Source organism: Populus nigra, chromosome 10 (genome assembly GCF_951802175.1).
Source record: "Populus nigra chromosome 10, ddPopNigr1.1, whole genome shotgun sequence".
NCBI lineage: Eukaryota > Viridiplantae > Streptophyta > Magnoliopsida > Malpighiales > Salicaceae > Populus > Populus nigra.
In genome coordinates this window covers 3,195,636-3,267,724 of record NC_084861.1, presented here as the reverse complement: position 1 = coordinate 3,267,724, position 72,089 = coordinate 3,195,636, and the positions used below count along the sequence as shown (strand labels likewise).

Below are 72,089 nucleotides of genomic sequence, written 5' to 3'. Positions count from 1 at the left end.
ATGAAGAACCCGGCGGCGGATTCCCCACCGAATTCGACATTATCCTTATGATTATATATAGCTTTATTTTCTCCCCCCTTTTCCTAACGGATGTCGGGTTTCTCTCAAATCGTATGGGTTTTCACAAAATATTTATGAGATTTTATAATGGTAATTAAACAAGATCCTTCTTCTTATTTCCCCTTGTGCGTGCATGCATACATGCATGCGAAGAGATCGATGAAGCAAGCCCAAACTATTCTCAATTTGCTAATCATATGATATAATGCATCTAATTTCCTTCAAATTAAGAAATCATAGAAAATGTGTTTCCTAAGGACCTTCAAAGAAGAAATCTATCTATCTATCTATCTATATATCCTAAACCCAAGAAGCGAATGGAAGAGGGACAAAAAAGAAAGAAAGAAGAACCTGGTATTGAATGAAGTGCAGGAAATGTGAGAAATTTCTGCTGATTACGAATATTAGCTTGCAGAAAGCATCGATCCCGAGGAAAAGCGTAAAGGATGTCCTCTCCTCTTCTCCTTCTCCTTCTCCTCTCATCCCCTCTTCTTCCCTCCCTGTCTCAAAAACTTTGAAGTTTAACAACCTTTCCTTCAAATTCTCTTGCCTTTTTAAGACAGATTATTTTTATTTATTGTTCTTGTCTCATCTTTCATTGTTACTTATCTCTCTCTCTCTCTCTCTCCTCTTTCAGGGACTTGTAGCACGATTTCCGTTATTCCTAACCACCGCCTTTCTGTTTTTTATTTTTCCTTTTCTTTCTCTTTTTAAATCGTGTGTGTGTGTATATATATACACACACACATCTCTTTCCTTGAGTTCCGGGTTACCGCGCAACTAATTAAGTTGGGTTGGCCATATGATAAAGCGATAATCGGCCTGATGGCAAAATCCCTCGAAAGCCCAAGCTTATATATATATATATATATATATATATATATATAGTGGTTGCTTTTAAAAATATTTTTTACTTAAAAATATATTAAAATAATATTTTTTATATATTTTAAAATTTATTCTTGACACCACTGCATAAAAACAATTCAAAAATACTAAAAAAAAAATTAAAATGAAGAAAAAAATTAATTTTCATGAAATGCATATTGAATCACGGCTCCAAACGGGCACTTAATACTGGATAATTAAGTCTTGGAGGAATCGTCATTAATTTTATTATGAGATTAATTTCATTTTGCTTCCTTAAATATATCACTTCTATTCTTTTGTTTTTTAATTTGTTCTTTAAGAATTATCTTTTTGATATTTAATTCATTCAAAAATAAACTAAATAAAGAAGGTAAAGCATGGTTTCTTTTAATAAATTTATAACCTTACAAGCCTTAAATGGAGTATGGATAGTTTTTAGAGAAGAAATGAATGTAGTATCAAATTGCTTGATCTCAGTTATGACAACATAAAAAATATTAAAGAAAGGATATGCAACCCATATCTTAGTTCAGGGAAGGGAGAACTAGAATTGAAAGATATTCCTATAGTGAAGGAATTCCCAAACGTATTCCTATAAGAATTACAAAGGTTGTCATCTAAGAGGGAAGTAAAAGTATTTATAGACATCATCCCTGGAATGTCTCTTATTGAGCAAGCTCCTTATAGGATGGCACTAACAGAATTAGCATAGCTGAAGATACAACTATAAGATTTATTAGAGAAAGGATTTATAAGGCCCATCAATTCTCTATGGGGGGCTTTCATGTTGTTTATGAAGAAGGATAAGACCCTTCAACTTTGTATTGATTATAGAAAGTTGAATAGGATAACAATGAAAAATAGATACCTGCTATCGCAGATAGATGATTTGTTTGATTAACTGAAGGGAGTTAGGTTGTTTTTGAAAATAGACTTAAAATCCAGGTATTACAAGCTGAGAATAAAAGAGCAGGATGTCTCAAAGACTAGTTTTAGGACCCGATATGAGCACTATAAATTCTTAGTAATGTGATTTGGGTTAAATAATGCTCTAGCGGTGTTTATAGACCTAATGAACTGAATTTTCTGGCCCTGTTTAGATAAATACGTGGTGGTGCTCATAGATGGTATTTTGGTCTATTCCAGCTCTACTATAAAACACGAACAATACTTAAGAAATGTACTACAAACTTTAAGAGATCACTTATTGAATGTAAAACTAAGTGAATATGAGATTTGGCTAAAAGATGTGATCTTTTTAGGACATATCATTTTAGCATAAGGTATTTGGGTGGATCCAAGAAAAGTGGAGGTTGTACTGAATTGGGAGAGACCCTCGAATATGACTGAAATTTATAGGTTTTTTTTAGGTTGGTTGGGTTTTATCGAAGATTTATAGAAGGATCCTCCGCTATTGCAACTTCTTTGACACTGTTGGCTCGAAAAAGAGGTGAAGTTTGAATGGTCTAAAGAATATGAAGAAAGTCTACAATAATTGAAGAAAAAACTTACTACAACTCCTATTTTGACACTTCTATATGGAAGAGAGGATTTGTAGTGTATAATGATGTTTCAAAGAAGATATTGAGATGTTTTTTAAGGTAACATGAACAAGTCATCACTTATGCATCAAGACAATTGAAACCACATAAGTCTAATTACCCAATCTACTAGAAATTAGCAGTTGTGGTATTTGCTTTAAGAGTGTGGAGACATTACTTATACGGGTGGTAAGTTCATATTTTTACTGACCATCAGAGTTTAAAATATCTTATATCATAAAAAGAATTAAAAATAAGGCAAATGAGATGGATAAAGATTATCAAAGATTACAAATGTGTAATATACTATCACCATGAAAAAGCAAATGTGGTAGTGAATGCTTTGAGCATAAATAATCAAGTAATAGTGGGAAATTCCAAAATAAAACATAAGAAAGAGAAAATAGAGTTAAAAAGGCTAGGTATTTAAATGGTAGTGGCACCAAAAAGGTCATTATTAACACAGTTAAAGATAGAATTGATATATCGAGAAAGGATATTAAAGGCTTGGCAGAAGGATTCAGCAGTAAAAAGGTTAAGAAATAAGATGAAGATAAGCATAAAAACACCTTTTTAAATCTAAGAAGATGGACTAGTAATGATGGAGAAACATGTGTATTTGCTTAAAGATAATGTCTGAATCTATGTTCTTGTCCACCCTCGCAGTACTAAAATGTATCGGTACTTAAGAAAGTTTTATTTGTGGCCAGACATGAAGAAAGTGCAGATTTTGTAGCAAAATATGGTGTATGTCAACAAGTAAAAATTAAACACCAAAGACTTGCAAGGCCACTATAGTCATTATCAATACCTCAATGGAAATGAGAGGATATTGCCATGGATTTTGTTATGAGATTACCCTAAAGGAAAAAAAATGATGTTATATGGGTAATAGTTGATAAACTAACCAAATTAGCCTTGTTCTTACCCATAAAGATGACGAATCTAATGGATAAATTGAAAAAAGTTATATGTAAATGAAGTGGTACAATTACATAGGCTGTCAGTGATCATTTTTTTAGATCGAGACCTCAGGTTTACTTCACAGTTTTGGCCTAGTATCCAGCATTCTTTGGGAACCAATTTAAGCTTGAGTACTGCTTTCCATCCACAGATGGATGGACAACTAAAAAGAATAATCCAGACACTTAAAGATGTATTGAGAGCATATGTATTGGAACTCAGTGGAAATTAGGAAGATCATTTACCGCTGGTAAAATTCACGTATAATAATAGTTACCATACCACAGTGGGAATGGCTCCTTGTGAGGCTTTGTATGGAAGAAAATATAGGACACCAATATGTTGGGAATAAATTGGTGATAAAAGGATGATTGAGCCTAAGTTAGTACATGTTACTTTCAAGAAAGTGAGAATTATAAGGGACATAATGAAAGCAGCGCAATACCAATAAAAAAGTAATGTTAATAATCGGTGAAGACCTTTTAAATTTTAAAAAAGAGATATGGTTTTTTTTTAGGTTGCTCCATGGAAACATAGTTACCAGACCACAATGTATTAAGTTTGTTTAGTCTCATTATTAGTTTGTGCATTCTTTTATTATTGTGCATTATGACATTAAAGGATTGATAAATGTTGACTTGAACAGGACTTGGAGTTATGAAACATTAGATAAAAGTTTAGTATAGAGAAATTAATGGATTTATTATGGATTATGGATTGTGGAAGGTCCAAGATGATTGGACCATTGAATATTATGTATTTGAATTGATGATGATGTGAAATTAAATGATTATTGATAATTGGGATGTCCAAAGTACAAAAAAGACTGCTAAATTTTTGGTAAAAATATAGAAATACTGATGAATAAATAAATAAAAATTCTTATGTTCTTAATTCTCTTAAATGTGAGATTTTGTTTAACAACTTGGAATTTAAACGGGGATGTTACAATGAAATTGAAAAAAGAGTTTTAATTATACAAAAGAATTTTAAAAAATATTAATTAAAAAAATAGAGATCAAAATTAAAATAAAAAATAAATGTTATATTTAATTGAAGGGTAAGATTGAAAATAAAGTCAATTTTATAAAAGAAGCAAAAAATATAAAAGAGAATGAGGCTTAAAATTAACATAAAAATAAAAACAATGTTGTAATTAAAAGACGGAATTGAAAAGAATATTAACTTTTACAAAATGGTCAAGAAAAGAAAATAGAAATCAAAACAATGAAGACCATATTGGAAAACATAATACCATCAATTTGAATTGAAGGATGAAATTAAAAACTAATAAAACTTTTACAAAATGCCAAAGGTAAAAAATTAGAAACCCAAAGAATAAGGACCAAATTGGAGAATATAATATTTTGTTAATTGGGATTCAAGGATGAAATTGAGAACAATAAAATTTATACAAAATGATCAATATAAAAATTGAGAAAAGAATAAGGATTAAAGTTGAAATATCAACAACTAAAAAGATCAAGCTGTAATTTTCATGAGAGGAAAGAGAGAAGAAGAGAAAAAAAAATAAAGGCCCATCGACGATAAACTAGACCATCACCAAAGACATGCGTCGTATCGAAAGGAAGAAGACACTACATCGCTTCCAAATATATGACGATGATTCCAAAGATACAGTGAAAGTGCATTTTTGAATGAAAGAAGACGCCGCACGTGTTGCTAAAAGGCCTTTGGTGCCTCTCATCCACCTTCAGGTGTGCTACACGCACACGTTCTTTTTTATTTATTTTTATTTAACTAAATACAAAAGTTCATCTAAGATGACTTTCTAATTTAAAAAAAAAAACATTGTGAAAAAACAAAAATGCCCATTGACCTTAGGATTAAATTTTTTATTTTAAATATATTTTCATAGTTTTACTATGCATTTTAATTGTTTATTATATTTGGTTAAATACCAAACTTTCCCTCAACTTAAATTGTAATAATGAAAAAACCATTGTGAAAATACAAAAATACTCACTGACGTTAAAGTTAATTTTTTTTTCTTACAAAGATATTCTAGTCATTTTACTGTGCAATTAAGATGAGAAAATATTTATTTATTTCCAATCAATTTAGAAATAACAAATAAGCTTTATAAAAAGATTTTAATGCTCTTGAAAGCTAGTGAAAAGTTTTTTAGATGTGAAGGTAAAAATATCATTACAATGTTTGAGTGAAAAAATCAATAAATGTGGATGTGGAGTTACAATTGTGTTTTTTTTTTAGGGGGGAATCTTTAGTCTTTTCTCTTTTCAACAGTGAATATTTAATTTAAAGCCGATGAATGTGTTTTTCGTTTTATGAATGTTTTTAATATATTGCATTAAAAAAAGAATTTTAAAAGTTTAATTTGAATTGGGGTTGTTTAATAAAGAAATTGAAATTAATACGTAAATAAATAAATTATTGATGAAAATTTACTTTTTAGACATTTTCCTTGATTAGTGAATTTCTAAGTGTTAACCCCCCCCTCTATTTTTTTTACTTGTAAGGCCTCCAATAGAAGTTAATATGACTGCATGTTTTTGTTGTTTATTTTGTGAGAAAGAAGATCGAACATATTCTAGTAATATATTGAAGTTAATATTATTCTACTTTTTATAAAAATTTCTTTTATCAATTACATATGTCTACTGAAAATATATATATATATAAGATTGTCAATTTCGTTTTGGTAGGTATTTTGTTTTTTCAATTGGAATGGAATATTTCAGTTTCAGAATGTAATGTTTGAACACCCCGAAACTGAAACATTCTATTTCAATTGAAATAAAATACAAACATAATTCAAATTCAAGATAAATTAATTATAAATTATGCAATACAAACACAATGCCGAACAAATGTAATTTTCAAATTTAAAATATTTCTAAATAGTCAAGATTAAATAGATCTTTAACTTAAAGTAATTCAACTTAAATAAAATATAAAAAATATTATGAAAGTAAATTGTTTTAACACAAATATTTTAAATATAAAGTTAGGTCAATGTTATCAAGGTTAATGGAATCTAAAGCATCCTTTATTTTGCTCAAATTCCTACAAAGTATAAACATGAAAAGAAAAAAAAATGAATATAAACCATATATATTAGTGATAAATATAATTTTAAAAAATTATTATCATTATTAATGAAAATAGTAATAATAATTTTTAATATTATTATTAATATCATTGTTATTGAAAATAGTAATGAAAAAGAGTTTTTTATACTTGGGTGGTTTAATTAATTAAATTGAACAAGGATCAATGGTTTTTCAAGAGCGGAACGGAATATATGGAATGAATCCGGAACATTCCGGCCAAAAAATCCGGAATGGACCGAAATTTGAAATGAGATAAAAATTGTTCCGTTTTGTTCTATATTTTGAATTGGTATAGAATGTTTCGATTATTCCGAACGAAACAAAACGGAATTAACAATCTTGAGATATATATTGATTAATAAATAATAGTAGATAATTAATACTTATTAGATACTGATAGATAGTTTATAAATATCCAAGATAGTGTTTAAATGTGTGGTAACAGTTGTTTTTCAAAGTGTTTTTTGTTCGGAAAAATATCAAAATAATATATTTTTTATTTTTTAAAAATTTATTTTTAATATCAACACATTAAAAAATTTAAAAACACTAAAAAAATTAATTTAAATTAAAAGAATTAATTTTTTATGAAAAACAGTCCAAACACTGCCTAAATTTTTTATCTAATAAATAATACGTAGAATATAAATATTAAAAAATCAAACCCGCATGCATTTATTATCATTACTAGTATCATTCATTTTCCCTCGTGAGAATCGGTCACAAAAATCCCTGACCTTATCTCTTCAAATTCCACGACGCTCTGCATCTTGCCTCTTATAAGAAACCAGAAGTTGATCGAAAAAATAAAATTATATATATATATATATATATATATATATATATATATATAAAAGTTGTTGGATTTATTAGCATAAGATAATAAAACGGATGTGAAAGCCTAATAAAGAATCCTTGAAACACTAAAACTTCCACTTATAACAACTTTCCATTTTATCGTCTTTTGGATATTAATTCCATTGGTAAATTTAATTTATCCACTTAATGCTATTTATTTCTTTCTTTCTTTCTTATATTGTCAAAAAAATCTTTAAAAAAACCTAAACTAGCAGTCTCTCTCTATATATGGAGCTGATTGAGAGGCGAGCTAGCTGTGTGAACTCTGTGACCAGTTGCTAATTCTCACACACAAAGCAGCGGAAGAATATTCTTAGAGAGAAAGGTTTGTATACCAGATGCTTCGTTGGATTCTGATTCATCATTTTGTGAAATTAGAAACTGTTGCAGATTTTGTTCCTTTTCTTTCTTTTTTAAAATTTATTTTTTTACAAGGTCATTAATCAGCCTGGCTTATAATTAACAGCTATTATCTCTTTAATCTTCATCTCTTGTGTCTGTACTGATGTTGTTCTGATCATAGATATTTCTGCTTTCTTTCTTGATATATTTAATATAGTCTGCATGGCATAGTTTTCTGGCAAAGAAAGGAAATGATCATTTCCAGAAGAATTTAGGGTAGATGGATTTGTTACTGATAATGATCTAATTAATTGCTAGTTATTTATTTGGTTTTTCGTTATGGATTCGATCCAGCTCTGTGCACTAGCTAAAAATAAACTAATTCAAATGGATAGTATAAATCTTCTGGTTTCTTTCTCTCTTTCTTTAGTATTTATCGTTTAAATGGATTATTAGCAGAAGGAAGAAGACATGGCGAACGATTCATACAAGGATGCCATTGCAGGACTGAGCAAGCTTCTCAGGTATACCCTAGTGATCATGAGTTTTCTACTTTCAACTCAGAACAAACAAACTTGAGATTTACTCAGAATACTAATGATTTTCTGTCTTTTTTTCGTTCCTCCCTTGCTTATAAAATCCTTTCATATTTGACATTGATTCATGTACCTGTATTTTTCTCCAGTTAGAGTGCTATAGCTACTAATTATAGTAATAGGTAAATTCTTCTTTCATGGGGCCCAATGAATGGATTTAACTGACTGTTCTCTTCCTTTTGATCTTACCTCGGCAACAGTGAAAGAGCTGACCTCGGGAGTGTCGCCGCCTCAAAAATCAAGCAGATAGCGGCCGAGTTGGAGGCGGCCGGTTCGGAGGAGTTTGAACCGGCCGAACGTATTAGAACCGGGTTCCTCCACTTCAAGACGGAGAAATATGAGTACGTTTCGTTTTAGCCTTTTCCTTTTGGTTCGGATAATATTTATTTATTAGCACTCCATACGGCTGCCAAAGCACCATCAACTTGCCCTCTTCTTGTGCTTGTCCCATTGATAATTATTGCCTTCCTCCTATGATCTCCTCCCAAAACACAGAATTTACGGTTATATTACTGTTATTGCCGTTAAACTTGGTTTAACTTGACTGTTTGATCAATCTGTTCCAAGGCTCTATTAGGATTTTAAAAAAATTAACTTGAAACTGATCTAATTCACTTTATAATCTTATTAAAAACTTGATTATTTTGATTTTATTTTTAAATTATTGATCAAAATTAACCCGTTTGACCCGTGAATTGAGCCATACACTCGGTAGTATTCTATATCGGATATAATAAGTAGTTAAGACTATGTTTGGGAACGCGGTGCAAACTGTATTTCATAAAATTTTGAATATTTTTTTGATTAAATTTAATTTATTTTTATATATCTTTAGATTATTTTTATATATTGTTATCAAAAATAATTTTTTTAAAAAAATATTATTATAATATATTTTTAAATAAAAAATATTTTAAAAAATAATAGGGCAAACTCACTACTAGGCCTGAAAATGTATGTTTTTCACATATTATTGTTTGCCTAGTTGCGATGCTAGTAATGGCACAATTTGGCTAATAATCACATGAATATGCATCTTCTGCAGCAAGGATCCAAAATTGTACGGTGCCCTTGCTAAAGGCCAGAGCCCTAAGGTTAGTGGTCTTCTTCTTTTTTTTTTTTAAAAAAAAGCTAGTATTATATACTTATTTATTTTAGAATTGAAATTTACAAAATTCTATTAATAGAAAATGTTACTAGTAATTTGCACAATTTCGTAATCCAGCTCAGCATTACCTAACCAACCTTGTATGTACCTATGCTTAGAGTTTTTTTTTCAATGTTATTTGTCTTCATTTTATTTACCTAGCTAATCCTGATGGGTGGCTTGCAACCATACGATGTTGATGTGGCGTCATGACGAGGATTCTTATGTGTTTGATTTTTTTTAAATAGTTTTTTAAATTAATATTTTTATAATATTAATTTGTAATGGTTTTGATATTCTGTGTTAAAAATTAAAAAATAAAAAATATTTTTAAAAAAAAACTATTAAAAAAAAACACATTCGTCAGATTCTTAATTCAACTACTATAATGCAGTTTTTGGTGTTCGCGTGCTCTGATTCTCGAGTTTGCCCTTCCCATATCCTCAATTTCCAGCCAGGGGAGGCCTTTATGGTCCGAAACATCGCCAACATGGTCCCGCCTTATGCCCAGGTTTGCTTAACACTTCAAATTTATATGAACCTCTCCTAATGACACGTTATTTTAATCCCTTTAGTTTGCACAGAAGACTGGGTCTGTCTACTCTAACGCCGTTAATCAGTGATCAACTCATGATAGTATAATTGTTAAAACACTGAATATGCTGGTTCCGTTTGTTATTTTTTGATCGTCCACTGAACAATTTCGTCTGACTTCTGTTTTCTCCCGCAGACAAAATATTCCGGCGCTGGGTCCGCCATTGAATATGCTGTGTTACATTTGAAGGTCAATATGCCATCCTTGCTTTGCAACACACTAATACTAATACAATCATTATATTATATAGTTGTTGTTCTATTTATTGACACTGCCTCGCCTATAAAATCAGTTTTTTTTATCCCATTCTTAGCTGGTGGCACCATAGCTATTGAAACTGATGCAGGGGTCGATTCGTGAGTGAGAAATAAAATTGGATTATGAAAAAACTATTTCCTTTTCTCATGATATGTTTTCTCTTGAAGTTCAGGTGGAGAATATTGTAGTCATTGGTCACAGCTGCTGTGGTGGTATCAAGGGCCTCATGTCTTTCCCAGACGACGGGTCCTCTTCTACGTACGTAAGCATTCTGATCATATATATATATATTCCATCTGCATTAACACATGTTCTTTCGTTTGATTGCTTACGAGCTGACTTAATAATTTAAATACATGCATGCCAGTCAAAGTGAAGAAAACACTCCCAATATTTTGGCTTGCCAATCTGTCAGAAGTTAACCAGGCGATCTCCAGCATGTTACTATCTCACTGATTATGGATAATAATAATAAAAAATAATATAATACTATCGTCAAATAAAATAAAATAAAATTAGCTAGGTGCGAGATCCAATTACTGACTAACCAGCAGGTTATTCTTCTGTTTTTTTTTTCTTTTTTCCTCTCTGGTTTATATAAAAAAGGGACTTCATAGAAAATTGGGTGAAGATCTGCTCAGCCGCCAAGACCAAGGTGGCAGCAAAAGGCGAAGGTTTAAGTTTCGAAGAGCAATGCCACAGCTGCGAGAAGGCAAGTAATTAGACCTACCATGTTCTATACTAATTATTAATTAGCCTTAAAACTACAAGATCCATAATTAATTAGGTTTCAGTTAAATTAATTATGGACATTAAGGATCATGCATGGTTCCAATATATACCTCTCATCACTGTGCTGGTGCAGGAGGCTGTCAATGTATCGCTGGGAAATCTGTTGACATATCCCTTTGTGAGAGAGGCCGTGGTCAATGGTGCTGTATCGCTGAAGGGTGCCCACTACGATTTTGTCAAGGGAACTTTCGAGCTATGGGATCTAGATTTCGCAATTTCCCCTTCCATTGCTATCTGAGCTTAATTTCAATGCTTGTTGTATATGTTCTATCGAATAATTTTATTTTATTTTTGTCATGAAGGTGGGGTTTGAATTCCTTTATTTTTTTTAATAAAAAAAGAGATAATAATGCTAATTGAGCCTTTTAAATAATATTTTTTTGACAATGTGAAGCTTTGACCGGCTTCATTTTATATTTTAGTGTGCTCATTTTTCCTATCTTTAGAATCTTGTTTCTTTAAATTGTTGAATTCGGTTCAGTATCAAACACCAAGGTGAGGAAAAAAACGAGAAAACTAAAAAAACTTTAAAAAAAATTAAAAAAACCGAACCGTGAAAAAAACTCGATTAAAATTTTGAAAAAACCGAACTAAATCCAAACCGGAAAAAAGCATAGCCAAACCGGAAAAAACCGAACCAAACTAGTTTGAACCAGTTTTTATCCTAAAAAACGAACTGAAACCAGTCAGTTTGAACCGGTTTTGTTTTTTTAAAATTCAGTTTGGTTATTTTTTTATAAAAACTGAACCGAACCAAAAATAATTATCCCTATTAAACACTAAATTGGGTGGTGCCATTGACAGTCATGGATGTAAAACTTGAACCGACATCGTTCCAGGACCTATATTGGTTGGGGTTGAAAAGGAATTGAAAGAAAAATTTTGGTTGAATCAATCAAAAAACCAAGTTAATTTGATTTTTGAATGTTTTTTTGTTAAAATGATGGTGTTTTAAAAAAATTATGATAAATTTTCAATGGCTTAGTTTTTTTAATTCAAATTTAATTTTTTTATTGAAATTTATTTTTCAAATAATGATCTAAACAATTAATGCACATATTTTTAACACATGTCACATGATTTAACAAAATTAGATTTAAAAAAACAAAAATTTAGAGGAATATAATGTCAGGGTAGAATTTATATATAAAATAATATTCTAGGTAAAAAGTCATAAATAAATAAGAATAGAGGGCAAAAGACATTATTAACACCTCACTTTTCAAGATTTTCAAGGGATTTGTTTTGCTTACGTTACTAATAGAAGTGCCATTGATTGTTAAAAAACAAATATAAAACACACGAAAAACACATAAATAAACGGTCGAAATTTCCATTGTCTAACTAAATTATTTTAAAAAATTCAAATCACTAAGAATTTCTCCTTCAACAATTAAAAGATAATATATTTTTCTTAATTGCTAATGAATACTTCATTGAATAAGAATTTCTTTTTTACAAAAAGTGCTTGTCAGTCATTTATTTTATTTTATTTTAGATCTTATGTCTTTTATTATTTATTTTAATTCTAGGCTCTTTTAGACAAAAATATTATGTTTTTAATTTAGTCCTTAAATTACTATATATAATCTATTATTTTATCTAGTTCGGACCTTATTCTTTTGATTTTTTATTGTATTTTTTGGATTATTTGTTAAAATTTTAATGTTTTTAATTTCATCATTTAATCAAAGTTTATGTTTTTTTTTAATTTAGCTCTTATTCTTTTGAATTTTTTTTATCTTTTAGTAAAGTTTTTATCTTTTCAATTTAACTCTCTAATTCAATTTTTTTACACCCGATAATTTGTTTTTTATTTTGATTTTCACCCTTATTTTCTTAATTATAACTTTTTATGTGATATTTTTTTTTCTATTTTATCCTTTAGCGTTTGATTTGCCGGGAATTGAATTTAATATTTTTTTATTTGTCGTGCTTTCAATCTTATGACACGAGTCATGAGTTTTAAGAGTTGATATGGATAGGGAATCTTTTTTTTTTCATTTTCTTTTATGATTCTATCATACAGAATTATTATTTTAAAAAAATAGTTTTATGATTATTTTTAATTTTATTTTTATCAATTTATCTCGGTCTTAAGACTTAGGCCACATGTTTTGCAGGCCTTTTTTAATAGAGTTTTTTTAAAAAAAATATTTTGTTTTATATTTAATTTTTGAATATTTTTTTATTTTGTACAAATAAGCTTTATTTTATAAAAAAATATTTATTTTGTAATAATATTTCTAACATGTTCGGCCTTGCATTATATTTTTTTCTTTTATTTTATTCACTCAATTTCATATGTGTTTCTATTTCTATTATCCTTTATTAATTTTAATAAACAAATTTAATAGACACAAAAAAATCCCGATCTCATGGGCGAAACCATGGGCTTTGCAAAACTTTTTGAATTGAGTTTTTTTTTAAAATGTTTTGTTTTGTATTTAATTTTTGATATTTTTTTATTTTTTACAAGTAAGCTTTATTTATAAAAAAATATTTATTTTTAAATTATATTTCTTATATGTTTAGCATTGCATAATATTTTTTTCCTTTTATTTTATTCATTCAATTTCATATGTGTTTTTACATCTTTTATTAATTCTCATAAACAAATTTAGTATTCACAGATGAGTAAATGTTTTATTTTACGAGATTAAATATCTTGATCTATTTCATTTCTTAATTTTTTTCGTTTATCTTTTAGTTATTGTTAATGATTTTTTTATTTATTTACATTAATGATTATCAATTTATAAATATATTAAAATACTATATTTTTTTTTATTTTTTAAACGTTAATAAATATAGAAACTTTGGAGAGAGAAATGTGCCAGTCTTCTTCGGCAGGCATGGTTTAGAGGAAAAACACCATGTGAATCATTAGTTATCTATTAAAAATAACCATTATTTTCAGAAACATTAATTAATCACAAGACTTTTGACAAATTCATGTAATTATCTGAAATGATAATTTTTTTTTATACGAGTTCATTTGTGAGTGGTCTCACTACTAATAGCGACCAGAACTTAACAGAGGAGGTTCCAAACCAAATAGTACTAAAATAAAATAAAATAAATGCAGGAGGTACCAATTAAAATACGGCCATTCAAAGGTTTCATCCATGAATATAGAGAGGGATTTTGTTGTCGTGCTTTTGTTTTTGGTTTGGATTCTTCAATAGTATCAAGGAGGCTATTATTTAAAAACAAAGTAATATATACTCTGATTTAAAAATTAAAAAAAATAGAAAAATATGAACTGAAACTTTCCATTTGAATACATTTTTTCTCCATTTGGAAAATTGGAAGACTAGTTTTCTAGTTTTTAAAATTTGTGGTAAATTTTAAAAAACATATTTTACAGGATCTTCACGATTTTTCATCACAATTTTTTCATTATTTTCATAAAAAAAAATTAAAACGATGAATAATATAATATTTCTCTTTAACATTTAACCATTTTTCAGCAATGTAATATATATATATATATATATATATATATATATAGTTAGTGTTATGAACTTGTTTATTTTTTATTATAAAATAAATTTTTTGAATTAGCGAGTATAGATTTGTCATGATAAATTTTAATTTTAATAAAATTAAACTAATATTTTATAATTATATTATCACAAATACAAAATACTAAGATGACAATTATAAATTAGAGATTAAAATTTTTAATAGAAATATATAATCTTAATGTATTTCTTTTTTTTCAAATAAAAAATTGTTCTTCATCCTAAATAAATGACTAATTGTTTCACTTTCTTATCGAAATAAAAATTAGAAAAATGAAAAAGAAAAATAGAAATGTAAAATTGATTATCTTTATTAAAAATAGCCCATGGAATTTGTTATGGGCCAAGTATTGGGGGGCTAGCAGGGCCGAAAGTAGGGTAGTAGTTTTTGATTGTGGGCTTTTCAGGATAGCCCCTTTCTTTCTCGACTTGTTAAAAGCTAGAAGAAAATTCAAGTCCGTAGACGAAGGAAGAGTCACGTGCAGAGAGGAGGGCAGCAAACCTTGGCCAATCAAAGGATCAAAGGTTGTTGTCGGTATATTATTTGTATTTAGGCACAAAGACTCTCTTTGTAGATTCGACTCTGACGGCTACGTTTTTCAATCACTCAACCAGATCAGATCAGATCTCACCTCATCTCATCTCACGCTCTCCAATTTGCAGGTGAAAACCCTAACCCTAGCGTATCTAAAATACTAGGGCATGCGTGTTTCCTTTTTAATTTTCCATTATTCTGTTAAATGTTACTGCTCGATCTGTTCTTGGCGATTGGAAATTTGTGTTTTATTTTTTAATTAATTTAGAGTGGAATTTGTGGTGTTAAATGCCTTTTGTTTCTGCAGTTGAAAATGGCTGAAGAATCAAAACCGGGGTTGAGGAAGCCTGTATTCACCAAGGTTGAGCAGCTCCGCCCAGGCACTTTTGGCCACACTCTCACCGTGAAGGTTGTTAGTGTAAAGATGGTATTGCAGAAAGGGCGTGCTGATGGTCCTCAAGTACGCCAAATGAGAATTGCTGAATGTTTGGTTGGGGATGAGACTGGATTGATTATCTTTACTGCTAGAAATGATCAAGGTACTTTTCGTTTTTTTTTTTAAGGTTCAGGCACTTCGATTGAATCAGCAAAATGGGGTTTAATCATTATAGTGTGTGGCTTGTTGGTTCCAAGTGGTTGTTCTTTGTTCTTGGATTCGATGAGGTCTGACTTTCGTGTGATTAAATAGTTTTATCTTGAATTTGTTCAAATGCCCTCTTTCTTTGAGTGCTTGCAGGGTTCAATATTATTTTGGCAATGCAATTGTGTTCAGATTTCCCATCATTTCTCGATGGCTTTTTCTTTGCCAGAACTATTTATCTGATAAGATTACTTATGGAAAGATGTTTGGGTGACATTTTGGATCAAATTCATAAAATCTTTATCAGACTATTTGTACATGGGACCAAAAAATAAAAACCCTTAACCATACCAATTGACATTGCAGTTGAGGTGCTTTTCAAAGTGTTTTTTGTGTGAAAAAAACATCAAATTGATGCCTTTTTAGGTGGTTTTTGATGATTTTGATAAGACGAAAAACACTTTGAAAAAACCATTAAATCACATTACCAAACACACATTAGTTCAGATTCTAGATGTTGCAACCATTTTCACTGTCACTCCCAACTAAATAATCGCAACCTTGTTTTGAGTTTGTGTTTTGATGATTTGTTTGAGGCTTTTCTTCTAAATTTTTTTTTTTCAAAAGAGCACAAGGCATGTGTGGTTTTGGTTTCTTCATCTGTCAAGCGAGGAATCGATGATTTGAATTTGGATTATTCAATCCTGCATCTTTTATTTTTGGATTTTACTAGTCCTGTTTGTTTTGTTTGGCTCATGTTCTTATCTTTTCATAGTGGACTTGATGAAGGAGGATTCTACTGTGATCCTTCGCAATGCGAAAATCGACATGTTTAAAGGATCAATGAGGCTTGCTGTGGACAAGTGGGGCCGTGTTGAAGTCACTGAACCTGCTGATTTCACTGTGAAGGAAGATAACAACCTGTCGCTGATTGAATACGAACTTGTCAACGTTGTTGAAGAATGACTTCTGCATGGTGTTTGCTGCTCAACTGGATGGTGACCTGAGAATAAAAAACAACTCAAGAAAAAGCAATTACTGTTAGAGGACATTATGTCCAAATGCATGTGAAAGTTTGTTTATGAAAGAGGATATCTGCAAAAGCTAATACTGCCCCAGTTGCTTTTACATTTCCCGTAAATCCAACAGCAGCCTTTGATTGGACTTCCAAACAGATGGTGATGGCTATGAATCAGTGAGTTCAAGCAGCTTCCTTTTAGAACTTGGTTTGGTTTGCTTACTGCCTCTTTATTTTTGGACAGTTGTTGATCTTGCTCTATGTCATGACAGCTATAAAAATTACCGGAAGTTATGTTCTCTACTTGCTCTAATTTGCTTGGTTCTTGCATGCTTGGTCTTTGAAGTTCTGTTGTCAACTCCTATCTCTACTTTGTACAAATGTGAAAACCGCAATTGGAGGCTGGACCAAGCCCTCCACTTCAGCTATAGTATATGTGAGACAGTGAGAGTGGGTTTCCTTACGTGATTGTTCGAACGAAGCATTTTCGGGGAGGAGACTAGACTATGGATAGGTAAAGAGTTGATTTTCAATTACAAAACAAAGTTCTAGTACGACTAAGCTCCCAGCAGCAGCTAGTTCTTGCAAATGAATTGTTAATTCCTTTAAAATGTTTTCTTATCAGAAAAAAAAATCACCTAGTTTTTAATTTTGTTTCAAACAATTAAAAAAAAACAATTTTTTACATTCATTTTTGTATTTTTAAAAATTACTTGTAACCATTTTTCAACTTCAAATCAAACATAAACTGACAGTAAAATATGAGAAAATTTGATGTTTAAGTGGTTCAGGAGAGTATTTCCATTTATTCTTAAGTGAAAAAAAAAACCCCGAAAATATCATTTGGACGTGGTGCCCGTAAGTTTCAACGGAACCGGCGATTCTCAGATGATGGTGGACAACGCAGTGTACACCCAAAAGCTCCTAGCATGGGTCGTTTTCCTGGCCTAGGAGTCATAGGCTTGGTTGTTTCCAGGCTCATCCGTGCCTAGTGCCTAGGCTTGAAATTAGGCCCAAGTCTTGAAATTAAAATATAATTTAACAAATAAACTTGAAAATAAACTTTTCTATACTTTTTACTGTCTTGTTTATAGAGATTTCAATTTCTTAATGAAGATTAACAAAAAGAGTAATGATGTCTAATGAAATCTTATGAATATTATATATAAATATATAGTTAATTAGTTAGTTATCTCATCTATTTGTTTTTGTAGCTAGGAGGGAGGAGAACTATAAATAACCTCCATGATTGTGTCATATTTTTATTTGATCGTTTCTTTACGGTTTGTTTAGAATTAAATTATATATATAATTGAATATAATTTCAGATGTGATTTGAATTTAATTAATACCATGTTATAATTTTTATATCTGGAATAAAATACTAAATCACATAACTAAATTTAATTATATTATTTAAAATATTTGTGGAATTGAATTAAATTAATATTCTTGGCTATTTTACAACATTTCCTTTATAAGGTGAAAGAAAATGAAAATAAAAATGCATAAGTTACTAGGTTGACCAACTTTTTTTTCTTTCTAATTAGTGCTTTTATAAAATGAGAACAATACCTTGATTAATCTTAATTAGTAGTTCATACATTTAATATTGATATTAAATAGCTACACAAGGAAACAAAATAAAATTTAACAAAAATAATAAGCAAGAATGTAATTCAATTATTTGTAAGAATCTTATTATTGTTGTACCAAAATAATATATTTTTATATTAATTATAATAAACTTTCTGAAATACCATTAAATCATATAGACCATCCAAAAGTTTGAAGATCTGAAAGAAACCTCCCTTTATACCTAAATCTCTCTTAATTAATACCAAGAAAAAATATTTAAATTAAGAAGTTTTAGAAATTAGATAGAGAATATTAAAAATGAAACTAAAAAAATTTGACTAAAATCAAATAATAAAATTTCTATAGTTCATGTATAAAAAAAAATGTTCCCATTTTTTTGTATTTATTCTTTTTTTTTTAACTATTTTTGTAAAATACTAGTTAAGCGTATTCAAGGTAAAAAAAAAAAAGATGTTTCTGTAATATTTATTTTTTAAATATGAAGAAGGTTCGTGTCAAATCTTCAAATTTTTATACAATAATTTTAGAATTCTGAGTTAATTATTGTAATCATCCTATATTTTTCATACAATCTAAAAGATGTGCATGCTTCTATCTAGTAAGACAATGTTACACTTTCCACCGTGCCTGTAAAACAAATTAAATTTACTCCCAAGTGGGGAAAAAATTTAAACTTTCGCATTAAATAACTAAGGAGAGCTTGGGGCAAAGAAGGCTGGAAGGAATTGACATCTGATTATCTCCATTCGTCAAGTTATTTAAGCATCAATCTTGACATGGAAGAGTGGGCGATTTTCTAAACTTGTGTGGATCTGAAAAACATGATATGATATTGTTGACAGAAAATGACGAGGTGGCCGAGTTCCAGTAAAAATAAAAATAAAAAGAATTAACATGGTATAATAAGGTTAAAAACCCAGGTCGATCCATGAAGTGGTCAATAAAAAAACCCATCAAAACTTGTTATTTTTTTCAAAATATGCTACTTTTCCTTTTTTATAAAATTAAAAAAAAATACAGATTAAGTTAGTGCATGGTTTAGCTGTGTACTGTCCTAACATAATCTCAAAGAAGTGGGAATAGAACTGGTATGGAGTAAGAAACTCATGTACAAGTAGCCTATAAACACACACACACACACAAGAAATCTTAAGCAAGTGGGAATCTGGCTCCAATAGCAATCATGCCTTCTACTACCATGATGAAAGGGCCACTCAGATGAATGATAACGAGAAACAAAACCTATAATTAAGCCCCAACTTTTTTTCTTATTTTTTGGTGGAAAATTAAGCCCCGGCTTGATAAAAGAAGAAGGAATCCAAGGAAAAAGGAGGAGGTGAAAGACATTTTGCCTAGCGAGAGGCCGAAAGAAAAATATTGATGCTCCTGTTCCCAAATAAATAAATAAATAAATAAATTAGATACATGATGCTAACCATAGAGTGCACGAGTCTAAGAATTTCCATTATTAAATAAATAAATAAATAAAGAAGAAAATAATATACTCACACACACGCACGCTACAAGCTGATCATCACATGGGTTTCTACCCACATACAATTTTTAATCATGCAAACAAGTCCTTAAATAAAAAATAATCTATATTTTATTATGTTTTTTTTTTCTCTTGCTACCTTCAAAGAAGAATTAGGATATTGTTACTGTTTAAGATTAAGATCTTTGTTTTTTCTTAGAATGATTATTTTGTATCAGTTCATGGAGTGGAAGAGCACAGTCAAGCCCTTTCTTTTGACTTAAAGACAACACCTTAGTGAGATACTCTGCAGCGAGAGGAATATGATTGTGGGAAACGCAACACTTGCACGTAGTTGGTAGAATCTTTCTGTATCTAACCTTGAAAAACTGCTTAGAAATCTCGAGATGAGTTGTATTTTTGCAGGAAATGGGAATCCATGTGGGAGCTCATAAGGAGGGCAACAGCAGAAATATTAGAAACTCTCAGGTCTCAGGTCAAAAACCGCTGCACATTGCTCCTATAATTAACCAGAGCTGTTATTTCTGTATATCGAAGCATTTATATATATATTTGCACCTGTTTACTACTGTCTTGTCCGTAACAAATCTCTAACGTCTTCATGTGAATCATGTGTGGGGTAGAGACGTCGAGAAAGACTCTTTCGTCCCCAGCAACGTGAGGGTGGCTGCGGGCATGTTCATGGAGAAGACTCATGAGAACCAACGTACGAACTTTTGGTTCTCTTTGGCCTGCAAACAATTTTTTCTTGTCCATTTATCACGTTCATGTTCACATGGGTGGGTACCTCTTTAACTTTAGTTGATTGTTAGAGCGTCATCAATTACTGAATGTTGACGACACACTACTGATCATTGGAGTTTTCGATTTTCGATATTATCTGCAGCCTCTTTGCTATTTTTAATTCCATCCATTGCCGTTAATTATACATCAATATTATTAAACTTCGTTGATTGATCATAACCCAGTTATTTTTTTGGATCACTACGATATCTATTTGACCTATCTGGACTAAGAATGAGTTTAAAAAAATTAACTCAAAGTTAAGTTGATTGATCCAATCATAACCCAGTTATTTTTTAAAATTTTTAAAAAATATTAATCCCAAATAGTTGCGTCAAATCATCTTCAAAATAGGTTTAGTAGCTATATATATTAGGTTTCATAACTTTTTTAATTCACTTCATGGTGGGGTTTCTTTAAGCGTGTTCTACGCACACAACTTGATAAACTCCTGGTTCAATGGACAATGATGGTTAATGGCAGATTTTAGTGAAAGACATGGAAACTATCCTCTTATGGTATTACCTGGAGAGAGTAATGTTCTTCATATCAGTGTGCTTGTTGTATTCGAAAATGAACAAGTGTTCGAAGCTGAATAAGAAGACGCTGAGAAAAGTTGAATGGCTTGCGGTACCATTTTGTCAGCCTTTCTTTTGTTTTCTAGTTCTTTTCCTTTCTATCCACTGGTGCTGCTCTATGTAAATACTTTTATCTCTTTTCATGGCGGACATCCGCCAGCATGCTTTTTATAAAACCTTCTATTATTATTACTATGAAAAGAAAAACTATATTATATAGCTACTTATCTTCTTCTTCTTTTTTCCTTTTCGCTCCTAGCTAGGTATGCTCTCATAACTGCCTGCCTGCCTGCCTGCCTGCAGGTTACTTGGTCAATGAGCTAGTGACATTTTATTGGGAAAATAAAATTTATGGGTTGCTGTAGAGCTAGTGGGAATCAAACAAGATGGATCTTTTCGGGTGACAAAATGAACTTCAATATAATGAATGGTATTAAGTATTAACTATTGATTGTTTAGAAATTGTAAGCGTATATATATATATATATATATATGACCTCGTATCTTGAACTGCTACAATGGAAGGAAAAACCACTCTTACGCCGAACTGAGAAAGCGGTCTGGAAGTCCAGTCCAGGGGACAAGATCCAATCGTTTGGTAGCCTAGAACTTGTCAAAACAGTACGTAACCGATTGATTTACATGTTGGAAAAAAAGAAAAAGAAAAAAAAGAGGGTCATGATGTATAACTGTGCTAAAACTCCTTCGTTTTCTCTGTATATATCCATGTGATGGATAAATTATGTCCTCCAAAGTCAACTTCCTTACTTGGCTGAGTGGATCTACAAGCATGATGGAGCATGTCCTGGGTTTGAATCATTTTGTCATTGTCCTAATTTTTTTCCATCTAATGTTCAATTTTTTTTTTCCATTAGAACAATGCGATGGGGGAGATTTTATGAAAAAATTGAAAAGAGGATCCAATTGAGAAATGTTTGAAACATTTGAAATGTGATGGAATATTTTATAAAACAACCGACATTACCATAGTTCTTAAAAATACCGATAGAATCTTACATCGGTAATAAATTTATTGATGGGCTTACGGATAGAAATACTACACCAGTAAAACTCTTGTCGGTAATTTTTAATTTGTTAGTGAATCCGTCAATAATAAAATTATCAACAGATTTACTGACAGAAAAACACATAAAAAAAATCGTCTGCTTCATTCCATTAGTATTTCTCTCGGGAATGTTGTCATATAACTGACAGAAATACTGTATACAATTCTATCGGAGATAAAACACTGACACAATGATATTTGCAGTAATTCTTTTCTAACTCTCTAGAATATACCGATGTCGAACTTAATCTATCGGTAATACCGTTAGTTATTATTTAAAAATAATTTTTTAAAAAAACTGAGTTGCTTGGGAAAAAAAATCAACTCAAACAAATTTGCAACAAATAAATAATACAAAAAAAATAAACAACAACAACAACAAATAAATAAATAACAATTTTGACCTAACCTAGAAAACCTATTTCAGAACTCATAATCTAGCAACAAATAAAATAATTTAATTGAAATTGAAAAACAAATCCAACAAAATTGATCTCATATGAAAACAATTCCTACAACAATATTCATACAATTATTAAGAACAGAAAAATTAAAAAAAAAAGAAATATAATGAAAAAAAAGAAAAAAGAGAAATCTTACCTTAATGTAATTGCGAGTGAAGCTGAGAAAATAAAAAAATAAATTCATAAATTATTTTAATTAAAAAAAATTAAGAAGAGAAAAGAAGAAGAGAGGAGAAGGCATACCTCCGTGTGGAGGAGAAGAGAAGAGAAGAGAAGAGAAGAGAAAGAAAGAAATAGACATTTGTGTTTTTTACATAAGAAGAAAAAGAGACGCGTCTATTATGAAATGAGAGACTCTAGTCTTTTTATTAGTGTATTTTACCGATAGTTTTACCGATAAATAATTAAATATTAATATTTTTAATCATTCTGTCGGTGATTCTGTCTGTAATATTTAATTTAAATTTTCAATTTAATTCAAAATTTTCAAAAACCCCTTAAATATCACCGATGACTTTTTAATCCATCAATAATTTCGTCTGTAAAGAAAAATAATTAACAGTGCAATTGAAAAGTGAACAGTTCTAGAACTCTCTGAAAAATACCGACAAAATTAATCCATCATTGATACCCTTTGTAATTGATATAATGAACAATATCAAAGAGAAGTGAGTTTACCAACGAGTTTACAGATGAATTTTAATGACGGTATAAATGACATATCATTATGTTTTTTAGCCTTGTTTTAATTCTTTTTTTTTTCATTATAATTCTCTTAGTATATACCGAGAAAATATTTATATCGGTATTTATCGATGGATATAGCGAGAGAATATTTTATTAGTAAAATTAACTATAATTTACCAATAAAAATATTTTATTTATGTTTCTATTTATATTTATCAATTTTTCAGTAGTTAGACGACGGAACCATAATTCATAATATGCTAATTAAGGAGAGCAGTAGCATAGAGAGAATATAGATGTTTGCATTGTATATCTAAATTATTAAGGTTTACAGGGCTATAGATACAAGTCCACATGTCCACGATGATTTTAAAAATAAATTAATAATTCCCAAAGATCATAGATATCCAAGGGATCAATAATGATTACTAAAGACTAATTAGATGAGTAATTAGATCACGCTACTCTAATATTCTTAATGTCACTAACACTATTATTTAACACACTCTGACATCCCCTCAAACTTAAGGTGGTGGAGTGGAAATCAACTCGAGCTTGGAAGACAAGTCTCGAAAATGTTCGTTCTTGAAACACATCATTTTAGGCAATTTGAACATCGATTATCACGGTGCAACAAGGTGGCACCGAAAGGTTGAACTCCCATATCCTGAAGAAGCCATCCAACGATGAATATTGTGCAGAAAGATGGAGTCCATAGAGTAAATTAAGTACCCCTTGTAATAGTTATATGATCAACACATGATGAGCAAAATATGCTATATCAGGATGAGTGACAATGAGATATATAGTGTAGGGTCACATGGTGTTGTACCATTACAAGCGTGAACTCGCCATTAGACTCAATAGTTGGAGTAGTTTTACTATCAGTCAAATGAGCAGGAAACAAGATATCTATAGAATATCTAGCCTATAAATAAGTAGTAGCTAGAGTGTCGTCTGAAGAAACTTGTACGCGTAAAAGAAAACCTAGTTTGGCTAGATCCTTTTTTTTCGTACTATGATTGAAGAACTCCTTCTTAAGTTTTGTGATGTTGAAAATTATCCCTTGTAATAGTCATATGATCAACACATAGTAGAGGTAGCATGTGTGGGAAGCGAATCCAAAATGACTCATGGTAGAGTGGTATTTCTCAAATCAAACGTGGGAATCTTGTTTGAGATCATATATATAAAGCTCGATAAAATGATAAACTTTTTCTAGTAGATGATCATGGCGGCTAGAAGAAGGATATATACAAATATTGTTTTGAAAGATTCCCTTTGAGGATGACATTATTCTTGACAATATCCGTATGAAATAATTGACACTATTTGACAACGGCAACAACCAGCAAGAACTTCGTACTGAGGTAATAAGATGAGTAGCAGAGCAAAAGTCTCCTCATAGTTAATGTCATATACTCAGGATTTAAATCTTTCACTATAAGTCGACGTCTTTATAATTCTCAACAAGCCATCCGAGCGAGTCTTGATTTTACAGATACACTTGCAACCGACTATAGCTTTTCTAAGCGAAAGATCAACGACCAACTCTCCAACGTTTATTTTGTTCAAGGTTAATTTGTAATTATTCATCTGACATAACTTGGTATCATAAAGGATCGGTGCTAGCTTCCTTATAGGTTTAGGGCTCATGCAACAAGGAAACGATAGAACAAAAGCGAAAATCATGAAACCAAGAAGGTAAGTGGTGACTGTTTGGCAACATATATATATATATATATATATATATATATATATATATATATATTACTGTGGTGCAACGTGTGGTTTCACTGTATTGCCAAACTGTATCTAGATCGGATAGAATGACATAATGGAAGCGATGGTTGTGAAAAGTAATCATAGTATGAGTGAAGTAGCATCTTTCATCGGAGTAGATTTTTCTTCATGAAAGTTTGGTGAGCTTATATATAGCAGACAACTTTAAGAGAATATTGATGCCGACCAACAATCTCTATATCGTTATCCTTAAGAAATAATTCAATAAAAGGATATGTGAAGACGAAGTACGTAGTTGATAATATTTGAGATTGTGATAAAAAAAAAAAATTAAATGACATAGGATGAGATACGCTAAAACGTTGAGACATAGGATCACATAATTAAGCTGATCTGAGCTTATATTAAATTATTATAGTATTTCAAGAATATTACAACTTATCTTACATTATTGTCATATATTCTAATATACAACATCAATACATTTAATTATTCAAAGCATGGGATGAAGTACTGGGTATGCATGGTTTCTATTCCTTTATAAAATATGAAATACCATAGGGATAAGGAGGCTAAAGAAGAAACTTTTGGAAACAAGTAAGAGAATGAAAGGTACCCTAGAGTAACGTAAATAAGATGGTCTAATGAAAATCAGTGAGAGAAACCGGAGATTGAGTTTACAGAACTTGTTTATTTTTATATTTTAAAAAGAATTTTGAAAAAAAATTATTGTTTTATTTGCTTCAAATTAATATTTTTTTTTATTTTTAGATTATTTTGATGTGCTGGTATCAAATATAAATTTTAAAAAATTAAAAAATCTTATTTCAATGCAATCCTAAACCAAAAACACTTTAAAAAAATAATCACTATCACATATCAAACATGCTTATAGTATTATAAAGATGCCATGTGTTTGAAAAAGACTATCTGACTTAGTCAAAGTGTTGATTGGATTCTCATTTCTAATCTAACCTTGTGTGTACAAGATTATTGAAGGCCGGTCTAATTACGCTAGTTCTCAAGCCAAACATGACTTAAAACATGTAAGGAGCCCACATCTAAAGTTACATAATTCTAAACAATTGAAGCAAACATTAAAGAGAAAGCTAAAATATATGGAAAAAACATTATATATATGTCAGATTATATTAGTGAATTGATGGTTTTGCTTTAGAAAAAACTCTCAATAAATAAAACAATCTTTTTCTTAAGTTCATTTTTGTCTTTTTTTTAATTGTTAAGGGGTGGCTTGATCTTTTTATTATTCTTTTGCGTGATAAAATAACTTTGTTATCCTTAAAAAAAAAATAATCATTTAAATATGACCTAAGATTTTTTTGGACATTTCATATATTTTTCTTTACTACAGTATAATGACTCTGTTACCCTTGGATTTAAATTTTCAAAAGCTTAACTTGAGGGGTTAATTCATAATTACATAGTGAATTTTATTTTTAATAATGTTTAGGTACTAAGAGTAGAGTAGTATGTAAAAATAAACGCAACAAGTCGCCGCCTTCACACAGCGCATACGACTAACTCCAGTGGTAAAAAATGTTTGTCCACCTAGTCTTTCAATTCATCTCGGCCTCCTCTTCTATCATCTACGTCACATGTAATTTCCAAATATCTAGTGCATCACTGACATCTTTTTTTCTCTTTCCTCCTAGAAATGCATGCCTAACCCTCCGCATTTTCATATCATCCCTTCAAGTTTTTTTTTGTTTTTTCCTTCCTCTTTTTATTTCTATTTGTTTTATCTTTATTCATTTCTAGATTTTGTTTTGTTGTCAATTGCATCCTAATTTAATTTTTTTTATTATATCAAATTTTATCCTTTTTTTATTTCTTTTTTATTTAAGATAGTTTTTGAATTTTTTTCTTTTTCAATTTCACCCCTTAATTTTTTTTCTTTCATATTTGATGCTCATTCCTTTTTTTTCTTTTTTTGCTTTGGTTAGTTTCTTAATTTAAAATTGTTTTTCTAATTTTATCATTTAACATTAAATTGGTTGAAAATTCAAATTCTTAATTGAACCCGGGCTTTCAATTCCATGAGTTGTAAATTTGGAATATTAACCTAGATTTAGAATATTCACCCGGATCAATTAGAATAGGTTAAAAAAGTAAATTTACTAGTTTTTCATATTGTGGCTTGTATACTCGCCCTCCTTTAATTATTGTGGATTAGCCATTTTGTAATTGATCAAGGTTATTACTCTCTTTTTTATTATTTTTTTACAAAGTTAAAGTTACTTATATAATGTCCATAAATGCAAAAAAACACTTAACTTAGGTCTAAGGTGTTTTTTAAAAAAAAATTACTTATAAAGCTTGATTTCAAGGGCTTAATCGTCATCTTAAGGGCAATTTGGTCTTTTACTTAATGTTAATAATAATTATAATTTTTTTTTCCCAGTTTCATCCATCAATATTGAATTGGTTAAGAAAAAGACTTCATGAATGGATTTTTTTTTTCTTTGTTTAGGGTTATCACGGTCTCAAACAAATATCTATTTTAGGATTGATACTTGAAATTATATCTAATTTTTATCATATAATTAAGTAAAAAATGTTTTTCAAAAGAAATATTAAACTCAGCCAAGTTCATGAATTGATTTTCGTGTAACTAAGGTCATCCAATATGTTTAATCATCATCTTAGGAGCAACTTGATCTTTTACTTAATATTGATAATAATTAAAAAAAACTATTTTAATTTTTCCCTGATTATACCTTTTAATATTGAATTAGTTGGAAATATACTTCGTGAATGGTTTTTTTTCCTGCTTTATTTATGGTTATCACGATATTGAACAAACATCTATTTTAGAATTGATGCTTGAAATTGCAAGTATATAATTTTTATCATATAATTAAATAAAAATAGTTTTTTAAAAAATTTATTAAACCTAGTTAAATTCATGATCCGAGTTGCGTATGACCGATGTCATCCAATATGTCGTAATCTCAATATTTTTTTTAAAACAATCTTCTTGGTTTTTTTTTATAAGTTGATTCATGCTTTTATCGATCATTTAGGTTTTCTTTAAATCTATTAAATCAATCAATTCATATCGAGTTAACTCTTATATATTTAATTGGAAACTTGTGCTAGGCAAGAAGTCAGTTCAAGGGATTTCAAGATTTACTTTTTTTTCGAGTTTAATAGCATTTCCAAAAAATCCTCACACTCTCAGTGTTCAACGTTTAAAAAAATTGATCTATCCACAGCAAAATGTGAACCAATGGAATAGTAAGTTTGATAACATATTTCATTGGTATCCTTACACTTTTATGTTTCTTGGTTATAAATCTACAAGTTCTTTATCTTCTGTAGATCCTTGGTATTTGCATATCCTTGATCTCTATAGATATGTTCTTGTTCTCTTGTATACCTACTATTAGGTATCTTAATTTATTTTATTACCTATAAAAAATAGTAAGTTTGATAATATATCATGTCGAAAAACATGTGAAAGCAATTCAGAAATCATCCATACATTAAGGAGACATGTTAACATTCGTATACATAAATAGTTATGACAATTTAGCTTGAGTTTAGACTCTTGCTCAATCCCTGATATTACTTAAAAAGGAAATTTGGTCTTTATAAAAAGTTTAGTTTAGATCGTGTGTAAATACCATATGTATATTTGTTATATGGGCACGTGGTAATCTAAAACTAAATTTATTAAATATAGCTAGACTCGTGATTTTATCTAAGACTTAGATCTTGAGTTGGGCATGTTGTTTCAAGTCAATCCAAAATTGTGTCGTTTTAATTTTTTTAATGTTAAAATAATATCATTTAATTTATATATATATATATATATATATATATATATATAAAAGAACATTAAACTGGGTTTTGACTAGTGTGACTAAATCATTCAGGTTTAACCAAGTCAACTCCCAATTGGGTTTTTTTTTTAAAACTCGATTTAGATTAAATACTGAATTAATCTACTAATCCATGTTATATTTAATAACATTAGCTAAAACTCATAATATAACAAAACATTTTATATTCATTCACCTAAAATCCATAAGCTAACAAAATAATTTGATAAAAACAGACGTAAGAGACATGATTCAACCTAATTTTTTAGTTAATTGCCTTTTCTAATACATGAAATTTAATATGACGAAATTATTAACTAGTATTGTGGTTTAACCCTTTAAAAATCATACCCTATTTTTAGGATGATTTATTCTTCACGTCTATTCTTTTTATTTTTCTATCAATAACTATATTTTCATGCAAAAACAATGACTAGAGAAATTCACATACAAAAATCATGAACTATAAAATGTACTTTCATCTTTCAAGTAGCGACATGCTATATAAGACATCAAAATCTAGAAGCTACAGCCCTTAAAGCCATTAGAGATTATACAAATCCAACTTTACATAGATAAGCTATAAGCAACCTATATATGTGTGTGTTTGAGCCATCCTCATCGACTTTCAGATCTTAAATAGATTAGGTCTCAATTAGTTAGAGTGTCATATGATTGTGCTTAATCATTATTGTTTTCAATAAAAAAATAGATGGATGATAATGCATTGATAAGACATATTTATCATCCAACTTTTTAAGATCATCATCTCTTGAACCTTTTTGTCTTTCTTGGAACAAACTTATTGAACAGTTCACTGGTCGAAGAACCTATGTTCACGAAATCAACTTTTTATTAATCAAATATTTTCATTTATAAATGCTAACAGATTCAATCTTATTTGTCTTACTTGAACCTAAGATCTTAACTTGAAAAAAATATGTCTCTTGCCCAAAGAAATTATGCCTGGTAATATTTCACGTTGGACCTAAGAGCTTGAATCTAATACATCTCTTGTTTAGAGAAATTACTATGCCGGTTACTATTACTTAAATCTAATGCATAAAGAATATAATAGGAGGACAACTTATATGCAAAGGCTTTAAAAGGCATAGATAGTCCTTTTGTGGGTACATAATTAGAAATTGGGTATTTTGATCTTTTCCCCTTATAATCTAGTAAGTAATGGGTCGGGCGATTGCCACTATTGTTCCTCAAAGATAGGTGATAACTAGTAGAAGTATCCAAAATATTACTGGAAGATGGTATATAAGAAATTACCTCAGGAATATCCTAATAAAAAGAATTTTCATTGTCAAATGCTTCAAAAGAAGGGGTTTTACTATATGTTTGAGGTGCAATTTTTTTTATCTTCCTCAGCTATTACCTTATTGATATCTAGCATTGTTGCTGCAACAACTTCATTTAGATTAATGCCCTCTGCACCGTGTTCAAGTGTTACAGTTGGAGCTATTTTTGGTGATATTCTGATGGACAATAGAGTAACATGTTGTGACAAAACTTGTAGTGGAGTCTTGAATTCCAAAGCTTTAGAAGGCATGCGATTCAACAAATAAACAGTAGTGGCAACACCATCATCCCATTTTTGACGTGATACTTGTGCTCTAAATAACAATACACGTGCAATTTTTAGAATATATTGGTTTTTTTGTTCAGCCACTCTATTTTGTTATGGAGTTTGACTACATGGCAATTCATGGAGAATATAATTTCTTTGAGAAAAAATGATGAGAAATCATTATTCACATACTCTCCCTTATTATCACATCAAAGAATCTAGAATTTTTTTTAAAAAAAATTGGTTATGAATTATAGCATGAAATGTATGAAACACATCAAATACTTTGTCTTTATGTTTCAGCAAATATAGTTGTGTCATCCTAGTATAATCATCCATAAAGGTTACAAACCAACGTCTTCTAAACACAGTTATAATAGAAGATGGTCCCCAAACATCAGAATGAACTAAAACAAAAGAAATATCACTTTTATTAAAATTGATTGGAAAAAATACATGATGACTCTTAGCTAAAATGCACTTTTCACATCTAAAGATTGAATAATTTAAATTCAAAAATAATTTTATAAATAAATGCTTCATATAGTTAAATGATGGATGCCCAAATCAATAATGTCATAGCCAAATCTGTTTTTCTTTTGTAATTATTGAACAACTCATAGTGTTGACTTTACCTGGACTAAAGTCATCTGTGTAGTATCTCTCTTAGTACCATGCCCAATGATCTTCTTCGTAAGAATATCCTGGAAAAAAAATTAGATTCATTAGTATAACACAGTTTAGTTCTTCGGTAACTTGACCTATAGACAATAACTTATTTGAAAGAGAATGAACTAATAAAGAGTTATTTAATGATATGAAGGGTGATATATGCATTATTCCAACCCTTGTAATAGGATATTCAACCATTCTAGCATTGGTTATACTAGTCCACCTTTGTTTCGTAGTATTGACAAAGTCTTTTGGACATAAAGTCATGTGATTTGTTGTATCAGAGTTCACTATCCGGTCATTATTAGATTCTTTAAAAGCAAGTAATGCATTGCTGGTATAATAGCAGTTATTACCTTGATCTTTAGAATGAATTATGACATCATTTTTTAAATCCACAAGTGAAGCTAATGACAGTTGGGGCCTTGTGTCTACCAATGCTGATTGTCATGTGCTACCAATAGCTACCCGTTACTTTCGTGCCTTCAACTAATTCCATCATTCTAGGTAACCATGCAATTTGAAACAGGTGTCTCGTATATGCTTTATATTTTCATGATGAGAACAATTGTTGCCTTCACTCTCCACTTGTCCTTTAGTTTTAGCTAAATTATATATGTACATCCTCTTGATAAAAATGTCTCGTATTTAGCCTTCTAGAGTGCTTGTTGTCATTTCCCTCCTCTAAAAACCATGGGTGCAATAATAGGATTCCTATTATTTATGAGCATATTTGTATGTCTGATGTCTTCTCTTTGAACATAGGTAAGCCTATTCAACTATTGGAAATGGGTTCAATTAAAGTAGATCACTCCTTATCTTACCGAACATGTCATCTAGTCCATCCAAAACAGTATAAACCCGATCATCTTGAAGGAAATCATTATACTTTTGTATATCAATAACACATTACATAAGATTTGGTTTACAAAAATCAATTTCCTTCCATAAGCCTTAGAGATAATTGTAGTGTGATTATAAGGATTCTCCTAATTGTTTTATTCATGTTACTTGTCTATTCAAATCATACACCTAAGATGTATCAAATCCATCAAAGTAAGTATTAGTGATTGAATCTCATACTTGTTTAGCAGTTAGGAATCAAATAAAGTTTTTTATAAGAGAGGGATTCGTTGAGTATTTTAATCATCCCTTCACAACAGAGTTTTTTGTTCTCCGTCTTTTAAAGTTGGATCATTCGGTTCTGGTTACGGAAGGTCACCATTTATATATCTGGACTTGTCTTTTTCTAAGATAAACATCTCCATAATTTGGAACCATAAAGCATAATTGGTGACATCAAGTTTAATATCAATCTATACAACTATAGTGTCATAGATTACTGCTAGGGACTGGGCCTGGTTCTGAGTTACAACATGATCCATTCTTGTTGTGCGATTGTCAAGAATTGCAGCTGTATTCGATTGCTCTTGTTCAATCAAGTCAGTTGATGTTAGTGCATCCATTGCCTTAGTTTTTTTAAGGTTATTAGTAGTTATTCAAGAAGCAAAGAATAGATCTCTACTCTAATACCATGTTAAATCAGAGAGAAATTCTTGTATAAAATGTGATTATATCACTTCTCTTTTCTGTTACAAAGTAGTGTTTTATATATACAAGCAACCATTCCTAAGATAACTATGTCAAGAAAGTAAATCTAATCCCATAAATTTCAGGATGTATACAATCACGAGATAATAAAATTTCTTCCTAATATTTTGATTCTGCAGCTCACACTAAGAGGAACCATGATATTTTTGTCGTAAATTTTGAAATATCAAGATGTATATAATCACGAGATAATAAAATTCATTACTAATATTTTGATTCAGCAGCTGATACTAAGAGGAACCATGATATTTTTGTCATAAATTTTGATAATAGAGTTAATTTGGTCATATTTCATACATCGAGAACCAAACTTAAAATAGTTTTGTTTAAGAACCCGACTGAGATTCACAAAACAGCCAAAGAACAAATACGTTTCTTGCCTTGGCTAAAATCATCATTGATGTTTGGTGATCATTTAGATGCGCTGATATTAAAAATAAATTTTAAAAATATTATTTTAATATATTTATAAATAAAAGATATTTTTAAGAACAATCTTAACTACAGTAACGAAAGGCACTAAATGATAAACATGGTAGGTGATCAATCATGAAACCAGTCTTCTCAAAACTCTCAATAGAATTACATACGATGCCATTATCACGAGCTTTGTCAAGGCCCTTCAGGACAGAGCTGGAGATGGTTGCTATTTTCTCACAATGCTGAATGGAAAATCGAGTCACGGAAAGATTCTATAAACTCCAAAACTAGTAACATGGTAAAACAAAATCATGAGCGGCTAACGCGTGAAAGAGAGAGTGACATCTCTCCAGTCACGAGGAGACACGTATCCATCAGAAATCGCGTACATGCCTCCATCCCAATTTTCAAGCTGCCTTTCACTAAAAGAGTCAAAGCTCCCTTGACTCTTGCCCCTTAATCTAACACTTAAACACTTCTCTGCTCGTGTTGGACAAATTAATTTATTTTTTTTAATTATTTGAAATGTGGGGCCTATCAATGACATCAAGGGTTTTTGGTATTATCTCTTCGAGAAGAGAATATAAATTGGTTGATCCATTGTGCCCACTAGAAATCCAATTCTAGGAAAAATAATGCCATACAACCTTATACGCGCAGTGGTATTTTTAGAGCTTCTGTGGGTTCTGTACAGCTGCATTAGGGCCTATAAATTCCCCCATTATTCACTCCCCTTCCCACAGCCCATCTCCCTTCTCTTCCTCTTCTTTGACTTTGTTTTCTCGAATATCCCTAGGGGCCTTTACAGCTGAGATAATGCACAAGTAATCTAGTTTACTGTCGATGTAATTTTCCCTCTCGTGTGTGTGTGATTTTTTGTTGGGTTGTGGCCTAATGGGTAGGCTTTGAAACCCGAGTTGCTGGCAGTATGATTAATTGTCTTTTCGACTATGCACTTGAGAGTTAAGACTTGTAACTCAGCCGACCGGAGTCTTGACTCCTTGAGTGTCAATGCTCAGGAACCAGGAACCACAAACCCAGAGACAAACTTTTAAAATTAAAAATATATATATTGTTTAATTGTTACCCCCATTAAATAGTACACTCTCTCTCTCTCTCCCCCCCCCCTCCCTCTGTAAAGTTTAGGGTCCTTTTATATATATTTCATCAATTCACAACCCTACAAACCCACCAACATTCTCACTCCTCTCTCTTAAAAAAATGCATATTCTTCACCCCATTACCCTTCTTCTCTCCCTTTCCTTCGTCTCATTGCTCAATGTAAGTAAGCCTATCCTCTACGCCCGCGTCCTCCTGACTGCTGCTTACAGTCTTGTTCTCTCTTGTCTGTTTTATGTTTTTGATGCGTGATTCTCATAAAAATTATTGGTTAAAACTTGCTGTTTATTTCTCAAATCACAATGCATTGCAGGTGAATTATGCAGCAGTTGGCAGTGGAGATTCGCCAAACGGTGAGAGCCCATTTACGCCCAAGGCATCTCTAGTTCGGTACTGGAACAAGGAGATCCACACGGTTTTACCAAAATCTGGTTTTTTCATCTCCAAAGCCTCCCCATTGAGCCCTGTCGATTTGGCAACATTTGCTAAACTTGCCTCCCAAAATGCTCTCTCCGCTCAACTCCCAGCCTTTTGTTCCTCTGCCAAACTCTTCTGCTTCCCTGATTTGTCTCCCAGTCTTGAAAAGCATGACCATGACTCCCATTTCGCTATCTATAACAACAAGAATTTCAGCAATTACGGCACTGATCGAGCCGGTGGAGCGGACTCTTTCAAGAACTATTCCGATGGTGACAATATCCCGGTCGACTCGTTCCGCCGGTACGGCCGCGACGCCGCCGGTCACGGCGAGTCGTTTTCCAGCTATGCCCCTGACTCCAACGTTGTTGACCAGAGCTTTAACACCTATGGCGCTGGTGCGACTGGTGGCGCTGGAGAGTTCAAGGGGTACAATGTGGAGGTAAACAACCCAAATCTTCGCTTTGTTTCCTATTCTGATAGTGCTAATGGGAAGGGCCAGAAGTTCTCGACTTACACAGAGAATGCGAATGCTGGACCGGGTCAAGCTTTCACCAGTTATGGGAAGAACGGGAATGGAGCTCCCAATGAGTTCTCTGGTTATGGGACGAGCTCGAATGTGGTTGGTTCAGATTTCACCAACTATGGTGAGACTGCCAATGGGGCTAATGATACTTTCAAGTCTTACGGAGTTGATGGGAATGTTCCACAGAATAATTTCGTGAACTATGGCGATGGTGGGAATGCTGGTGTTGATAGCTTCGCCACTTACAGGGAAAAATCAAATGTTGGGGATGATTCCTTTCAATCTTATGCCAAGAATTCGAATGCAGAGAAAGCCAATTTCGCCAATTATGGAAAGTCCTTCAATGAAGGGACTGATAAGTTCTCTGGCTATGGGAATGGAGCAATGGGGCAGCAGATTGGGTTCAAGATCTACGGAGTAAACACCACTTTCAAAGACTATGCCAATAAGAAGGGTGTCACTTTTGCTGGGTACACTAGCGCAAGCACTGCCGATGCTTCAATGAAGGTAACCAGTGACAGTGTGGTAAAAAACAATAAGTGGATAGAGCCCGGAAAATTCTTCCGGGAGTCGATGTTGAAGAAGGGAAGTGTGATGCCAATGCCGGACATTCGAGACAAAATGCCCAAAAGATCCTTTCTGCCTCGCTCCATCATCTCCAAACTACCCTTTTCCACCTCCAAAATTTATCAGCTAAAGGAGATTTTTCATGCTGGTGATAATTCAAGCATGGAGAGGATCATTTTGGATGCTCTTGCAGAGTGTGAGAGATCACCCAGCCCTGGCGAGACCAAGCGCTGTGTGGGCTCGGCCGAGGACATGATCGATTTTGCAACCTCTGTGTTAGGCCGCAACGTGGCTGTCCGTACGACGGATAACGTGAATGGGTCGAAGAAAAACATCATGATTGGATCGATCAAAGGGATCAACGGTGGGAGAGTGACCAGGTCAGTCTCTTGTCACCAGAGCCTCTATCCTTACCTGCTCTATTACTGCCACTCTGTTCCCAAAGTTCGGGTCTACGAAGCCGATCTTTTGGATCCAAATAGCAAGGCCACGATAAATCATGGTGTTGCCATCTGCCACTTGGATACATCTTCCTGGAGCCCCACCCATGGAGCCTTTTTGGCCCTGGGTTCGGGTCCGGGCCGGATTGAGGTCTGTCACTGGATTTTTGAGAATGATATGACATGGACCATTGCCGAAGCTTAATTTAATTAATTAAGTAAATGTTTTTTTTTCTCTCTAATTTGGGTTGGAACCGTTTGCTAAGATAACTTAGCTGCTGGCTCCACCCTAAAAGTTGGTCGAATTGGTCTATTTATTTCTTATGGCTTACTTCTTTTTATCTTTATGAGTGAAATTATTACTATGTTTTGCAGTTTTTTTGGAAGATGTTTATTATTATTATTGTCAATTATACATTAAATGTACCATTGACAATGAGTTTATCATTAAATCTTGCACTAAATGTTTAATTTCTTACTCATATCCCTTGCAATTTATCCCACTCCTAAAAATATCCTTTGTTTTTGTGTTTTTTAATACATGGCTAATAATAAATGAAATATCTATGAAAATAGACCATGCTTTTTCTATAACAATTATGGTATAATCTATATTTTTATTAAAAAAAAAACATCAATTACTCCATAACCTTCTTCTTAAATGCTATGATCATGTTTGTTTTTACGTTTTAATAATGTGTTTTAAAAAATTTAAAATTTTTTTATTTTTTTTTACTTCACACTAATTTTTTTTATATTTTTAGATTATTTTGATGTGATGATATCAAAAATAATTTTTAAAAATTAAAAAATATTATTTTAATATATTTCTAAGTAAAAAAAAAAACATCAATACCCTTACACCTAATAAATTCTTTATCCAACCCTAACAACTCCAACAACTTGTAACAGGTTTTGATTATTAATTTTTGTATAATTGTCATGTATGACAATGGAAAAACACTTTCAAAATTAAGTGCTTCATTACATATTTATATAATTTTTTAATTAAAAGTGGTTACCAAACTATATATCCACATATTTAATCCCTAGAAGTACAGGACAAAAGCTTTAAAGCCTAACTATGTAGCAGTTAGCAAGCAATATGTGTATCCACATATTTATTGGATAATGCGGCAAAATGTGGCTTCAGGAAAAAAGATGAGGTGGTCCTTGGACCATCCAATTTGTGGTAACATTATTCAGCCCGGACAAACATCTTTCGGCACTATTGCATTTTTTTATTTAAAATTATATTGAAATAATTTTTTTATTTTTAAAATTTTATTTTTATACTACCATATCAAAATAATTTAAAAATATCTAAAAATTAATTTAAAATCAAAAACAATCTTGAAATGTAAAAAGAAACTGTATGCTATAAATGCGAAGGCGCATTATAAATGGTCTACAGCGAGCAATGGACGCGCAGATTTTTGACGGATTTTACTGGTAATTGTTGGGTGCACAAACTTTCATGACATAACTGTGTTATTTAATAAAATAATACAATCAATCACTCACAGGATAGGCATGTGGATTCAGAACAGCTCAGTATTTGTGGTTGGCCATAGCACCTAAATTCAGCCGAGATAAGATAATTTTAAGTTTAATTAATATAATAAATGTCGGCACTGTATTTATCAAAGCTATAAAACTACCCGGTCCATTCGAGTCAAGGCTAGTGTCACTGTTCGGAAAAGTTAACCCCTCAAATTAATTTCTTAATAGATAGGTTAAATGACGAAGTTTTGTAAAGAATCATTCAAAACAAGAATCAACGGTTTATTGACCAGCTTTTAATCTACGTTACAAGTTAATTCATATTTTTTTAATTCACATTAAATTTTTTTTTAAGTTTAATTCATATTTTTTTTTTAATTTCTAGATTATAAAAGCTAAAAATATCAACATGGTTATGTTGATATTGAAATTAATTAGAATTTGATTAACTTACTGGAACTTGAAGGCTAATGATATCGGCATAAATTATGTTGATATCAGTATTATATGGTGTTATGATTTTATTTTTTTTTGGATTATAGAAGCTAAAAATATCAATGGGGTTATATTGATATTAGTATTTTCAACTTTATATTTTTGAGAAATTAAATGTATGTTAAGAAGATTTGATTAAAGGAGGAATTTACATAATGAAAAGGTAAGGAATTGTATTTTAATTATTAAGATTCATATTTGTATAATTTTAAATTTTTATGTTTAATTTACAAGTAAGACAAGAATATAAATTTTTAGTTGGAGATATGCCTATTCTTTAATGTTTTAATCTTGAATGGATATTATAATTACTTTGAAGTTTTTCTTATATTATGAATAAATATCCACATGATTGTGTTGTGGTTTGCTTTTAACATATAAATATAAAAAAGGGAAATAGAATTGGAAAAAAGAAGTATTATGACTTGTGTTAATGTTGTGATGATATTAATTTAGGGTGATCAGATTGAGTTTGAGAAATGATTTTCTTGAAATATATAGGATTAGTTGATAACTAGGGATGTTATAAATATAGAAGAAATTTTGTTAAAAATTTAATAGAATAAAAAATAAAAATTAATTGGCTTTTAATTAAAACCAAATCGCTTGAAAAAAAAATTTGAAGATAAAATTAAAAAAATATAAAAATTTTACATAATTCATCCATAATAATATGAGATAAAGTCTTGCAAGCTCACGTGTTTTAGAATGATAGTTAATTTGACATGCAGTATTTGAATTAAAAAATCTCAATTTACTACCAAATTTATGACCCTATCAACAATTAAGTACTGCTAAGTCTTCCAAAGAATTTAACATAGAAAAACAGACGTGTTTAAGAGAAATTAGCATTATTAAATTAATCACCCAACAAATTGGACAAAATTGACATGACCTTCTAACCAAATTGAAAAAAGAAAAGAAAAAAAATCATTAAATAATTGAGCTTCGGTGCGTGACAACTAAGATAAAATTCCCGCCATAGATCGTTTGGTGGGGGAGTAGAGACGCGGTGAAGAAATGGGATGATGCCTTCCCGAGATAGTGCCATCCTTGTTCTCGCTCTTCTTTGCCATTAATGCCTCTTGCTAGCTCGGAGTCCAACCTTCCTATTGCTACTTCTCTTCGCAAACTTTGACCAAAATTATTCAGAAACATTATTGCTATCATTTAATATTTAGGAGCTGCAGTTTCATATTCAATTACTGAGAGGACTGAGATAAAATAACATAATCCAATTGTATAATCCTGGAGGCTGAACATATATTTTACTATCTCTGCTTGTAAAATAAATCAATTGAGCACTGCAAGGTACGCTCTCGAAGCTGATTTGCGCATGCGTATATTCAACCACTGCGCTCCATGTCCATGTCCGGAGGTAGTAGCTCCATCTCTGGCGCGCGCAAGATCTTCTAATAAGATAAAAACTTTGACCTTCTGGTGGCATGACTAGCTATTTGTTGACTCTTGTTTTGTTGTTATGGAGATTTATTTTTATCAAAGAAATTATATATATAGGCTTTTCAACCAAGTTTTTTTGTATAAAAAATTTAAAGTGTAAAACAAAAAACTTATATATAAATATAAGTAAATAAATCAAGAATTATATATGTTAATATATGAAGAAAAAAAATAATTAATGATAAATGAAGACAAAAATGAAAAAATTAATAAACATATATAGATAAAGATATTTGATTCCGCAACACGTGCTTTTGACCTGGCTTTGTTAAATGACTTTGTTTACCAAAATCAGATTTCTATTTAACCAAATGATAATATTAATAGACACAAATGAAATTAATTGAATCAAATAAAAATGATATTTTGTAAGGTTATGTATATTAAAAATATTATAAAAAATAACCATTTTCTATTCATATAAAACATAAAAATAAAAAAATTACAGATGAATTAGAATAATTAAATGCATACAAAATAATTAAAAAATAACCGCTATTTAAAAAAATCTAAATAAACAAAATAAAGTGAGAAGAGTTATTAAGTTAAATCTAAATTAAGAACTTATTTTGAAAAAAGACATAAAAAATATAAAAAAGAAAAAGATTGTGCACTGTTGGGCTAGGAAAGCCAGGCCAATGCACTTGGACCCCTATATTTTTTTGTTGGCAGATAGGGTGGACGACATGTCATTTATCCCAATTTTTTTTAAAAAAATATTCAGATGAAGTGTCGTCTGGTTGTGCTTAGATTCCAACCATTGTAATGGTTGAAAAATCAGGGCTGAAATTTTTTTGATCTAAAAATTCATTTTAACCCAATACACTTAAAAAACACTCTAGAAACCTTGTTAAATTAATCTATGGCCTCAAAAAACCCCAAACCCGAAATCAACCATAAACCAAAAATCTTCCCTGATTCGAATATGTTTTTCTAGGTACTTTCATTGTAAAACAACACCTAAATGAGACTCTCCTCATCATATGAAACCATTTGACATGAAAATCGACTGTTTTGGTAGCTGAAATCGACGTCACCGTTATTTTTCTTTCTCTACTACTAAAACTCAATGACTTTCTCTCTTCCTTTTCAAACTAGAAAAAAAAAAGAAAATAAAGTTCTTGATCAAAATTGATTTTTCTAAAACTTCAAAAATTAGAGGAACTAATTCTTATAAATAGTAAAGAATAAGGACGAAGGTGAACATTTTGCAAAAAAAAGTTTCTAAAACACCACTTATCTTCCTCGCGTTATCAATTTAGTCCTTTATCTTTTAATTTTATCCTTTGTTAAAAAATTTTAGCCAAATTAGCCTCCAATCAAGCCCTTATTAATACTAATATCAACATAACCCTGTTGATATTTTTAGCTTCCATAATCTAGAAGAAATCATAATATCATATAATGCTGATATCAATATAATTCATGTTGATATCATTAGCCTTCAAGTTCTGGTAGGCTAATTAAGTTCTATTATAAATTTCCTTTATATTCCTTTCTTTTCTAAAATGATTGGAAACAATTATAATTCACACACACACCATGACTTTCATAAAACATACCCAACTTATTTTCATTTTTTATTTTTAATAATAGAAAATAAATTAAGGTGAAATCATATATATTTAACGTGTTAATGTTAAATCTCTCGTGACTTGAAATCTGACCAGAACAATAACTCTTGTTATAAACCAAATATTACATTATCACATTCCATGTCGGATCTTGAACCCATATAACACTACTCAATCATTTACATATAATTATTATATTTTGATGCTAAACATACATATAACAATTATTACTTCATTTTCCATGTTATGAACCAATTCAACAAACCGTTACATAGGATCTCAAGAATCGTTTCTTATTTTCAACACATCCATCTCATTATAATTATTCATTACGTATATATTTAACACATTAACACCAAATCAAATAAAAATTACCTATTTTATTTTAATGGCCTTTAGGCCGAGACTTAATATATATATATATATATATATATAACATAAGTTCTTTGTTGTTTTTTCCTTTAAATTTTGTATAAATTCATAACTATAAGGATCAGCAAGATCTCACATATCCTATAAATAACCAATTTGAAAAAAATATTCCTCCCCTTCTTTGGTAACTCTAGGCCGGCACCAACACTAAGAAAAAAAGGGTAATTATTTTTCTTAATTGCTTCAATTCTCACTTGTCTCAACATTTATTTATGCTTATCAACATGATTTCAATTTAAATTAAATAATTGAAGCAATAATTTCTCAAATCACTAATTCTCTCCATGAAACAATCATGCTTAACTACTAAACACACCCAATTTAAATCAATCGATTCAAAAACAAGGGTTATTACCATATAATATGAAGGATTCAAGAAGAAAAATGAGAATAAATGCTTGATTTCTTCTCTCTTTCTTTTTCCCCTTCACTTTCCCCTAATTTTCCTTCTTCTCGTAAGCTTTAAACTCTCTAAATTAGTGTAAATAATCTTCGTAGGTCTTCCAACAATCCCCCCTATCAATCCTTTATTCAAGAACTTTTGTGTGATTTATGAGAACTTTTTTTTGCATGAGATAATTGAGTTTTTCTCTCCCTCACTTTATCTAAGTGGCCTTTTATATGGTGTAGGAGATATACACAATTATCATAATACCCTTTAAAAAAAAATTGGTTGTTTTTTGTTCTATCGGGTACCCTTTATTTGGTCTGTTTTTTATTACTATCTATAACCGAATTAACACTTAAATTTAATTATAAACAACACTCCTATATTTATTTATTTTTCTATCTCTATTTTTATTTATTTAATTAATTTTAGTATCCGTACAAATAGTGTTTTGCATTGAGATAGATTTTACAATTACAATTATAATTTTTTTATATAAATTATAGTATTTTTAAGAAAAGTTTTTAGTATAATTCATATAAAATTGTTGTATATATTAATTATTTATTTATTTTTAAAATGCATAATTAAAATAAAAGCACAAATAGTACCGTTACGCATCACAGAAATACATGCAGCGCAATTGAGAATGTTTAAATAAAATTTATGTTACGAACACAAGTAATATTCAACGTCCCGAGGTCGATGCAGCAAAACTGACTTCCATCCCGACGCTCAATGCCACGTGTATAGGTAAGAGAACTGAAATCATCCAGAATGGCTTTTGGGATTCGGTTTTTAAAATATTTTTTATTTAAAAATATATTAAAATAATTTAATTAAAAAAAAAATATTAAAATTTATTTTTAACATCAATATATCGTATCAAACATATTAAAAAATTTAAAATACATAATAAAAATTAAATGTTTTTAAAAAAATATTAGCAAAACAATAAATCAACCACGCAAAAAAATGTTTTGAAGTAACAATAAATCTCTTTTAATTGAATACTTTTACAGAACGGTGTCCAACTCAAGGGAAAACGACGTTCGAGGAGATGAAAAATTGCAATATCACATGCGAACAGTATTAATCTTTTCTATTGACCTCCTCGCTGAATTTAGATGTTGATCCTTTCCGGCCTCCTGGCTTCAGCCCTTTGCTCTCCTGGTTCAACAAAAACAAATACCCCGTTTTCGGATTTTTTTTAACTCGATTGAAGCTAAACCTGTTCTAAATTCGAACAGGTCAGCATAATAAAAAATTTACTTAGTTTTAATAAAAATAGTTTTTTTTTTTTGGGTAGCGGGATATTTTCCGGCCTTTTCCAGATTAGAAGACTAATCCCTATTGTGCCATTATCAGACACCTAGTAGGTTCCACAACCAATAAAAATTCAATTCGTGTTCGGTTCACGAGAAGAACCAGCTCCTTACCGCTAGAACCTGCCTTTATTGGTTAATAAAAAGTGTGATTGGTATTCGGTAGCTTTTATGTTAATGATTCGACAAAAAAAATTTTATAAATAATAATTTTAGTTGAGATTGTTTTGATATTTATATATATTTGGTTAAAATTATTGATGAAATTGAAATTGAATAAAAAGTAATTTAATGTGTTTGACTAAGAATGCTTTTTAAATTAAGGTTTAAAATAACTAAAAAAGATGTATATATCAATATATATAAATTTAACTACGGCTGAAATATAATTTTTAATTTAAATATTATAAATTTAACTACGGCTGAAATATATAATACTTTATATAAAATATTTTTTATTATTTCGTTAAATTATTTGTAATTTCATTACATACAAAATTTATCCAATAAAAACTATAGTTTTAATAGTTTTTTAAATATACAACTAAAATATCATTTATTTTTTTGCAAAGTGAATAGTGTATTCACCATTTATTTTTTTGCAAAGTGAATAGTGTATTCACCTTTTAAGTGTGGATATGAAAAGAAAAGGAAGTAGCTTGAAACTGCTTTTAGTTACCTGTCTTATTTTAAACGTAAATTTCACAATCAATAAATTATATTTAGTAATTAATAGAATAATTTATTTCTGTTTCAAAAGCAGAACTAGCTACAAAAATAAAAACTCTCTGAAAATAGTTTACATGATAATCTGGATTTTTCAAACTTGTTACACTGTTACTGGACTTATTCCTTTAAAAACATTTCTTAACTTTTTTTTTTTTTCCTGGCTAATTTTTTTCCAGAGACAAACGTGATGGCTGCACATGGACATATCTTTTTCCTTTGGCGGGCTGGATAGAGGATTGACTTAATGGAGCCCATTTTCAATGGGCCACTGACATCTCCAACTAGAAACCCTAACTCATGAATCCCAAAAAACTTGCTGAATCCTTTAACCTTTCCACAATCCCATCGAGGTGAAAATGGAGATGTCTTGTTTGTGGACGAGACGCCTGCTGTTAGGAACCAACTCTGTGCTTCTTGTGACGCATCATCCTCCATTGGCCTCCTCATTTACTGCTACTCTTTCAATTCAAACACCGCCACTCATCTCCCTATCCTCTTCCAACTGTCGCTCCTTTTCCAGCACCACCTGCACCGCATGTTCACCTCCACTCCATCCTCACAATTGCTCTGACTTCGGCAAGCTTATATGCCCGCAACCATGCGTTTTAAATTCAGTTTACCATCCCCTCTGCTTAGTGTTAGTGTTGTTTGTAAATAACTAAAGAAGAAAAATATATTTATCCCACGTTAGAAAAAAAACAATTTCTTTTAATGTTTATAAATATAGATTTTTATTATATAGTAAATTAAATAAAAATCATGATAAAAATATTCTTCTAGTTGGCATTTCTAAAACTATTATATGAATATTTATAATAATCAAAGATGGCACTTGGCACTGCACTTATAACATGAATCTTAATTTATTAGTAAAATGAATTTATTTTTGAATTAATTTTTGTAATTAATTTTAATATATATGACTGTATAAAATTAAATAATAGCTATTTAGTTTAATTTAAAGTATAACTATTTCATTAATAATCATATAATTTCATCAACAATCATAACAAAAAAAACAAAATATTTCATTGTTATGTTTCAAAACTATTAAAATCTGTTACTACATAGAAAGTAAAACATAACAAAAAAAACATATTTTCATTTTATTTGTCTTATTTTTTTATTTTTTTTAGAGATTTAGAGGACTTAGTTGTATTTTAAAGGTATTGTTTTCACGTGAGACAAATAAATACCTTTAAAAACAATATTTTTATACCTTTAAACTACCTTGATATTTATTTCATCCTAAAATATTATTCCGGTGTATAATTTTATGGGGGTGAGGGTAGGGAGTGGTGGCGTGGGATACTGCTGCTGCCATTCCACTTGGAAGCTCAAAGATGGTCCTTAAAGGAATGACATGCATTGAACTTGAAGTATGCATTCCAACTCGTTTAATTTAATTTATTTCAATGATTGTAAAATTCTATGCAGTTTTATTTCTCATGAAGCTGCTGGTTAAGGCACTTTTTTCCCTTTATTAGTGAATTTGGGCTTTCTAGAGCTTAGTTGCTTAATAAAAACTTAATTAACCAACGATAGATTGCTCTCCGTGATGGCTAATCGCTCTAAATAATGTGACTGGAGCTGTTTGAATTTATTTTGTTTCTTCCTTTCATTCTCTATGACAATTTGAGGGTTAGCAGCCAGCACTAGTTGCTTCACTTTCCTATAGGAGAGGAAGGTGCGAATATTAAAGCTTTCAGATTTTCTGGAAATCAAGGATTTCTTATTTGTTATGGTGGGATATGCTCCAACAGAAATGGGTTCAATCTTATGGATTCAGACCTGGTCTGGCCAAAGCACACGACACTGCTTTGCGCTTACAATACAACAGCCAATTACCAAACACTACTCTTCCTCAGGTGCTTTCATCTTACAGTTTAGCATAGACAACGCAGTAGCTAAAGCACAACATAAGGCAACAGTAGAGACCCTTAATAAGCACATTAATGTTGACAATGATTTGGAATGTTTAGAGCAGTTTGTTGACTCTCTATTTGTTTCACTGCTGAGCTTCTTGTCCTGATTTGGGAAAATGCCTAGTCTTATAAATTCTATATTTGTTAACCTTTTGTAGGTTTCAAGTTTGAACAAAGATTTTGTGAAAATGTTAGGCCACCATAACAAATTCAAGGCATTATCTTTAGAAAATATTCTTACAGCATCTGATGGAACTAGGAAGGTATCCATAATCTAAAGCGACTGTATTCATTCTCTCTTTGTTAGAATCTGTTTAATTTGTCTTTCTACCTCTTTATCCTACTTTTATGTCGCTTATTTTATGGTTTGAAAACTTAAATTAGCAGGTATGCTTTAGACAGTTGTCCTGCTATGAGAATCTTCTCTTGATTTTGAAACTCAAGGGGAATTACAGATTTTATTCAGGTTGGATGATGGATTGGTAATAGAAACTGTTGTTATACCTTGCAATAGGGGTAGGACAACGGTTTGTGTTCCAGGTCAAGTGGATTGTGCCATGAATTGTCAGTTCTGCTACACACGCAGGCAAGTTAATATCTTCCTTATTGGGACTTTGTGTTAAAAGAATTCACGTTCGTCACTAATAGTATGCATTTTCATGTTACATGAATCTGATTTTTCAGGATGGGTGAAGAGACATCTGTCCACAGCTGGGACAGCACAGCGGGCTGTTTTTGCACATCTCCTCACAAAATGAAGTTTGTGAAAGCTTTTCCTCATAGTTTTGACAAGATTAGATCTCAATTGAGTGTTACTATGCTGAATCTAGTGTTATGGATCCAACATATTGCTGTTTTTTTTAGAATATTTATTTTCTAATAAAGAAATTATTTCATGACTGCATCCCATCACCACCTCATTTTCTTAAGTAAAATTGGTAGCATAACTGAGCACCTGTGCAGACCTGTCTTCCACCTATTTTATTTTCATTTTAAATGGATACATTTGATTTAAGAAAAAGAAGATCGTAGTCTTGTACAAGCATGTTAATCATGGATTCTTTGGGTTCTTTGAATTGGTATTTTCTCATTCTAGGGTTTCCAGAATTTCTCCCAAGCTCATTGGTAAGCTCCCCTCAGAGCAAGCACCTGAAGCACAATATCTCAAATCTAGGTATGTCATGACTGAGAATAGCCATTATTTTTATCTGTCAGTTATAACAATTTACCAAAACATCATATGTCACTTATTTGAGTTTTCCAAGCAATTGTAAATCTCAAATGATATATGACTCTGTTCTATCAAAATACTTCATGGAAACCAGTCCACTGCTCTTGGTATGTCTTCTGGTTCTTAAAATGCTGATTGTCGAGGCAACAAATGTTGTCTACTTTTGTATTATAAGGCAACTGCTGACCAGAAGTTGAAAGTAATCTATTCCTCCAAGAATAGACTCTTGAATCTTCAAACTTGTCAAGAATTTTTTGCTAATTATTGGCATAAAAACTTGTACTTCCAGGGAATGGGAGAGCCACTTGAAAATATTGACAGTGTTATTAAAGCTGCAAACATTATGGTGCACGACCAGGGCCTTCACTTTAGTCCACGCAAGGTCACTGTTTCTACTAGTGGGCTTGTCCCACAGTTGAAACATTTCCTCCATGAATCCAACTGTGCTTTAGCTGTTAGTTTGAATGCTACCACTGATGAGGTACATTTCATTCCGTTATGTCTTAATTTACTGGAGAAACACGTTGATGTGAGTGACCTTCTCTTTCATAATAAGCTATGCAGATCAGAAACTGGATCGTGCCGATTAATCGGAAGTATAATTTAAGGTTGCTTCTCCAAACGCTTCGAGAGGAACTTCGCTTAAAGAATATCTACAAAGTTCTATTTGAGTATGTGATGCTTGAAGGAGGAAATGACAGGTTAGATAGGCCTCTTTTCTTTTGCATTTTGTTTCATGGGATATTATTGTTTTGCTTTCTTTCTTTTGTATTTTGTTCCATAATTCATGGGTTTTGCATGCAACGTTATAAGGAACTGATTTTAACTAAAAGTATAAACATATTTATTTACAAAAACTGTTTTAGCTAAAATAAATTACACAGCTAGATCTCAAAACATAAATAAATAAAAGCAAATATATAACAAGGCGCCCTTGTAAAACCAAAGATGGACATATGCACTTGTCAGGCAGTGAAACTCTTCAGACAGTGAGTGGTTAGCTAGGTTGCCTCTGCTAGGGTGTCACGATATGAGAGACAAATCCATATGTTGCCCAGGTTTGTTACCTTCAACTGGATAGGGCATAACATCTTCAAACTGTGTGCGCATAAGCTAACACAAAGGTTTGTTTGCTAAGATGTTCTGACTTTATATTAGCTCAGATAACCTGATACAGCTTCTATAAACATACATCCTTTACAATAGTAATGTTGAAATATGACCGAGGGTTAAGAAAATCATTTACTGAATCAGACAAATGATTACTGTAAATCATTTATGTTGCATGTTCCATTATTTACAGTAGAGTCCAAAATCAATTGTTATGACCAAAGGCAACACAAAACACCGTCTGTGTTCAATGAAGCTCATTGAACCAAAACATGTGAGTTTCAGGAAGTTGGGCAGTAGCTGAATAATCAGATTCTAAGAAGCTGGAGTACAGCTGAGGTTGAAACATGAAGTAAAGAATTTTTAATTTAGAGTAATGCCTTTTCCAATTAAGTGGTATTTTGTAGGGCATTTGACATCTCTGAAAATTGGATGTCTGTTGTACCTTTCATCGGTTAACAATATGTATGCAATCCAGTTAAGAGTACAATTAGATGGAAACATACCTCCCTGGTTTGCTGTGTGAGAAAATCCTCCCTAGAGATTGGAAAAGAACTCAGCACTGAAGGCTAGTTTTGTTGGTTTGGATGTCATGAAGAAATCACTGGCTTTTGGAAAATTGCTCAGGTAAACATTGTGGGCAAAGTCGCCAACATTTCAAACCTCTTCAGCTCAGTTTAGTGTAACAAAAATGCTAAAACATTAACAAAAATGCTCACTACTGACCTCATTGGCTTGAAAATGGGTCTTTCTATTTTTCTTGAAAAAGTTAAGCTTTGTGCCTTGGTAGTACTTCCCTGTTTGCTTAGCCTTCATGCTATTTTAATTCAAAAACAGCTTATTGGGTTAATAATCCAACTTATTTATGTGTTCGAAATTGTTGTATTGTAGTGACTACAACGGCAATTGTTTGTTTTCAGTGCTGATGATGCAAAGAGACTTGTTGATATTGTTCAAGGCATTCCATGCAAGATCAATCTCATCCAATTTAATCCTCACTGTGGATCCCAGTTTAGACCAACCAGTGCAGAAAACATGATTGAGTTTCGAAACATTTTGGCAGGAGCCAAGTGTTGTTTTCTTGCGATACAGTAGAGGTGATGATCAGATGGCTGCTTGTGGTCAGCTTGGCAAACCTGGAGCAATCCAGACTCCCTCACTTCGTGTCCCAGAGCAATTTCAAATGGCTGTAAATGCTTAGGTGCGCTTTTGTCTTGCATTGAAGATGAAGTAGAATTCTCATCTTAAAATTTATAATTATCCAGGAGGAGGTGGGGAAATTGTTTTTGCAGCAGCCACCCCTGAAACCATGGCAACCTGAATTGCCATAAACATCGCTCGCGCCGAGTGGAAAATGAAATTTAGGCAGTGTATGGTTGTTGTTTGAGGACAAAAAAGATTAAGACAAGTGAGATAGAAAGGATATATTTCTTACTTCTTCTTTTTTTTTGAAATGAAAGAAATTTAATATAAAAAATATTTTAATGACAATTATTTTATGTTTGCATCTTAATTTCTCTAACCAAAATATATTTTTATTTTTTATATATTTGTTCTTTCTATTTTATGTTATCTACTTCGTTATGTGTATTAACTGATTGGCTCAACATAGAACTGAGAACAAAACAAGAGGAACCACGTGACAGATCCGACGGCTTAGGATCACAATAATTAGGATACGTATTAACAAGTGTTTAAAAAAGGATTAGGTGAAAAAAGATTAGGTACGCAAATTTGGCCACCAAATTGCTTTATAGAAGAAAGAAGAGATATATCAAAAGTATAATGCTTGATATATGCTGCGCCACAAAAATGTTGCGTGAGGAATTGAATGCTTGATCCAAGAGAAATTATAAACGACAAAGTATAAAGGTACGAACTTTTGCTCTCCGTACTGTCTCCCCCTAAGGTTGGTTTCCAATTGTTTTTTTGAAAAGTATTTTTTTAAAAAAATTTATTTTAAATTAATATTTTTTTTATATTTTGATATTATTTTGATATGCTAATATTAAAAATAATTTTAAAAAATAAAAAAATATATTATTTTAATATATTTTAAAATAAAAAATACTTTAAAAAATAACTATTACAATATTTCCAAACACATGTAAAAAACCATTTCTTGTGATACCTTGTCTTCTAATTCAAAATGGTCAAAAGTAGGGATGCTGATGAGTATTTACGGGTTAAAGTTTTTAGTGTTTACATTTTATTTATTATTTATTTAATAAAATGTTAAATATTTATAAATTATTTATAGTATTTATTGTCTATTATTATTATTATTAGCATTATTTATTAATTAATAAAGGATAAAATAGTATGTGTATATATATATTTGAAGTATGTTTATTAAATGATATGTGTGTGTGTGATGTCAATATTAAAATATGTATATATTATACTGTATTAAAAAAATTAAAAATTTTATAAATATATTTATATAATATAAATATATATTTTCAGGTTAAGTTCCGACGGATTTCAAGTTGGATTTGATAATATTTATATTCTATCTGTTATTTATAAGTCTAAAAAATATTTATTTATTTAGATTAGTTCAGTGCACGTTAAATTAGGATTAAATTTTCATCACTAGAGTTATAAAATAAGGATGAAAATATTGCCAAATCGATGGCATGCGTTAGTGTTAGGCATTAAGGCATGGGATGGGGAGGGAATGAAGCGCAATTACATTTAATACCATACCAAAAGAGAAGGATAATTAAATTCTCTGTATTGATTTCAATCTCATTTGGTATAATCTGATTATCAATTTTTTACTTATAACTACGACTAACTTAAACCTATAAACTATTTTTCCTACATAATATTTAATTATCTATATACTAACTTAAAATTTCAAGAGGCGATTCTCCGTGGATCCTTTGAAGATGTTAAAGTCATTTTGGATTAAAAAAAAACATTTAGATGGTAAAAAAAATTTTGATTTAATTTATTAAATTCAATTTAGCTTGGTCAAATTTAAAATCTCTTGACCCGATTTTTTATCTAACATAAATTTAAAATTAACTTATGTGAGAATTATTCGAATGTGATCCAATTAACTTGATGAGTCTAAATATAATTCAAACAACCACTAAAAAATATGGTTTGGTTTTTTTAAAAAAATTGGCATGACATTTTTGTTTCTTAATATAGAGACAATGATATATTATATCGACTCAAACTTGGTAGCTTAACCTGCTAAACTCGTGACTCAGATCATGAACTTTATTGAGTTTAACAACTTTTTTAAACTATTTTACTTTGCAGCTTAACACGTGACCCGATTTAATTGATTTTTTTTATTAGCTTTGCCTTTAAATATTAAGTTGTTTCATAGTTCAAGTAGACTCATATAAATTTTTTTAATATTTTTTTTCAGATTTCATCATCCAACATCTAGTTTATTATGATTTAGGTTTTGTTATTTGTTTCAGTTTATTTTATGTGAAGTTATCACCGTCTTATAACCCGAGTCATCAATTTTACGAGTTAATCCATGTAGATTGAGCTTGTTTTATTGTCTTTTTTAAAATTGAATTTTCCTTGAACTTCATCATCCAACAATGAATTTATCAATAATTAAGCTTTATAATTGACTTTTATTTGTTTTATATGGGGTTATCATAGTCTCATTATCCATGTCATAAATTTGTAAGGTTAACCCGAGTCGATCTAATATGTTGTCATCTCACTTAAAAAAGATGTCATCTTGAATTTTTTTTAATCAAATTATGTTTTTACCAGTTATTCAAGTTGTCTTTAAACCGTTGAGTCAATGGGGTCAACTCCCATGCAATTTATTTTTTTATACTAGAAAAATATTAGCTATGCTTAGATTTTTTTTTTACATTAAAAAGTTAATCTGACTCGTATAATAGCATGAGTTAACAATCTAATAATTACTAAATAGAAATGTTTAAATTTTAAAATTATATTCCAATACTTGATATTGTGTTTAGAATTTGAAATGTATAATTTTAAGTTAATTTATTTTTGAATTAAAATTATGTATATTAAATTAAAATTTTGAATTATATATGTAAAATAGTACATTCTTGAAATAACAAGCTGGAATGTGTAAAAGAATCTTTCTTCTTGTAGCGAAAGGAAAAAAGAAGCAGCAACTTGTATGGAGGACACGACGTTAGTAAAAATAAAGAGAACATATTTTCATGTACTTTTTTAATAAAAAAGAAAATTCATTCTAAAATTATTATTATATTTTTTTTCTAGTATTTTTCGATCAAATACTTCATGGCTTTCTTTTTTATTGGACTACCAACAAAACACAACGAGGAAATTATTTGTAGATTGAAACATGGATTGCCTCATAAAATAAATTATAATAAACAAACAGTGTATTAGGTGGAAGAAGCAGAAGGCACAACCACCATACCCGAAAAACCAAATAAAAGAATTAGCAAAAACTAAAGCTTTTGGGTAAAATATTCTAGCAATCTTTACTGTCTGCCCTTTCATAATTCATCATAAATTATAATAGTATATTTTTTTAAAAAAAATTATTTTAATCATCAAACTTTTTTTTTACATGATCGGGCCATTTTGAGCTTTGATTTAAACCCAATTGCATGTTTTTTGGAATGAATGGTTGAATTGAAAAAAAAAAGCATTGAAGTGAAAAATACAAGTAAAACATAGATGATAGCTTTGAGATTTTTTTTTAAAAGTTCATTTCTATCTCCTATTTTTTTTAACTATTAGGTGATTGATTACTGTAACTTTTTTAAAATAAATTTTGGTATTGGATTTTATTTCTTTTATTTTTAGTAATTTTTTGGTGGAGGAGAAAGAGAGGGTTGTCAAGTCCCAACTTCGAGAAAAAAAATTATCATTGATAATAATTTTAACCATCAAAAAATTCAATTTTTATGTCAAATAGTCTCATATAACGAGGACGGTTAAGATTATGTGGTTTTTTTTTTACCTTGAAAACAATTAGAAAAATATATATGAGTTTTGAAAGATTTTGGTTTTACGTTGATTTCAGGTCTTGGGGTGGTTTTTTGCACTTTTAAAGATTATAAATTGGTTTAACAAAGTTTATGGGATCTTTGCTAGATTTTTTGGGTAAAATATTGGTTCAAAATGGGTTTTTTGGTTTTATATTTTTTTGGACACATCAGTGATCGAATTTTAGAAGTTCCAAATGACACGTTGTCTAATTTCTTTTTCGACAATTAAAACGGGCGACATGTTATATGTCCTATTAAACTGAAAAAGAATAAAGGTCCACGCACAACCCTTTACTTGATGGGCTAACACCTGGCCTTGCTTACATGGCCCATCAATGCCTGACATCATTTTTTTATATAAAATTTTGAATTTTTTAATTAATATCTTTATATCTTTATATATATATTAAAAATATTTTTTATATATGTTTTAGTTATTACCCCTTCAATCTGAATTGTTTTTGCTTTTTTAGTCTTTTTTATATAGTGATTATTTTTTAATTATATCAAATGTGTTTAATTTTTTATGAAATTAGTATAATTCATCTATAATTATTTTATATATTTTATATGGATTAAACATTTATTTGTTTATAGTGTTTATAGTATGTACAACATTGCACAATTTTTTTTTATTTAATAAGTTTTATGTGTGTGTTGATTTTTATTATAAATTAATTTTAATAAATAAATTCATTAAACACAACCAAGTAAGTGACCCGTGTTATGATATTAAATATCTTAATCTATATTTGTTTTTTATGTTTTTCAATTATATTTTTATTTATCGTTAATGATTTTTTGTCATTTATCTACACAATAGTTTGTAATTTATTTAATTAGAAGAGTGCATAAGTTTTTCTATTTACATTTATGATTCTTATGTAAAAAATAATATTGAAAAATTCTACATGTTCAAGTTTTTTATTATGTATTGTTGTTTTTAATTTAATCTTTATTTTTGTTATTTTTTATTTTCAATTTTATCTTTTAATCTAAGTTGATAGTGTATTGTTTTTTTTTCATTATTTTCCATTTTCATTTTTTCCATTAATAGTTTTTGTATGTATTTTTTAAAATAAGTTTTAAATTTATTCTTTAATTAATGCATATTCTCTATTTTTTTTGTTTTTTTAGCTTTTTTTAAATACCAATTATGTTTTTAATTATATTGGGTGTGTTTAGTTTTTTAAGATGTTAGCATGATTCATCTGTAATTTTTTTATGTTTTATATAAATTAAATATTTTTTATCATATTTCTAATATTGTAGTTTTGCATAAGATTTTTTTTATTTTATATTTATTCAATAAATGCTATGTATGTGTCAATTTTTATTATAAATTAATTTTAATAAATAAATTTATTAAATATAACCGACAAATGACCTATTTTGTTGCTTTTGGATAAACAATTTTTTTATGTTAATGTGATCGTTTTTTTTTGTATATATATTTTTTTATTTGATATAATTGCCTCTTTATTTTTTAATATAACTCATATAAAACCTACTTATTTAGTACGAATGATAACACAAGCTATTAAATTTCTTTTGTTAAAAAATGTATTTATGACACATAAATATTTTACCGAAAAAATAAATAATATGAACAGCATAATAGCGTGTTCACTGTTTCCTTATTCCAGACTCTGAAGTCTACTGTACACTGAAGGAAGAATGTATTCAGTGTCTGCTATGCACTAAAGAAAGAATATATTCAGTTATTTTTTTTTTGAAAATGGATATTCGTAAGTGGATCGTGGAACCACGCGCCCGCAAAACGAATATATTCAGTTTTTTGGCGGCATCATTTCGCGTCCACCACTTCTTTCCCAAATTCTCTCGACTCCACTCCTCATCACTTTCTCAGCTCTCAAACACTTGGTAAGTGCTCTCTGGGCCCTCTTTGTTTTGAAAGAAAAAGAAAAGGAAAAAACCAAAACCATAGCCAGCTAGCTAGGGAAGAGAAGAGATCCTGATACTGACACTGATACTGACCTACTGTAGCAGTAACTTTATCTGCATTGCATAGAAATAGAATGGGAGGTTGTAGCAAAGATGATGTTAGTTACCTGGATCGCCGATTCTCAAAGAAGGTTCGCGATAATGTCCATGGCAACATTTATCTGGATCCGGTATTATCATTAGACATCTTTCCTTCTCTTCTCCGAATTTCTTTGATTCGACTTTCCTAGATTGACTGATTGTTCAATTCAATTTTGATTTCTTTTCGTCACCGAATCGCGCTACTTTTCTTTTCTTTTGGAAACGGCGTTTCGTTCGTTTTGTTCCTTTTAGTGATGAATTATAATTACAATTTGAATTATTGATGTTTGTTTGCTTGCATGTTTCTCTGAATTGAATTGAATTTTATTTTATTTCAGCTCTCTTTGAAGTTTGTCGATACCGAGCAGTTCCAGAGGCAAGCGCAAGTCTGATTTATTTATTTATTCATGTCAAAATATAATTAAATTGAATCGAATCAAAACCGTTCACCATCCGAGCTCACAAGTTTTACTATATGTGTGCATGCAGACTTCGAGATCTAAAGCAACTCGGTGAGTGTTATTTATGTTCCTCTGTGCCTACTTGACCTGATTTTATTAGCATATCTTTTCCTGTGACTCTGATGTTTCTACTTTTTACACCGCGGCTAAGAATTTAAGCCTATATATGAAAATTTTCATTTTCTCATGCAATTAATTAATTCAATAGTTTTGAAGGGGGAAAAAAAAACTAGCTGCCTGCCTGCAAAGTAGCTTTTAAGTTTCATGCTGAATATCCTTGTTGGAATCAGATATGTTTTATTTATCTAGAAATACTAGTTTGAGTGAGATTTTTTTTTTTAACTTATATCTATATACTCGTTTCTAGTAAATCTATTTGACTACTCTTCTATCACATATAGTCTTCAACGATGTTAAATTCAATTTATCAGGAAAAAACGATAGAATTTTCGTTCTGAACAATTTCAAGTTCGTCCCTGAGTGAAGAACATGGAGTAACTTGATTGTTTGCTTTGGTCACTATTATTCTTTTTAATGAAATCTTGGTTGTTTTTAGCACTCTGATTTCCATAACGGTCAAATGTGATGTCAGAATCCATAGTTGAAAGAAATTGGCTGATCAATTACATCATTGGAAGAATTAGTCACTAAACTGGACCTAGTAAGCTATAACTTGTTCACCAGCAAGAGTGTTGCAACAAGCCATTTCAGTGTTCTGTATAGAAACAACCATCTCTAACTTCCATTTCTGAGAGATTTCATTCTTTTTACTAAACAAGTTTTACTCTTATGCAGGTCTAACATACATGGTTTACCCAGGGGCTGTGCATTCTCGATTTGAGCACTCACTTGGTGTATTTTCACTGGCTGGTGAAGCAGTTCACAGAATCAAAGCTCAGCAAGTAAGAATGTCACTCTGAACATCATTCTCATCAAGATCTCCAATTATGGGCAATTGTCCTTCACACACATCCCATATTTGTAGGGTTCAGAGCTCGGTATCGATAACTTGGATATACAAACAGTGAAACTTGCTGGTAATGAATTGTGCATCATTAAAATGGCTTTACTTATGGTTGCTTTTCGTGTTTGTGTATCTAATCTCTTCCTGATTTATATAGGACTGCTGCATGATGTTGGCCATGGGCCATTCAGCCACATGTTTGAGCGCGAGTTTCTCCGTCAGATTCCTCATGGCATTAAATGGTAATTCTGGCAATGCTTTCGGATTTCCCTCAGAAATTAGGACCATTCTTCACTTCTTTGACCTTTCTGTTTTCATTGGTAAAGTCATTCCATTAAAATGTGATTAGAAGGATGCTAGAATAACAATTTCCATACGCTGATTATACTCATGAATTTCTTGTGCTTAAATTTTTACATTTGCTTGTTTTTGCGGAGATTGATATCTTCTTAATACCATGTCACAACTTATTTGTATTCATTGATCATAGATGCAGATGGTTGATGTGTTTGTTGACCAATTTCATGATGTTAAAAGCATAATTTTTTTTCTAACTGTTTTAAGTGTTGTATTCTAATAATGTTGTTTGTTACCTATTCTGGTTGTGAGTGCTGAGAATAATGGACTGAAAAAGATTAACCATGTGATTCCAGAGGCTAAGAATATAGCTGATTTCAGTATTTCTATGCAGATTCCATTCAGTTTTTTCCTGTAGGAATGATGTAAATGTTTCCTTTGTTCCTTCCTTTCTATATGCTGTACTAACACAACACAACCTAGTTAATTAGTAAATGTTGATTTCAGAAAATGCATCTTTCTACCATCTGAAGAATTTATTTTGCACAGCGAAATCATGTTTTATTTAACAATATGGGTGGATGATATGCCATTGTTCTCCCAGTTAGGTGCATTTGCAATACCTTCATTTGATTATTGCCGAACATTATGAGTTACATTGATGAAAACAGTATTTTTTGGTTTGTGATAAATCTTATGGAAAATGGTATACCTTTCCTATAGTCATTACTGGTAATTGCTTCTAATGAGAGGATTTGATCCAATAGTTGAGTTATTGTTTTAAATATTTTCCAGGTGTCATGAGGACATGTCTGTGAGAATGATAGACCACATTGTCGATTTCCACCATATTGATATTGATGCTGAATGCCTAAAGAAAGCAAAGGTTATATCTTGACAGAATTACTTTTCCTTTCTTCTGCTGGATTTTCTTTTTTCCTTTCTTGGTTCAAGTTTTTCATTGAACACGTGATTATGTCAATTTTAAACTCACCATCAATAACATCTCTTTTTGTTGTTTCACTGAGGTTCTTTTATCTACTTAAAGAAAAACAGATACATGTACACTGATTTAAAAAAAAACAATTGCTAATACATGGATCCCTTATGCATCTTTGTCCTCTTTTACAGGAAATGGTCATTGCAAGCACAGAACATGTTTCTCATAAAGTAAGCCATCTGACAGTCCAAGACTCTATCTGTGGTTAGCAACCCTCATTTCAATTCCTTACGTATCTAATTTAATCATTGGCTAATTTTCTACGTTCTCTTACATGTAGAGTGTGAATGAAAAGCATTTCCTATATGATATTGTTGCAAATGGTCGGAATGGTATAGATGTTGACAAGTTAGTTGATCTCTCTCTATATTCTTATCCTTACGAGTCTCCAATCTCCTTATTTGGGGTTACTTTCACTGCACATGGTTTTGACAAAAAAAAATTATCTGCTAGGTTTGATTACATTGTGCGTGACTCCCGGGCTTGTGGACTGGGCTGCAGTTTTCAGATTGAACGGTATGCATGCTTTTATTTTTAGGTATGATCAAACAAGTTGTTTAGGTAGCCTTCTTTTCAAGTCAACTCACATGACATTTCCATCCATGCTTTAGCCTTTACTTGGTTAGTTAGTTATTATACTTGTGTATTCTTACCGTCTAAACTAGTGCTATTCAATAAGCATTCTTTTTAACCTACAGGTTAATGGATAGCATGCGAGTTATGGGTGATGAGATATGTTACCGTGACAAGGATTGTTAGTATATGTTGTAATTCTGTTTCCAGTTTTGCTGGTAATCATTGTATTCTTTAATTAATTCTTGATGTTTTTGTCAGATCTTACAATCTATAAGTTATTTTCCTCTCGTGCTGATCTGCATCGAACGGTCTATACACATGCAAAAGTAAAGGTGCCTATATATTTGGAATTATTTTCTGGAAACAAATGCTTTGTTTAGTTGAATCTTTATCAAATGGGGAAATGCAATGTATTTGACTTTTCTTTTTCAGGCTATAGAAATGATGTTTGTTGAATCCTTGATAAAAGCGGATGGTTACCTTCAAATTTCATCAAAAATTCAGGACCCAGCTGAATTCTGGAAGGTTTTTGGGCTTAAAACATTAATTGAACTTGTTGTTGATGCTTTGATTTTAATGTTCACGGGACTAATGCTATCCATCTAAATTTTGCAGATAGATGATTCAATATTGAAAACCATTGAAATTTCTCATGATCAGGAGCTGAAGGAAGCTAGAGATTTAATCCTGCGCATTAGGAGAAGAGACCTATACCAGGTATCCTAATTTATTATCGGGACAGGTTTGATGGCCTAATTTTTTGTGATCTAGGAGCATGATCTATTCTTGTTTTGAGTTATTTTGACTCAAAGGAAACCTATGTTCCTGCTTGTTAACACACTATTACAATTTGTTATATTTTTCAGTTCTGCAATGAGTTTTCTGTTCCGAAGGACAAGCTAGAGCACTTCAAAGACATCACTCCACAGGACATTGTTTGTTCCCAGGTTTATAATAGATTACACAAAAAAAAAACATATGTTCTATGTTAGTCTTTTCTTTCTACAGCGCACTAGAAAATTTTAATTGAAAGTGATTTTTCATTCAGGGAAATGGTGACATTACACTAAAAGAAGAAGATGTTGTTGTCTGCAATGTGAAGATCAATTTGACACGGGGTAGAAGTAACCCTCTCAAAAAGTAAGCAGGAAAAGAGTCAAATTATGATTATGTTGGAATCGTTCCTTGTTTTGTTGTTCTTTAATGGGTCAGCTTCTGCAACTTTAAATGACTCTGGTCTTTTGTTTATGCATGTGTTTCAACATTCAGCATAAATTTTTTCCAGGTACAAAGTTCAATTCCAATGTGCTTAATTTAAAGTATTTTTCCTAGCATTTTTCTTTCTTACATGACTAAGATTAGTATAAATCTCAATATTATCCATAGTCTGCATTGTCAAATATGTAGCAGAGGACAGTAGAACTCTAGTAAATATATGCTGTAGTTTACTTTCTGTTGTTTTCATAAATTACAGGCTTGAATCTAATCAAGGATTCGTATCTCAAAATCTTTTGACGTTGCTTGTTGTAACATCCTTGTTGAATTATACTATTGAATTTATGTTACGTTACAACAGACACTCCAAGGGGCTGATGAAAAAATTGTTGTAAAAAATATGGAATTTGGCTATGTTTTTTTTCCTCGACTAAATTTGTTATGTAGAGGATCATTGGGTTCCAATACCTATTCAACCTTAAGGCTGGAGTCTCCTTCTTAAGCTATAGCTTAGTGTTTCTAACTGTTTAATGTTACAGTTTCTTAAAAGAATATGTTTCTGTTTTAAGGTTTTTTAACAGCTTTCCTTGCTATCAGGACTTTGAGAGCAATGAGAAATTCCCGATACATGATTATCGCATCAGTCATTTGTTGCCAGCTTTTTGTGAAGATAGGATTGTGAGGGTGTATTCTAAGAACCCCGATCTGGTTTGTAACAAACATAATAATGTTTTTAAATAATTAATTAACTTTGAATTGCTTTGTTTTGATAAATCAATGCATGGGCATCATTATACAGGTGAAAACAGTTTCTGAGGCTTTTGAAAATTTTCAGCTAAAGACATATGGAATGAAAGCACAGGTACATGCAACTCCTGATAGGAAGAGGAATCGTCGGAGGTTAGAACAGTCGTACTGAGAAGAATCACCGAAGGCTCTTGTGGTTGCTACTAGTGTATCCTATTCCACAGTGCTTTTATTTTGGAACTCGTACACTTCTTTCTAAGTGGAGAAAGAAAACTAGCTCGCATACACACACATAATAGAAGAATTTGATTAGCAAGTGTATAAATTCACACTGCCTCCCTATATCTCCATTTACTTTGACACCCAGCACAATATGTGAATGTTCTTTCTCATACTCTGACTGGTAGGTGGATGATGATGATTTCTACCAATGAAATTTGTTCGTAGATTTCAATTATTTGGAATGGGTTTTATTTTTCTGTCATTATTCTATTAGGAGGGTTTTTTTTTTCTTGTAATTTTTTTGAGCTGGTGATAGTGCAGTCAGAAAACAAGCAACAAAGACATTGCAAAGGTAATTGAGAACTTGGAGTTAGCTTGTAGGTAACACGGAGAAAGCTCCGGGTTCAGTTTTTTAATTTGAATTTGTAGCTTGGAAGTTCTGAAAGTCCCCACTGATTGATGCAGGGCTCGCCTTCCAAGCAAAATAGATCTGTGTTTCATTTAATAGATTGCAGTTTGCGTTGCCCTTGCAGACATTATCAAAGATGACCATGCATGCATCTGTCCGGCTAGCTTTGTGATACTAAACATGTACAATCACTCCTGCTTAGCTCAGGTTTGTTTTCAGTGATTGAGTCCCCACGTGCTGTCATCACTGTTGCAAGAGAACATGGATAAACTATGGGTAAGTCGGGCATGGCAATCTCTGTATACATCGCATCATCACAAAAATTACAGTACTGATATCTTAGAGCTTGAATATATATACATACATATATATACATGCATAATTTCGATTTCAAGACATCAAATATATGTGCATAAATTCTAGTAAATTGAAAAACAAGTTATCAAATCCCCAGCAGGCTGGATAATCAGTTATCATTGTATTCTTTTCTACTTGCATACGAGGCAGTGTATTGACAACCAGTGAATTGTGGAACTAATTTACAAGCCCGTAAGTAAGGTAAAGAAAACAAAAGGAGTCACAACTCACAAGGTACACCAGGCGGATATTGTCTTAAATACCACCATAGAATATAAACCGATCCCTTTCTGTTCATTTGGTGAGGCAGTTAAAAGGGCTTCAAAACTCGCACGAACTGATCAGTGGTAAACAACCAAGACATGTTCGCTCTGAACGGAACTGTCAACATTTTGATGAATAGTTGCAAGGATTTTAGCAATGCCGGTTGATAGAAGAGCATAAGGTACACGATGATATTGGTCAACAGTGTCCAAATTCAGCCCCAAACCCTGGACACTATTAAAGAAAGCTGATGATTGTAAGATCCTTCTTGAAATTCCAAATCGCTAGCAGAGGTTAGAACTTGATGACCACAAACAAGTATAGCAATTTTTTTATGCCTAAAACATGGAGATTTTCGAGTGCAAGAGAATAACCGTGTTCTAGTAACTTGGAAGTCAGGAAAACCTGTTTCCGAGAGAGAAACTTCTAATGCCACTGTCGAAATACCATATCACCGTGTGGTTACTAACTTGTGTTGCACATCTGATGAGATTAATGATGGTGCCAGGGGGTGATTTTGAGTTGCAGTACTTAAACAGGAACTCTTAGTTTAATATACTGAGGAAACATTAAGAACCAGCCCTTGAGTTTTAGTTGGAAAATTAATGAAGTGAAACTAAAATGTACGAAGAGAACAAGCAGAACCTTGAATTGGGTGAGATAGGTAGAGAGAGGAGGACATGGAGAGAGAGAGAGAGAGAGCGAGGTTCTTGATCAAGACTAGAGAATTGGAGAAGAGTTGTTGAGGAAGCTTGCCCGCTGTCTCTAGCTCGTGCGCGTTCGTCGATGGATGGTCCTAGCACGTCTTTAATATTGGCTGGTTTTGTTTGTACCACATCGAAAGAAAATACAAATACAAGACGAGGAGCCATATAAAACCAAGCCCATGGGCACTGATTTAAGCATACCTTTCTCGGCCTTTTGGCTAAGATCAAGTGTAGTATCTGTTCTTATCAGTTTAATATCTGATACGTGGGCCAATGGCCCACACGATATTAAATTAATTTTTCAAGGGTGAGGACCCATAACAGCAGCTTGCTGCTGGGGTTCTCGAGCGTCGCCTCTGTGTTGCACTACTGCATAGGCCAGGCGCACCCTCTATCTAAATCAAGTGTTCTGGTCTCCCTTCAAACGAATTGTTTACAACCCTTTCTTCTTCTTGTTCACTTCACCTTCTGAAGCTATCAATCTTTCTGAAGGATCTTTGACCCCGGACTGTTTTGTCTATATGGAAAGAGCTCAGCGGACTAGTACCAGATAGTATCGGTAAGCTGACAAAACTCTTACTTCACCCGCATGAGAAGAAGATTTGCCTGGTTCCTTCCCATCAAACCTCAGAAACCTTCTCAACTGGCCTCCGGATATTCTTGGTGTTGAATGCTTAATCAGCTACTTCTATATTCAAATGAGCTAACTGGTACGATAGCAAATTCGCTTACAAACTTGAAGAATATGGTACAAATGGATCTTTCTGACTGGTCTTTACACCAGACAAAAATCTCTTAACAGGGAACATTCCACCTTCATTGGAGAACATAAATGTCATCTCAGAGATGTACTGCCATACGAATCATCTATTTATTTTTAAAAGATTTGTACCTGGTTATAATGATTTTATGTGTTGTTGATTTTGTTTTGATTACAACATATATTAAATAAAATAAAAGATTCAACTCAATTTATGTGAGGTTTTAACATTCATACTTAATATCTGACTTTACTTTTATTTCTATACAATTAATATGAATTTTAAAAGAAATATAAACTTGATTCAATTTATTTCCTAGGTTATAATCTTTTAATATTTAATACTTTATTGTAATTTTTAATAATTAACACAATTTAAAAATATATATTAATCAAAGAAAACAGTCATTCCGAAATAATTTTCAAGATTTAGAAGAAACTAGGGTTAGAATACAATAATTACTGATTTCATTTTAGGTCCTTTAAATAAATTTATTAGGAATAAAAATATTGATTTAATTAGATTTTTGTTATCACATATCTTATATGAAAAAATCATGTTGTGTACAATAACAGGTTTTAGATATGTTACTAGCCATTTGACTCGCGCTTAATTGCGAACTGAATATTTTTTTTAACAAAAAAATTAAACATGTAGGCTTTTTCAACATTTCTTTCATATAAGAATATCAAATATAAATTAAAAATATTATGTATGTATTTAATTAAATAAATTAAAAATTATCTATATCGATAAATAAATAATAAGGTCATTAACAATAACCAAATACATATATAAAAAAGTCGAGGGGTGAATATAGATCAAGATATTTGTTATTGCAACATAATCCATTTACTTGATTGTGTTAAATGACTTTATTTATTAAAATTAAAATTTTATTTAATCAAATAGTAACAAAAATTGACACTTAAAATTGATTAAATAAAACTAAAGAGAACAAATTATCTCGTAAGGTTACACTTGTAAGAAATACCTTCCAAAAATAAAATAAAAATTATTTTTGAAAATAAATTTTAATTATATAAAACATAAAAAAATATAGATATATTAGAATGATCTCTTCAGAAACTAAATACAAATAAAATAATTAAAAAAAACAACCACAATTTTTTTTTAAAAAAAAGCTAAATACAAACATCAAGATATTAGAGAGAAGGGGTATTAATTTTAATATAATTTAAAAAAATCATTTAAAAAAATACATACATTTTCTTTTAAAAAGGATAAAAAGAAAACAATAGGCTAGAAATGGCCTTAAAAAACTACACAAAAAAGTAAAATCAACCCGAAATAAAATATCTTCCCGGACTCATACATGATTTTGTAGGAAATTTCAAGGCACAAAAACACCTAAGTCGAACTCTACTCATCAAATAGAATAATTTAACACAAAAATCGATAATTTTGACGGTTAAAATCAGTGCAACATAAATTTTCTCTTTCTAATTTAGCAATCTCTCTCTTTTCTCTTAAATTAAAAACTAAAAGATAATAAAAATAAATTATTTTATCAAGATTGAATTGAAAAAACATTGAGAGACTGAATATGTTTAATTTGTAAAGTTTAAAGATTAAACTTTTTGTATGAATTTTAAAAATATCACTCATTTATAGCATCTTTTCTACTTTAACCACCTATTTTTTAATTTTATTTTGAGTTTAATTAAGCTGTCCTTCAATTTAGCCCAAAATAATTGCACTCACGCTGAAAAAAAAAAGGGGTTCAAATTGTTTTTTAAAAAATAAATCTATAATAAAATGTGAAAGTAATCACTATGGTATATTTATAGTAAAAAACCACGCCTTTTAAATTTTCAGTAATAGTGGATTAAAAACAAAAGCAGAAAAAGGAAAAGTTGAAGGAAAAAAAAGGGACTTTATGATAGGCCCTCACGTTTGTGCTTTGTACTCAAGGCCGTCTCTTTCGCTACGCAGTGAGCACCGTATTTTATTCCTTCACTCGGTGGCTGTTAATTAATTTTTCAAGATTTTAAAGCTTAGTTACAACATCTAATTTGGGGTTGATTCAACTTTAAGGTCTGTGTTGTAAGTATGGAATGTTAATTCAAGTCGAATTAAGTTTTAAATAACTTTTAAAATAATATTATTAAAATTCTTTTTTGTCACAGATCTAAAGATTAAATCAAAAATTACATCACATCATCTATCTATTAAATTGATTAAATTAAATATTAAATATAAAGCTAAAAGGTACAAAGTAAACATTGTTTTCTCACACCTAATAGCACCATGAATTACAGCAGTAATTTATAGTATTGTTTGGATTATTTTATTTTATTTTGCATTTTGACTTTTATATTTTTGTTATTGATTTTTTTAATTTAGTCCTTGTATAATATATTTATAGGAATTTAGAATTGATAATTTATTTTAACTTGCCTTTTATATGGTTATCGCAATATCAAAAAAATATCTTAGTATCCGAAAAATATTCTAGAATCACGGTATGGTCTATTTTTTAAAAAACAATTAGTTAAATTAAAAAAATAATAAGTTATTAAACTTTATGGAATCAATAACTCGATTTGCAAGTTTGACGAGGTAACCTTGGTTTTTTCAATTTGTGGGTTTAGCGGTTCTTTTTACTAATTAAACTTAATTATATGATCATATATTTTTTTATTTTATAGTTAAAAAAAATAGTTTCAGAAAAAAAAAACATGTTATTAAATTTTAGAAAGTCTATGAGCTTGTTCACAGGTTTACAAGTTAAATTTTTGTTTTTAAATTACTTTTTCTTGATTTCCTCATTTGATTTTTTGTTGATTGAAAATTGAGTTTCATTTATTTCATTTTTCTTTTTATGAGGTTATCATAGTCTTAAAAAGGATCTTAGTATTGGTTTGATGCTCGATTTTTCAATCGTCTATTTTTGTTATCATATAATTAAATAAAAAATAATTTACAAAAAAAAATTATTAATCCCAATGGAGTCCATTACAAATATGCTTATTTTTTAGTTTTTGGTTCTTTAATTTTTCTAATTGTTTTTTTATTTTATTCTCTTTTAATATTGGATTGGTTGAGAAATGAAATTCATGATTTATTTTTTTTACTTTCTATAGGATTATCGCGATCTCAAATAGACTTTTTTTTTAAGACGGTGCTCGATTTTGTAAGGATCTAATTTTATTATAAGATTAAATAAAAATAATTTACAAAAACAACAAAGTTATTAAACTAATTGAAGTTCATGACTCGGGTCACAGAGTGACCGAAGTCGATCCAATCTGACATTGTTTCAATATTTTTTAAAAAATCATCTTAAGGTTTTGTTTAAAAGTTGTCATGTTTTTACCGGTTATCCAAGTCGTCTTTGAACCTATTAAATTAAATAATTTATTTCGGATCAACTCTTATACGGTTTAATTTAAAACTCGAGTTAAACAAAGAATCAAGTTCACATATTTCAAGATCAAACTCCAAAATTAAATTTAATGATATTACAAAAAAAAATTCATATTTTTAATATTTTTTAAAATTAAAAAAAAATTCTAACTCCTAACATAACACGAATAAAATTGCTAGTCTTGTAGCTAAGCATGGTGGATAGATGTGGTCCTCAACCTGTCATTCTCTCCCGCATCTTCTCCTGCTTTCAAAATTCGCTCTTTTGTTTCTGTGTTTTTGAAAACATTATAGACGAATGTTTCCAATACTGTCATGAATCCTGTTATTGCCACGTTACGCTCTAAAACTTACATTTCTCTATTTGAGTGAAAGAATTGCTCTCACGTAGGGAATTAGAAATTAAAATACAACATGCAAAGCCATTAATGGATAAACTTAAAAACTCAAACCTGAACAATAGCAAAAGTTATAAACAAAAAGGAAAAATATAAATTTGTTGTTGGAGTGATAAGCTTAGTGAGTGTTTGTTTTTTCCTTTTAAATTAATTTTTGTTTGAAAAACAAAATAAATTGATATTTTTTAAAAAAAATTTGGAAGGTTTTAATGTATTAATAACAAAAATAAAAAAATATACAAAAACATTATCTTAATATATTTTAAATTTAAAAATATCTTGTAGTATAATATCAAACACACTTAATAAAAAATGACACAAAATAAACCCCTTGATTGTGTCATATGGTTTGATTGATTAAATGGCAAAAGATGGGTACTTTGTTTATTAAAAGCCTGTTTGTTTTTGTGTTTTAAAAGTATTTTTGAAAAAAATTAAAAAAAGTTTATTTGCTTCAAATTAAAATTTTTTGGTGTTTTCAGATTATTTTAATATGCTGATGTCAAAAATAATTTATTTTTTTTAAAAAAATTTATTTTAATATGTTTTCAAATAAAAAATACTTTGAAAAGTAACAACTACCGTGCTCCCAAGCACCCCTTAAGCCAATCTCAAACCTACCCATTAAAAAAAAAAAGCTTGAACCCTATCCGATCAAAAAAAAATGTTTTTCACAAATTTAAAATAATACTAGATAATTAAAAATGCTATGACACTTATTTTTACAATTGACTTCAAAATAAAATGATTTATAAATTTTTTATTCATCTCTGTTTTTTTTAGTCACTTTACATATAATTAAAACATAAAATAGTAACATTATATCAAAATCCCAAATAATTAAATTAGAATTTAATTATCTTTTTATGGAGGACTTTATCTTATATTATATTTGATTTTTTTAGATGAAAGTATTTATATTTCTTGAAAAACACTACCTCTTTTTATCCATGTCCATATTATTAATATCTTTATTATTACCTATATTAAAAAGTAATCTTTTAAGATAAAAAGATCTGTAGAAGCTATAATGCTAATATAATTATGTTAAAATTCAAAAATCTTTTATTCATACCTATATACTTAAATTATATTCAACTCCACATCTAATTTATAGATTTAATTCATAAAACCTGCTTCCGAGAGAGAAACATCTAGTGTTGCGCATCTGATGAGATGAGTGATAGAGCTTGCCACTGCGTTCGTCGATGGTTGGTCCTCGCATGTCTTTAATATTGGCTGGTTTTGTATGTCCCACATCGAAAGAAACGACAAAGACACAAGACGAGGAGCCATATAAAAGCAAGCCCATGGGCGCTGCCTTAAGCATACCTTTCTCGGCCTTTTGGCTAAGATCAAGTGTAGTATCTGTTCTTATCAGTTTAATATCTGATACGTGGGCCAATGGCCCACACGATATTAAATTAATTTTTCAAGGGTGAGGACCCATCACAGCAGCTTGCTGCTGGGGTTCTCGAGCGTCGCCTCTGTGTTGCACCACCGCATTGGCCTGGCGCACCTGACCATCCAAAGCTATCAATCTTTCTGAAGGATCTGTAACCCAGACTGTTTTGTCTATATGGAACGAGCTCAGCGGACAAGTACCATATAGTATCGGTAAGCTAAGCTGACAAAACTCTTAACTTCACCCGCATGAGAATAAGATTTGCCTGGTTCCTTCCCCATCAAACCTCAGAAACCTTAATCAGCTACTTTTATATTCAAATGAGCTAACTGGTACGATAGCAAATTCGCTTACAAACTTGAAGAATGTGGTATATAAAATTATATTTATATTTACAATCGTTAAAGCAATTGACTTTAAATAAAATGATTTATAAAGTTTTTATTCATGTATGTATTTTTTTTAATCTCTAACCACCTTACTTATAATTAAAACTCAAAATAATAACATTACATCTAAAATTCAATAAATTATTAAAGTAGACTTTAATTATTTCTTTGTAGGAGACTCTTGATTATCATCTTACATTTTTTTTTCTTTTTTTAGATGAAAGTACGTACATTTTTTTGAAAAAACACTTCCTATGTATATTTGTGCCTATATTATTAATATTTGTATTACATGCATTAAAAAATAACATTTTAAAATGAAAATATTTGTAGAGGCTATAATGATAATATAATCGTGTTAAGACTCCTGTAACCAAGTAATTCAAAAATATTGTGATATAACAGTAATTGTAATCGTAGTGGACTAGATAAATGACTTGCGCTTCAGCACAAGTTGTGCTGAATTTTCTATAGTATAAAAAAATAAAATATTTTAAAAAACAAAAAAAATCTATTCAACATTATAGAAAAAGAACTGAAAAAATAATAATCATCAATTTCAAGAATCAAAATGTTAACGAAACACTAACAAAATCAAGTGATGTTGTCAAAATCCGTGAGCAGGATCATGCAGATAGGATACACCAAAAAAATCAAGTGACGTCAAAACTCGCGAGTAGGATTATGCGGACATGATAATCCAATAGAAGGCAAAACAAAAAAAAAGTAGTTTAATTTTAAAATGAATTGAAATTTGAAGAACAAAATGAAAAAGAATTAAAGCGACAAAAAAAAACTCGGGCTATCTAAACAAACCTTCCACCTAGATAATGAGACACAGAGAAGCTAATTGAAAAGAAAATCGAAGAAAAAAACAAACAACCTCAGAAAATGTAATCGGAAAAAAATAACGTCAACTCGTGTTAACTTTTTAAACTCATGACCCTAGTTAGTGACTAAACTGGAAACACCACATCTAGAAAATAACTATTTGAAAACTTGACTCGACTCGACAACTTGACTCGTGACTTAGGTGACCCTTGGTTTAGACTGGGTCGAGTTTCAAAAGAAATTGGAAGAGAATTGATTAAGTGTAAGACGGTTAAAAACCCGGGTTAACCCATGTTTCGATTAGCCTGAGAAAAATCCAGTAAAAAAAGGGTCAAAACCCGTTAACTGATTTTCTTGTCTTTTTAAATGGCATCATTTTGATTTTTTTATAAAATAAAAAGATTTGATTGACTTGGGTTAACTCGAGTTAACTCGTGACTCAATAATTATCCCGAATTGACTCTCGGGTAGGGTCTAGAAAGAATGAGAAAAGCCAAGAAGATCAAATTCCAATAAATCAAATATTGAATGATGAAATAAAAAAAATAAAGGATAAAAAAATAACAATTAAGAGAATAGGGATCTCATTTGAAAAAAAAAAAGAGATAATAAACTAAAATTTTGAATTGAAGGGCAAAATTGAAAGAAAATTAACAAATGAATCCAAAATAAGAATTAAAAATCAAGAGAATGAGGACCAAATCTAAAAAAAAATCAACATTATGGATCTAAGGATGAAATTGAAAACAAATTAAAATTTGATAAAAAGGCTAAGAATCAAAACATTAAGGGTCAAACCGTAAATGCCATAAAATTTTGAATTCAAGTGCAAAATTGAAAAGAAAAACCAAATTCACAAAAGAATCCAAAACAAAAATAAAAATCAAGAGAATAAGGACCAAGTATGAAAAAAATTAAAAATAAGATCATGGATCCAATGACAAATTAAAAAGAAATTAAAATTTCATAAAAGAGTCAAGAATCTAAATTTAAAATCAAAATATTAAGAGTCAACCTGAAACATTATAAAATAAGAGGATATATTTGATATAAAAATCAAATGCCAAATGATACAATTGAAAAAAAAATATAATTTAATACAATTAAAAAAATGAGGATCAAATGTGATAAAGATAAAAAGTACACACCCTTTTAATTTTTTTTGCAAGGGCAACACATTTTTCAAGGTTGAAGAAAGAGAAAAGAAGGGGAAAAGAAAACACGTTGTCGGAGCTCTACCGTGCATGAAACAGAGAAACGCGCTTCACCACCATGAAAGGGACGGCGAGACGCATCCAACGCTTCCCTGATATGCGGTGTTCTTCTAATAGGAGGCACCGCAAGCACAAACGTCTCCCACATATTGAAGCGTGTGATGCATGCGCTAATAATTTATTTTTAAAAAAGGTTGTCCTTTCTCGCATATAATATTAACCAAAAAAACATAATAAAAAACCAAAAAACCTCTCAGTCTTAGCTAAAGATAATGCGAGTTAAATGACACTTAAGTAACCACATTGTTTCTAAAACAAGAAAATATCAAAAACACTCCTGCTCATGCAGCCAGAGAAAATCAACATCTGAGAGTATTATTGACATTACATTGTATTAATAAAAGTTGAAAAAAACTCTTTTACCCCATTCAATCATGTAATATCATGTGTCATATGAAATATACTATATTACCCTTGAGTGCAATGTTAGAAGGTTTAAATTAAATTGTGAAGGATAAAATAGCAAAAACATTGCTTGAATAGAAACTGAGCTAATTTAGTTTTCTTTCTTTTTTGAATTATGATGGTGCAGGTGGTGATTCTGAGCTGCAGTATTTAAACAGGAATTCTTAGTTTAATAATGCCTCATCACAGTAACATGTACTAAGGAAACATCAAGAACCAGACCTTGAGTTTTAGTTGGAAAGTTAATGAAGTGAAACTAAAATGTATGAAGAGAGAAAGAAGCACCTTGAGTTGGGTGAGATAGGTAAAGAGAGGAGGACGTGGAAAGACAGATAGAGAGAGCAAGGCTGTTGATCAAGACTGGAGAATTGGAGAAGAGATGTTGAGGAAGCTTGCCATTGCTGTCTGTCTCTAGCTCGTGCGCGCTC

The 72,089-nt window shown here is 30.5% G+C and overlaps 5 protein-coding genes, 1 long non-coding RNA gene, 2 other non-coding genes and 1 pseudogene across 9 annotated transcripts in view; 8 read left to right on the top strand and 1 right to left on the bottom strand.

The window, feature by feature from the left end:
- Window positions 1-40, bottom strand: part of LOC133705019 (proline-rich receptor-like protein kinase PERK13) — a 3,639-nt gene extending 3,599 nt beyond the window's left edge. Inside the window, exon 1 of the mRNA XM_062130115.1 lies at window positions 1-40. This exon is cut by the window's left edge and continues 882 nt beyond it. Coding sequence (XP_061986099.1) covers window positions 1-40 — 40 coding nt within the window.
- A 7,544-nt stretch (window positions 41-7,584) lies between these two features.
- LOC133705197 (carbonic anhydrase, chloroplastic-like) lies at window positions 7,585-10,095 on the top strand. Its single transcript, XM_062130330.1, has 6 exons — window positions 7,585-7,712; window positions 8,189-8,253; window positions 8,526-8,666; window positions 9,371-9,419; window positions 9,867-9,983; window positions 10,048-10,095. Exons 2-6 carry the CDS (start codon window positions 8,201-8,203, stop codon window positions 10,093-10,095), a joined length of 408 nt encoding a protein of 135 aa, XP_061986314.1. The 5' UTR covers window positions 7,585-7,712; window positions 8,189-8,200.
- Window positions 10,096-10,199: 104 nt separating this feature from the next.
- Window positions 10,200-11,533, top strand: LOC133705021 (uncharacterized). Its single transcript, XR_009844177.1, has 3 exons — window positions 10,200-10,256; window positions 10,498-10,583; window positions 10,932-11,533. It is a non-coding gene; the product is annotated as an uncharacterized LOC133705021 (long non-coding RNA).
- Window positions 11,534-15,106: 3,573 nt separating this feature from the next.
- LOC133705866 (uncharacterized protein At4g28440-like) lies at window positions 15,107-17,090 on the top strand. The gene is made up of 3 exons (XM_062131273.1): window positions 15,107-15,307; window positions 15,487-15,718; window positions 16,535-17,090. The coding sequence occupies exons 2-3, from the start codon at window positions 15,493-15,495 to the stop codon at window positions 16,723-16,725; spliced, it is 417 nt and encodes a 138-aa protein (XP_061987257.1). The 5' UTR covers window positions 15,107-15,307; window positions 15,487-15,492; the 3' UTR covers window positions 16,726-17,090.
- A 16,973-nt stretch (window positions 17,091-34,063) lies between these two features.
- LOC133705367 (polygalacturonase 1 beta-like protein 3) lies at window positions 34,064-36,762 on the top strand. Its single transcript, XM_062130511.1, has 2 exons — window positions 34,064-34,600; window positions 34,752-36,762. Exons 1-2 carry the CDS (start codon window positions 34,541-34,543, stop codon window positions 36,591-36,593), a joined length of 1,902 nt encoding a protein of 633 aa, XP_061986495.1. The 5' UTR covers window positions 34,064-34,540; the 3' UTR covers window positions 36,594-36,762.
- Window positions 36,763-45,638: 8,876 nt separating this feature from the next.
- On the top strand, window positions 45,639-50,052 carry LOC133705195 (uncharacterized; annotated as a pseudogene).
- Window positions 50,053-55,297: 5,245 nt separating this feature from the next.
- On the top strand, window positions 55,298-61,306 carry LOC133704396 (uncharacterized). 2 transcript variants are annotated; one of them, XM_062129204.1, is made up of 20 exons: window positions 55,298-55,427; window positions 55,554-55,678; window positions 55,928-55,965; window positions 56,079-56,101; window positions 56,846-56,952; window positions 57,036-57,087; window positions 57,172-57,256; window positions 58,107-58,197; window positions 58,443-58,481; window positions 58,592-58,659; window positions 58,765-58,827; window positions 59,010-59,065; window positions 59,146-59,219; window positions 59,320-59,412; window positions 59,503-59,604; window positions 59,754-59,834; window positions 59,936-60,027; window positions 60,157-60,172; window positions 60,700-60,810; window positions 60,902-61,306. In XM_062129204.1, the coding sequence occupies exons 2-20, from the start codon at window positions 55,583-55,585 to the stop codon at window positions 61,019-61,021; spliced, it is 1,407 nt and encodes a 468-aa protein (XP_061985188.1). In that variant the 5' UTR covers window positions 55,298-55,427; window positions 55,554-55,582; the 3' UTR covers window positions 61,022-61,306. The 2 variants fall into 2 exon arrangements, with proteins under 2 accessions (XP_061985188.1, XP_061985187.1); XM_062129203.1 differs by lacking the exon at window positions 60,157-60,172 and having other exon boundaries at window positions 55,353-55,678.
- Window positions 61,307-63,005: 1,699 nt separating this feature from the next.
- On the top strand, window positions 63,006-63,201 carry LOC133706102 (U2 spliceosomal RNA). Its single transcript, XR_009844446.1, has one exon. It is a non-coding gene; the product is annotated as a U2 spliceosomal RNA (small nuclear RNA).
- A 5,484-nt stretch (window positions 63,202-68,685) lies between these two features.
- Window positions 68,686-68,881, top strand: LOC133706117 (U2 spliceosomal RNA). Its single transcript, XR_009844461.1, has one exon. It is a non-coding gene; the product is annotated as a U2 spliceosomal RNA (small nuclear RNA).
- Window positions 68,882-72,089: the final 3,208 nt, after the last annotated feature.

Coding starts and splice junctions, on each gene's coding strand:
- LOC133705197 (XM_062130330.1), top strand. CDS start 8,201: ATGGCGAACGATTCATACAAGGATGCCATTGCAGGACTGAGCAAGCTT. Junction 8,254..8,525: donor GGACTGAGCAAGCTTCTCAG/GTATACCCTAGT, acceptor CCTCGGCAACAG/TGAAAGAGCTGACCTCGGGA. Junction 8,667..9,370: donor TTCAAGACGGAGAAATATGA/GTACGTTTCGTT, acceptor CATCTTCTGCAG/CAAGGATCCAAAATTGTACG.
- LOC133705866 (XM_062131273.1), top strand. CDS start 15,493: ATGGCTGAAGAATCAAAACCGGGGTTGAGGAAGCCTGTATTCACCAAG. Junction 15,719..16,534: donor TACTGCTAGAAATGATCAAG/GTACTTTTCGTT, acceptor ATCTTTTCATAG/TGGACTTGATGAAGGAGGAT.
- LOC133705367 (XM_062130511.1), top strand. CDS start 34,541: ATGCATATTCTTCACCCCATTACCCTTCTTCTCTCCCTTTCCTTCGTC. Junction 34,601..34,751: donor CCTTCGTCTCATTGCTCAAT/GTAAGTAAGCCT, acceptor AATGCATTGCAG/GTGAATTATGCAGCAGTTGG.
- LOC133704396 (XM_062129204.1), top strand. CDS start 55,583: ATGGGAGGTTGTAGCAAAGATGATGTTAGTTACCTGGATCGCCGATTC. Junction 55,679..55,927: donor GCAACATTTATCTGGATCCG/GTATTATCATTA, acceptor ATTTTATTTCAG/CTCTCTTTGAAGTTTGTCGA. Junction 55,966..56,078: donor GATACCGAGCAGTTCCAGAG/GCAAGCGCAAGT, acceptor GTGTGCATGCAG/ACTTCGAGATCTAAAGCAAC.